Source organism: Eurosta solidaginis, chromosome 5 (assembly GCF_040869045.1).
Source record: "Eurosta solidaginis isolate ZX-2024a chromosome 5, ASM4086904v1, whole genome shotgun sequence".
In the NCBI taxonomy this organism is placed as follows: domain Eukaryota; kingdom Metazoa; phylum Arthropoda; class Insecta; order Diptera; family Tephritidae; genus Eurosta; species Eurosta solidaginis.
This window is the reverse complement of record NC_090323.1, coordinates 116612291-116684379: the sequence shown is the minus strand read 5'-3', so window position 1 is coordinate 116684379 and position 72089 is coordinate 116612291.

Sequence of the window (72089 nt, the reverse complement as noted above, 5' to 3'; positions counted from 1 at the left end):
TTTTCTCGGAACCGGTCGCAGCTATACACTTTTTTTGTGGTAAGAAATTGCCAATAAATGTAATATAAATTATTCAAGTCGTTCGGAAGCTGTACGTCGTGTTTTCACGAATTGTCTGCCGCCTTGGTTCTTAAGCTAGCAGACACTAACTTTTCTCGGAACCGGTCGCAGCTATACACTTTTTTTGTGGTAAGAAAATGCCAATAAAAGTAATATAAACTATTTAAGTCGTTCGGAAGCTGTACGTCGTGTTTTCACGAATTGTCTACTGCCTTGGGTCTTAAGCTAGCAGACACTCACTTTTCTCGGAACCGGACGCAGCTATAAATTTTTTTGTGGTAATAAATCGCCAAAAAATGTAATATTAACCATTCAAGTCGTTCGGAAGCTGTACGTCCTGTTTTCACGAAGTGTCTGCTGGCTTGCGTCTTGAGCTAGCAGACACTCACTTTTCTCGGAACCGCACGAAGCTATAAATTTGTTGTGGTAATAAATCACCAATAAATGTAATATAAACCATTCAAGTCGTTCGGAAGCTGTACGTCGTATTTTTACGAAGTATCTGCTGGCTTGAGTCTTGAGCTAGAAGACACTCACTTTTCTCGGAACCGGACGCAGCTATACATTTTTTTTGTGGTAATATATTGCCAATAAATCTAATATAAATTATTCAAGTCGTTCGGAGGCTGCACGTCCTGTTTTCACGAAGTGTTTGCTGGCTTGAATCTTGAGCTAATATACACTCACTTTTCTCGGAACCGCGCGCAGCTATAATTTTTTTTGTGGTAATAAATCGCCAATAAATGTAACATAAACCATTCAATAAATATAATAGAAACTATTCAAGTCGTTCGGAAGCTGTGCGTCGTATTTTCACGAAGTGTCCGCTGGCTTGAGCCTTGAGCTAGTAGACACTCACTTTTCTCGGAACCGGACGCAGCTATACATTTTTTTTGTGGTAATAAATTGCCAATAAATGTTATATAAACTATTCAAGTCGTTCGGAAGCTGAACGTCGTGTTTTCACGAAGTGTCTGCTGGCTTGAGTCTTGAGCTAATATACACTCACTTTTCTCGGAACCGCACGCAGCTATAATTTTTTTTTTTGTGGTAATAAATTGCTAATAAATCTAATATAAACTATTCAAGTCGTTCGGAAGCTGTACGTCCTGTTTTCACGAAGTGTCTGCTGGCTTGAGTCTTGATCTAGCAGACACTCACTTTTCTCGGAACCGCACGCAGCTATAATTTTTTTTTTGTGGTAATAAATCACCAATAAATGTAATATAAACTATTCAAGTCATTCGGAAGCTTTACGTCGTGTTTTCACGCAGTGTCTGCTGGCTTGGGTCTTAAGCTCGCAGACCCTCAATTTTCTTGGAACCAGTCGCACCTACACACTTTTTTGTGGTAAGAAATTACCAATAAATGTAATATAAACTATTCAAGTCGTTCGGAAGCTGTGCGTCGTATTTTCACGAAGTGTCTGCTGGCTTGAGTCTTGAGCTAGTAGGCACTCACTTTTCTCGGAACCGGACGCAGCTATAAATTTCTTTTTGTGGTAATATATTGCCAATAAATGTAATATAAACTATTCATGTCGTTCGGAAGCTGTAAGTCGTATTTTCACGAAGTGTCTGCTGGCTTGAGTCTTAAGCTAGCAGACGCTCACTTTAATCGGAACCGAACGCAGCTATACATTTTTTTTGTGGTAAAAAATTGCCAATAAATGTAATATAAACTATTCAAGTCGTTCGGAAGCTGTACGTCGTATTTTCACGAAGTGCCTTCTGGCTTAAGTCTTAAGCTAGCAGACGCTCACTTTTATCGGAACCGGACGCAGCTATAAATTTTATTGTGGTAATAAATTGCCAATAAATCTAATATAAACAATTCAAGTCGCTCGGAAGCTGTACGTTGTGTTTTCACGAAATGTCTGCTGGCTTGAGTCATGAGCTAGCAGACGCTCACTTTAATCGGAACCGGACGCAGCTATACATTTGTTTTGTGGTAAAAATTGCCAATAAATCTAATATAAACTATTCAAGTCGTTGGGAAGCTGTACGTCCTGTTTTCACGAAGTGTCCGCCGGCTTGAGTCTTGAGCTAGTAGACACACACTTTTCTCGGAACCGGACGCAGCTATAATTTTTTTTTTGTGGAAATATATTGCCAATAAATGTAATATAAACTACTCAATCGTTCGGAAGCTGTACGTCGTGTTTTCACGAAGTGTCTGCTGGCTTGAGTCTTAAGCTAGTAGACAATAACTTTTCTCGGGACCGAGCGCAGCTATAAATTTTTTTTGTGGTAAAAAATTGCCAATAAATGCAACATAAATTATTCAAGCCGTTTGGAAGCTGTACGTCATGTTTTCATTAAGTTTCTGCTGGCTTGAGTCTTGAGCTAGCAGACACTCACTTTTCTCGGAACCGCACGCAGCTATACATTTTTTTTGTGGTAATAAGTTGCCAATAAATGTAATATAAACTATTCAAGTCATACGGAAGCTGTATGTCGTGTTTTTACGAAGTGTTTACTGGCTGAGTCTTAAGCTGGCAGACGCTCACTTTTCTCGGAACCGCACGCATCTATAAATTTTTTTTGTGGTAATATATTGCCAATAAATGTAATATAAACTATTCAAGTCGTTCGGAAGCTGTACGTCGTGTTTTCACGAAATGTATGCTGGCTTGAGTTTTAAGCTAGCAGACGCTCACTTTTATCGGAACCGGACGCAGCTATAAATTTCTTTTTGTGGTAATAAATTGCCGATGTAATATAAACTACTCAAGTCGTTCGGAAGCTGTACGTTGTGTTTTCACGAAGTGTCTGCTGGCTTGAGTCATGAGCTAGCAGACACTCACTTTTCTCGGAACCGGACGCAGCTATAAATTTTTTTGTGGTAATAAATTGCCAATAAATGTAATATAAACTATTCAATTCGTTGGGAAGCTGTACGTCCTGTTTTCACGAAGTGTCCGCCGGCTATAGTCTTGAGCTAGTAGACACACACTTTTCTCGGAACCGGACGCAGCTATAATTTTTTTTATTTGTGGTAATATATTGCCAATAAATCTAATATAAACTATTCATGTCGTTCGGAAGCTGTAAGTCGTATTTTCACGAAGTGTCTGCTGGCTTGAGTCTTAAGCTAGCAGACGCTCACTTTAATCGTAACCGAACGCATCTATACATTTTTTTGTGGTAAAAAATTGCCAATAAATGTAATATAAACTATTCAAGTCGTTCGGAAGCTGTACGTCGTATTTTCACGAAGTGCCTTCTGGCTTGAGTCTTAAGCTAGCAGACGCTCACTTTTATCGGAACCGGACGCAGCTATAAATTTTATTGTGGTAATAAATTGCCAATAAATCTAATATAAACTATTCAAGTCGCTCGGAAGCTGTACGTTGTGTTTTCACGAATTGTCTGCCGCCTTGGGTCTTAAGCTAGCAGACACTCACATTTCTCGGAACCGGACGCAGCTATAATTTTTTTTTTTTTTTGTGGTACTAAATTGCTAATAAATCTAATATTAATTATTCAAGTCGTTCGGAAGCTGTACGTCCTGTTTTCACGAAGTGTCTGCTGGCTTGGGTCTTAAGCTAGCAGACCCTCTATTTTCTCGGAATCGGTCGCAGCTATACACTTTTTTTGGGGTAATAAATTGCCAATAAATGTAATATAAACTATTCAAGTCGTTCGGAAGCTGTACGTCGTGTTTTCACGAATTGTCTGCCGCCTTGGGTCTTATGCTAGCAGACGCTCAATTTTCTCGGAACCGGGGACGCAGCTATACATTTTTTTTGTTGTAAAAAATTGCCACTTAATGTAATATAAACTATTCAAGTCGTTCGGAAGCTGTACGTCGTGTTTTCACGAATTGTCTGCCGCCTTGGGTCTTAAGCTAGCAGACACTCACATTTCTCGGAACCGGACGCAGCTATAATTTTTTTTTTTTTTTGTGGTAATAAATTGCTAATAAATCTAATATTAACTATTCAAGTCGTTCGGAAGCTGTACGTCCTGTTTTCACGAAGTGTCTGCTGGCTTGGGTCTTAAGCTAGCAAACCCTCAATTTTCTCGGAACCGGTCGCAGCTATACACTTTTTTTGTGGTAAAAAGTTGCCAATAAATGTAATATAAACTACTCAAGTCGTTCGGAAGCTGTACGTCGTTTTTTCACGAATTGTCTGCCGCCTTGGGTCTTAAGCTAGCAGACACTCACATTTCTCGGAACCGGACGCAGCTATATTTTTTTTTTTTCTGGTAATAAATTGCTAATAAATCTAATATTAACTATTCAAGTCGTTCGGAAGCTGTACGTCGTCTTTTCACGAATTATCTGCCGCCTTGGGTCTTATGATAGCAGACGCTCACCTTTCTCGGAACCGGGGACGCAGCTATACATTTTTTTTGTTGTAAAAAATTGCCAATAAATGTAATATAAACTATTCAAGTCGTTCGGAAGCTGTACGTCGTCTTTTCACGAATTGTCTGCCGCCTTGGGTCTTATGCTAGCAGACGCTCACTTTTCTCGGAACCGGTCGCAGCTATAATTTTTTTTTTTTTTTTTTGTGGTAATAAATTGCTAATACATCTAATATTAACTATTCAAGTCGTTCGGAAGCTGTACGTCCTGTTTTCACGAAGTGTCTGCTGGCTTGGCTCTTAAGCTAGCAGACACTCACTTTTCTCGTAACCTCACGCAGCTATAAATTTTGTGTGGTAATAAATCACCAATAAATGTAATATAAACCATTCAAGTCGATCGGAAGCTGTACGTCGTGTTTTCACGCAGTGTCTTCTGGCTTGGGTCCTAAGCTAGCAGACCCTCAATTTTCTCGGAACCGGTCGCAGCTATACACTTTTTTTGTGGTAAAAAGTTGCCAATAAATGTTATATAAACTACTCAAGTCGTTCGGAAGCTGTACGTCGTTTTTTCACGAATTGTCTGCCGCCTTGGGTCTTAAGCTAGCAGACACTCACATTTCTCGGAACCGGACGCAGCTATATATTTTTTTTTTTCTGGTAATAAATTGCTAATAAATCTAATATTAACTATTCAAGTCGTTCGGAAGCTGTACGTCGTCTTTTCACGAATTGTTTGCCGCCTTGGGTCTTATGATAGCAGACGCTCACCTTTCTCGGAACCGGGGACGCAGCTACACATTTTTTTTGTTGTAAAAAATTGCCAATAAATGTAATATAAACTATTCAAGTCGTTCGGAAGCTGTACGTCGTCTTTTCACGAATTGTCTGCCGCCTTGGGTCTTATGCTAGCAGACGCTCACTTTTCTCGGAACCGGTCGCAGCTATACCCTTTTTTGTGGTAAGAAATTGCCAATAGATGTAATATAAACTATTCAAGTCGTTCGGAAGCTGTACGTCGTGTTTTCACGAATTGTCTGCCGCCTTGGGTCTTATGCTAGCAGACGCTCAATTTTCTCGGAACCGGGGACGCAGCTATACATTTTTTTTGTTGTAAAAAATTGCCAATTAATGTAATATAAACTATTCAAGTCGTTCGGAAGCTGTACGTCGTGTTTTAACGAATTGTCTGCCGCCTTGGGTCTTAAGCTAGCAGACACTCACATTTCTCGGAACCGGACGCAGCTATAATTTTTTTTTTTTTTTTGTGGTAATAAATTGCTAATACATCTAATATTAACTATTCAAGTCGTTCGGAAGCTGTACGTCCTGTTTTCACGAAGTGTCTGCTGGCTTGGCTCTTAAGCTAGCAGACACTCACTTTTCTCGTAACCTCACGCAGCTATAAATTTTGTGTGGTAATAAATCACCAATAAATGTAATATAAACCATTCAAGTCGATCGGAAGCTGTACGTCGTGTTTTCACGCAGTGTCTTCTGGCTTGGGTCCTAAGCTAGCAGACCCTCAATTTTCTCGGAACCGGTCGCAGCTATACACTTTTTTTGTGGTAAGAGATTGCCAATAAATGTAATATAAACTATTCGAGTTGCTCGGAAGCTGTACGTCGTATTTTCACGAATTGTCTGCCTCCTTGGGTCTTAAGCTAGCAGACGCTCACATTTCTCGGAACCAGAAGCAGCTATAATTTTTTTTGTGGTAATAAATTGCCAATAAATTTAATATAAACTATTCAAGTCGTTCGGAAGCTGAACGTCGTGTTTTCACGAATTGTCTGCCGCCTTGGGTCTTATGCTGTCAGACGCTCACTTTTCTCGGAACCGGGGACGCAGCTATACATTTTTTTTGTTGTAAAAAATTGCCAATAAATGTAATATAAACTATTCAAGTCGTTCGGAAGCTGTACGTCGTGTTTTCACGAATTGTCTGCCTCCTTGGGTCTTAAGCTAGCAGACCCTCAATTTTCTCGGAACCGGTCGCAGCTATACACTTTTTTTGTGGTAATAAATTGCCAATATATGTAATATAAACTATTCAAGACGTTCGGAAGCTGTACGTCGTGTTTTCACGAATTGTCTGCCGCCTTGGGTCTTATGCTGTCAGACGCTCACTTTTCTCGGAACCGGGGACGCAGCTATACATTTTTTTTGTTGTAAAAAATTGCCAATAAATGTAATATAAACTATTCAAGTCGCTCGGAAGCTGTACGTCGTGTTTTCACGAATTGTCTGCCGCCTTGGGTCCTATGCTAGCAGACACTCACTTTTCTCGGAACCGGACGCAGCTATAAATTTTTTTTGTGGTAATAAATCGCCAAAAAATGTAATATAAACCATTCAAGTCGTTCGGAAGCTGTACGTCGTATTTTTACGAAGTCTCTGCTGGCTTGAGTCTTAAGCTAGCAGACACACACTTTTCTCGGAACCGGACGCAGCTATAAGTTTTTTTTTTGTTGTGGTAATAAATTGCTAATAAATCTAATATAAACTATTCAAGTCGTAAGATGTGCGTCGTATTTTCACGCAGTGTCTGCTGGCTTGGGTCTTAAGCTAGCAGACCCTCAATTTTCTCGGAACCGGTCGCACCTATACAATTTTTTGTGGTAAGAAATTACCAATAAATGTAATATAAACTATTCAAGTCGTCGTTCGGAAGCTGTATGTCGTGTTTTCACGCAGTGTCTGCTGGCATGGGTCTTAAGCTAGCAGACCCTCAATTTTCTCGGAACCGCTCGCACCTATACACTTTTTTGTGGTAAGAAATTGCCAATAAATTTAATATAAACTATTCAAGTCGTTCGGAAGCTGAACGTCGTGTTTTCACGAAGTGTCTGCTGGCTTGAGTCTTGAGCTAATATACACTCACTTTTCTCGGAACCGCACGCAGCTATAATTTTTTTTTTTGTGGTAATAAATTGCTAATAAATCTAATATAAACTATTCAAGTCGTTCGGAAGCTGTACGTCCTGTTTTCACGAAGTGTCTGCTGGCTTGAGTCTTGATCTAGCAGACACTCACTTTTCTCGGAACCGCACGCAGCTATAATTTTTTTTTTGTGGTAATAAATCACCAATAAATGTAATATAAACTATTCAAGTCATTCGGAAGCTTTACGTCGTGTTTTCACGCAGTGTCTGCTGGCTTGGGTCTTAAGCTCGCAGACCCTCAATTTTCTTGGAACCAGTCGCACCTACACACTTTTTTGTGGTAAGAAATTACCAATAAATGTAATATAAACTATTCAAGTCGTTCGGAAGCTGTACGTCGTGTTTTCACGAATTGTCTGCCGCCTTGGGTCTTAAGCTAGCAGACACTCAATTTTCTCGGAACCAGAAGCAGCTATAATTTTTTTTGTGGTAATAAATTGCCAATAACTCTAATATAAACTACTCAAGTCGTTCGGAAGCTTTACGTCGTGTTTTCACGAAGTGTCTGCTGGCTTGGGTCTTAAGCTAGCAGACCCTCAATTTTCTCGGAACCGGTCGCAGCTATACACTTTTTTTGTGGTAAGAAATTGCCAATAAATGTAATATAAATTATTCAAGTCGTTCGGAAGCTGTACGTCGTGTTTTCACGAATTGTCTGCCGCCTTGGTTCTTAAGCTAGCAGACACTAACTTTTCTCGGAACCGGTCGCAGCTATACACTTTTTTTGTGGTAAGAAAATGCCAATAAAAGTAATATAAACTATTTAAGTCGTTCGGAAGCTGTACGTCGTGTTTTCACGAATTGTCTACTGCCTTGGGTCTTAAGCTAGCAGACACTCACTTTTCTCGGAACCGGACGCAGCTATAAATTTTTTTGTGGTAATAAATCGCCAAAAAATGTAATATAAACCATTCAAGTCGTTCGGAAGCTGTACGTCCTGTTTTCACGAAGTGTCTGCTGGCTTGCGTCTTGAGCTAGCAGACACTCACTTTTCTCGGAACCGCACGAAGCTATAAATTTGTTGTGGTAATAAATCACCAATAAATGTAATATAAACCATTCAAGTCGTTCGGAAGCTGTACGTCGTATTTTTACGAAGTATCTGCTGGCTTGAGTCTTGAGCTAGAAGACACTCACTTTTCTCGGAACCGGACGCAGCTATACATTTTTTTTGTGGTAATATATTGCCAATAAATCTAATATAAATTATTCAAGTCGTTCGGAGGCTGCACGTCCTGTTTTCACGAAGTGTTTGCTGGCTTGAGTCTTGAGCTAATATACACTCACTTTTCTCGGAACCGCGCGCAGCTATAATTTTTTTTGTGGTAATAAATCGCCAATAAATGTAACATAAACCATTCAATAAATATAATAGAAACTATTCAAGTCGTTCGGAAGCTGTGCGTCGTATTTTCACGAAGTGTCTGCTGGCTTGAGCCTTGAGCTAGTAGACACTCACTTTTCTCGGAACCGGACGCAGCTATACATTTTTTTTGTGGTAATAAATTGCCAATAAATGTTATATAAACTATTCAAGTCGTTCGGAAGCTGCACGTCGTATTTTCACGAAGTGTCTGCTGGCTTGAGTCTTGAGCTAGTAGGCACTCACTTTTCTCGGAACCGCGCGCAGCTATAATTTTTTTTGTGGTAATAAATCGCCAATAAATGTAACATAAACCATTCAATAAATATAATAGAAACTATTCAAGTCGTTCGGAAGCTGTACGTCGTATTTTCACGAAGTGTCCGCTGGCTTGAGCCTTGAGCTAGTAGACACTCACTTTTCTCGGAACCGGACGCAGCTATACATTTTTTTTGTGGTAATAAATTGCCAATAAATGTTATATAAACTATTCAAGTCGTTCGGAAGCTGCACGTCGTATTTTCACGAAGTGTCTGCTGGCTTGAGTCTTGAGCTAGTAGGCACTCACTTTTCTCGGAACCGGACGCAGCTATAAATTTCTTTTTGTGGTAATATATTGCCAATAAATGTAATATAAACTATTCATGTCGTTCGGAAGCTGTAAGTCGTATTTTCACGAAGTGTCTGCTGGCTTGAGTCTTAAGCTAGCAGACGCTCACTTTAATCGGAACCGAACGCAGCTATACATTTTTTTTGTGATAAAAAATTGCCAATAAATGTAATATAAACTATTCAAGTCGTTCGGAAGCTGTACGTCGTATTTTCACGAAGTGCCTTCTGGCTTGAGTCTTAAGCTAGCAGACGCTCACTTTTATCGGAACCGGACGCAGCTATAAATTTTATTGTGGTAATAAATTGCCAATAAATCTAATATAAACAATTCAAGTCGCTCGGAAGCTGTACGTTGTGTTTTCACGAAGTGTCTGCTGGCTTGAGTCATGAGCTAGCAGACGCTCACTTTAATCGGAACCGGACGCAGCTATACATTTGTTTTGTGGTAAAAATTGCCAATAAATCTAATATAAACTATTCAAGTCGTTGGGAAGCTGTACGTCCTGTTTTCACGAAGTGTCCGCCGGCTTGAGTCTTGAGCTAGTAGACACACACTTTTCTCGGAACCGGACGCAGCTATAATTTTTTTTTTGTGGAAATATATTGCCAATAAATGTAATATAAACTACTCAATCGTTCGGAAGCTGTACGTCGTGTTTTCACGAAGTGTCTGCTGGCTTGAGTCTTAAGCTAGTAGACAATAACTTTTCTCGGGACCGAGCGCAGCTATAAATTTTTTTTGTGGTAAAAAATTGCCAATAAATGCAACATAAATTATTCAAGCCGTTTGGAAGCTGTACGTCGTGTTTTCATTAAGTTTCTGCTGGCTTGAGTCTTGAGCTAGCAGACACTCACTTTTCTCGGAACCGCACGCAGCTATACATTTTTTTTGTGGTAATAAGTTGCCAATAAATGTAATATAAACTATTCAAGTCATACGGAAGCTGTATGTCGTGGTTTTACGAAGTGTTTACTGGCTGAGTCTTAAGCTGGCAGACGCTCACTTTTCTCGGAACCGCACGCATCTATAAATTTTTTTTGTGGTAATATATTGCCAATAAATGTAATATAAACTATTCAAGTCGTTCGGAAGCTGTACGTCGTGTTTTCACGAAATGTATGCTGGCTTGAGTTTTAAGCTAGCAGACGCTCACTTTTATCGGAACCGGACGCAGCTATAAATTTCTTTTTGTGGTAATAAATTGCCGATGTAATATAAACTACTCAAGTCGTTCGGAAGCTGTACGTTGTGTTTTCACGAAGTGTCTGCTGGCTTGAGTCATGAGCTAGCAGACACTCACTTTTCTCGGAACCGGACGCAGCTATAAATTTTTTTGTGGTAATAAATTGCCAATAAATGTAATATAAACTATTCAAGTCGTTCGGAAGCTGTACGTTGTGTTTTCACGAATTGTCTGCCGCCTTGGGTCTTAAATAGCAGACACTCACTTTTCTCGGAACCGCACGCAGCTATACATTTTTTTTGTGGTAATAAGTTGCCAATAAATGTAATATAAACTATTCAAGTCATACGGAAGCTGTATGTCGTGGTTTTACGAAGTGTTTACTGGCTGAGTCTTAAGCTGGCAGACGCTCACTTTTCTCGGAACCGCACGCATCTATAAATTTTTTTTGTGGTAATATATTGCCAATAAATGTAATATAAACTATTCAAGTCGTTCGGAAGCTGTACGTCGTGTTTTCACGAAATGTATGCTGGCTTGAGTTTTAAGCTAGCAGACGCTCACTTTTATCGGAACCGGACGCAGCTATAAATTTCTTTTTGTGGTAATAAATTGCCGATGTAATATAAACTACTCAAGTCGTTCGGAAGCTGTACGTTGTGTTTTCACGAAGTGTCTGCTGGCTTGAGTCATGAGCTAGCAGACACTCACTTTTCTCGGAACCGAACGCAGCTATAATTTTTGTTTGTGGTAATAAATTGCCAATAAATGTAATATAAACTATTCAAGTCGTTCGGAAGTTGTACGTTGTGTTTTCACGAAGTGTCTGCTGGCTTGAGTCTTGAGCTAGTAGACACTCACTTTTCTCGGAATCGGACGCAGCTATAAATTTTTTTTGTGGTAATATATTGCCAATAAATGTAATATAAACTATTCATGTCGCGCGGAAGGTGTACGTCGAGTTTTCTCGAAGTGTTTTCTGGCTGAGTCTTAAGCTAGCAGACGCTCACTTTTATCGAAACCGGACGCAGCTATACATTTTTTTTTGTGGTAATAAATTGCCAATAAATGTAATGTAAACTATTCAAGTCGTTCGGAAGCTGTAAGTTGTGTTTTCACGAAGTGTCTGCTGGCTTGAGTCATGAGCTAGCAGACACTCACTTTTCTCGGAACCGTACGAAGCTATAAATTTTTTTGTGGTAATAAATTGCCAATAAATGTAATATAAACTATTCAAGTCGTTCGGAAGCTGTACGTCGTGTTTTCACGAATTGTCTGCTGCCTTGGGTCTTAAGCTAGCAGACACTCACTTTTCTCGGAACCGAACGCAGCTATAATTTTTGTTTGTGGTAATAAATTGCCAATAAATGTAATATAAACTATTCAAGTCGCGCGGAAGGTGTACGCCGAGTTTTCTCGAAGTGTTTTCTGGCTGAGTCTTAAGCTAGCAGACGCTCACTTTTATCGGAACCGGCCCCAGCTATACATTTTTTTTGTGGTAATAAATTGCCAATAAATGTAATATAAACTATTCAAGTCGTTCGGAAGTTGTACGTTGTGTTTTCACGAAGTGTCTGCTGGCTTGAGTCTTGAGCTAGTAGACACTCACTTTTCTCGTAATCGGACGCAGCTATAAATTTTTTTGTGGTAATATAAACTATTCAAATCGTTCGGAAGCTGTACGTCGTGTTTTCACGAATTGTCTGCCGCCTTGGGTCTTAAGCTAGCAGACACTCAATTTTCTCGGAACCAGAAGCAGCTATAAACTTTTTTTGTGGTAAGAAATTGCCAATAAATGTAATATAAATTATTCAAGTCGTTCGGAAGCTGTACGTCGTGTTTTCACGAATTGTCTGCCGCCTTGGTTCTTAAGCTAGCAGACACTAACTTTTCTCGGAACCGGTCGCAGCTATACACTTTTTTGTGGTAAGAAAATGCCAAGAAAAGTAATATAAACTATTTAAGTCGTTCGGAAGCTGTACGTCGTGTTTTCACGAATTGTCTACCGCCTTGGGTCTTAAGCTAGCAGACATTCACTTTTCTCGGAACCGGACGCAGCTATAAATTTTTTTGTGGTAATAAATCGCCAAAGAATGTAATATAAACCATTCAAGTCGTTCGGAAGCTGTACGTCCTGTTTTCACGAAGTGTCTGCTGGCTTGCGTCTTGAGCTAGCAGACACTCACTTTTCTCGGAACCGCACGAAGCTATAAATTTTTTGTGGTAATAAATCGCCAATAAATGTAATATAAACCATTCAAGTCGTTCGGAAGCTGTACGTCGTATTTTTACGAAGTATCTGCTGGCTTGAGTCTTGAGCTAGAAGACACTCACTTTTCTGGGAACCGGACGCAGCTATACATTTTTTTTGTGGTAATATATTGCCAATAAATCTAATATAAATTATTCAAGTCGTTCGGAGGCCGCAAGTCCTGTTTTCACGAAGTGTTTGCTGGCTTGAGTCTTGAGCTAATATACACTCACTTTTCTCGGAACCGCACGCAGCTATAATTTTTTTTGTGGTAATAAATCGCCAATAAATGTAACATAAACCATTCAATAAATGTAATAGAAACTATTCAAGTCGTTCGGAAGCTGTGCGTCGTATTTTCACGAAGTGTCCGCTGGCTTGAGTCTTGAGCTAGTAGACACTCACTTTTCTCGGAACCGGACGCAGCTATACATTTTTTTTGTGGTAATAAATTGCCAATAAATGTAATATAAACTATTCAAGTCGTTCGGAAGCTGCACGTCGTATTTTCACGAAGTGTCTGCTGGCTTGAGTCTTGAGCTAGTAGACACTCACTTTTATCGGAACCGGACGCAGCTATAAATTTCTTTTTGTGGTAATATATATCCAATAAATGTAATATAAACTATTCATGTCGTTCGGAAGCTGTAAGTCGTATTTTCACGAAGTGTCTGCTGGCTTGAGTCTTAAGCTAGCAGACGCTCACTTTAATCGGAACCGGACGCAGCTATACATTTTTTTGTGGTAAAAAATTGCCAATAAATGTAATATAAACTATTCAAGTCGTTCGGAAGCTGTACGTCGTATTTTCACGAAGTGCCTTCTGGCTTGAGTCTTAAGCTAGCAGACGCTCACTTTTATCGGAACCGGACGCAGCTATAAATTTGATTGTGGTAATAAATTGCCAATAAATCTAATATAAACAATTCAAGTCTCTCGGAAGCTGTACGTTGTGTTTTCACGAAGTGTCTGCTGGCTTGAGTCATGAGCTAGCAGACGCTCACTTTAATCGGAACCGGACGCAGCTATCCATTTGTTTTGTGGTAAAAATTGCCAATAAATCTAATATAAACTATTCAAGTCGTTGGGAAGTTGTACGTCCTGTTTTCACGAAGTGTCCGCCGGCTTGAGTCTTGAGCTAGTAGACACACACTTTTCTCGGAACCGGACGCAGCTATAATTTTTTTTTGTGGAAATATATTGCCAATAAATGTAATAAAAACTACTCAATCGTTCGGAAGCTGTACGTCGTGTTTTCACGAAGTGTCTGCTGGCTTGAATCTTAAGCTAGTAGACAATAACTTTTCTCGGGACCGAGCGCAGCTATAAATTTTTTTTGTGGTAAAAAATTGCCAATAAATGCAACATAAATTATTCAAGCCGTTTGGAAGCTGTACGTCGTGTTTTCACTAAGTTTCTGCTGGCTTGAGTCTTGAGCTAGCAGACACTCACTTTTCTCGGAACCGCACGCAGCTATACATTTTGTTTGTGGTAATAAATTGCCAATAAATGTAATATAAACTATTCAAGTCATTCGGAAGCTGTATCTCGTGTTTTTACGAAGTGTTTACTGGCTGAGTCTTAAGCTGGCAGACGCTCACTTTTCTCGGAACCGCACGCATCTATAAATTTTTTTTGTGGTAATATATTGCCAATAAATGTAATATAAACTATTCAAGTCGTTCGGAAGCTGTACGTCGTGTTTTCACGAAATGTATGCTGGCTTGAGTTTTAAGCTAGCAGACGCTCACTTTTATCGGAACCGGACGCAGCTATAAATTTCTTTTTGTGGTAATAAATTGCCGATGTAATATAAACTACTCAAGTCGTTCGGAAGCTGTACGTTGTGTTTTCACGAAGTGTCTGCTGGCTTGAGTCATGAGCTAGCAGACACTCACTTTTCTCGGAACCGGACGCAGCTATAAATTTTTTTGTGGTAATAAATTGCCAATAAATGTAATATAAACTATTCAAGTCGTTCGGAAGCTGTACGTTGTGTTTTCACGAATTGTCTGCCGCCTTGGGTCTTAAATAGCAGACACTCACTTTTCTCGGAACCGAACGCAGCTATAATTTTTGTTTGTGGTAATAAATTGCCAATAAATGTAATATAAACTATTCAAGTCGTTCGGAAGTTGTACGTTGTGTTTTCACGAAGTGTCTGCTGGCTTGAGTCTTGAACTAGTAGACACTCACTTTTCTCGGAATCGGACGCAGCTATAAATTTTTTTTGTGGTAATATATTGCCAATAAATGTAATATAAACTATTCATGTCGCGCGGAAGGTGTACGTCGAGTTTTCTCGAAGTGTTTTCTGGCTGAGTCTTAAGCTAGCAGACGCTCACTTTTATCGAAACCGGACGCAGCTATACATTTTTTTTGTGGTAATATATTGCCAATAAATGTAATATAAACTATTCAAGTCGTTCGGAAGCTGTACGTCGTGTTTTCACGAATTGTCTGCTGCCTTGGGTCTTAAGCTAGCAGACACTCACTTTTCTCGGAACCGAACGCAGCTATAATTTTTGTTTGTGGTAATAAATTGCCAATAAATGTAATATAAACTATTCAAGTCGCGCGGAAGGTGTACGCCGAGTTTTCTCGAAGTGTTTTCTGGCTGAGTCTTAAGCTAGCAGACGCTCACTTTTATCGGAACCGGCCCCAGCTATACATTTTTTTTGTGGTAATAAATTGCCAATAAATGTAATATAAACTATTCAAGTCGTTCGGAAGTTGTACGTTGTGTTTTCACGAAGTGTCTGCTGGCTTGGGTCTTGAGCTAGTAGACACCCACTTTTCTCGTAATCGGACGCAGCTATAAATTTTTTTGTGGTAATATAAACTATTCAAATCGTTCGGAAGCTGTACGTCGTGTTTTCACGAATTGTCTGCCGCCTTGGGTCTTAAGCTAGCAGACACTCAATTTTCTCGGAACCAGAAGCAGCTATATACTTTTTTTGTGGTAAGAAATTGCCAATAAATGTAATATAAATTATTCAAGTCGTTCGGAAGCTGTACGTCGTGTTTTCACGAATTGTCTGCCGCCTTGGTTCTTAAGCTAGCAGACACTAACTTTTCTCGGAACCGGTCGCAGCTATACACTTTTTTGTGGTAAGAAAATGCCAAGAAAAGTAATATAAACTATTTAAGTCGTTCGGAAGCTGTACGTCGTGTTTTCACGAATTGTCTACCGCCTTGGGTCTTAAGCTAGCAGACATTCACTTTTCTCGGAACCGGACGCAGCTATAAATTTTTTTGTGGTAATAAATCGCCAAAAAATGTAATATAAACCATTCAAGTCGTTCGGAAGCTGTACGTCCTGTTTTCACGAAGTGTCTGCTGGCTTGCGTCTTGAGCTAGCAGACACTCACTTTTCTCGGAACCGCACGAAGCTATAAATTTTTTGTGGTAATAAATCGCCAATAAATGTAATATAAACCATTCAAGTCGTTCGGAAGCTGTACGTCGTATTTTTACGAAGTATCTGCTGGCTTGAGTCTTGAGCTAGAAGACACTCACTTTTCTGGGAACCGGACGCAGCTATACATTTTTTTTGTGGTAATATATTGCCAATAAATCTAATATAAATTATTCAAGTCGTTCGGAGGCCGCAAGTCCTGTTTTCACGAAGTGTTTGCTGGCTTGAGTCTTGAGCTAATATACACTCACTTTTCTCGGAACCGCACGCAGCTATAATTTTTTTTGTGGTAATAAATCGCCAATAAATGTAACATAAACCATTCAATAAATGTAATAGAAACTATTCAAGTCGTTCGGAAGCTGTGCGTCGTATTTTCACGAAGTGTCCGCTGGCTTGAGTCTTGAGCTAGTAGACACTCACTTTTCTCGGAACCGGACGCAGCTATACATTTTTTTTGTGGTAATAAATTGCCAATAAATGTAATATAAACTATTCAAGTCGTTCGGAAGCTGCACGTCGTATTTTCACGAAGTGTCTGCTGGCTTGAGTCTTGAGCTAGTAGACACTCATTTTTATCGGAACCGGACGCAGCTATAAATTTCTTTTTGTGGTAATATATTGCCAATAAATGTAATATAAACTATTCATGTCGTTCGGAAGCTGTAAGTCGTATTTTCACGAAGTGTCTGTTGGCTTGAGTCTTAAGCTAGCAGACGCTCACTTTAATCGGAACCGGACGCAGCTATACATTTTTTTGTGGTAAAAAATTGCCAATAAATGTAATATAAACTATTCAAGTCGTTCGGAAGCTGTACGTCGTATTTTCACGAAGTGCCTTCTGGCTTGAGTCTTAAGCTAGCAGACGCTCACTTTTATCGAAACCGGACGCAGCTATACATTTTTTTTTGTGGTAATAAATTGCCAATAAATGTAATGTAAACTATTCAAGTCGTTCGGAAGCTGTAAGTTGTGTTTTCACGAAGTGTCTGCTGGCTTGAGTCATGAGCTAGCAGACACTCACTTTTCTCGGAACCGTACGAAGCTATAAATTTTTTTGTGGTAATAAATTGCCAATAAATGTAATATAAACTATTCAAGTCGTTCGGAAGCTGTACGTCGTGTTTTCACGAATTGTCTGCTGCCTTGGGTCTTAAGCTAGCAGACACTCACTTTTCTCGGAACCGAACGCAGCTATAATTTTTGTTTGTGGTAATAAATTGCCAATAAATGTAATATAAACTATTCAAGTCGTTCGGAAGTTGTACGTTGTGTTTTCACGAAGTGTCTGCTGGCTTGAGTCTTGAGCTAGTAGACACTCACTTTTCTCGGAATCGGACGCAGCTATAAATTTTTTTTGTGGTAATATATTGCCAATAAATGTAATATAAACTATTCATGTCGCGCGGAAGGTGTACGTCGAGTTTTCTCGAAGTGTTTTCTGGCTGAGTCTTAAGCTAGCAGACGCTCACTTTTATCGAAACCGGACGCAGCTATACATTTTTTTTTGTGGTAATAAATTGCCAATAAATGTAATGTAAACTATTCAAGTCGTTCGGAAGCTGTAAGTTGTGTTTTCACGAAGTGTCTGCTGGCTTGAGTCATGAGCTAGCAGACACTCACTTTTCTCGGAACCGTACGAAGCTATAAATTTTTTTGTGGTAATAAATTGCCAATAAATGTAATATAAACTATTCAAGTCGTTCGGAAGCTGTACGTCGTGTTTTCACGAATTGTCTGCTGCCTTGGGTCTTAAGCTAGCAGACACTCACTTTTCTCGGAACCGAACGCAGCTATAATTTTTGTTTGTGGTAATAAATTGCCAATAAATGTAATATAAACTATTCAAGTCGCGCGGAAGGTGTACGCCGAGTTTTCTCGAAGTGTTTTCTGGCTGAGTCTTAAGCTAGCAGACGCTCACTTTTATCGGAACCGGCCCCAGCTATACATTTTTTTTGTGGTAATAAATTGCCAATAAATGTAATATAAACTATTCAAGTCGTTCGGAAGTTGTACGTTGTGTTTTCACGAAGTGTCTGCTGGCTTGAGTCTTGAGCTAGTAGACACTCACTTTTCTCGTAATCGGACGCAGCTATAAATTTTTTTGTGGTAATATAAACTATTCAAATCGTTCGGAAGCTGTACGTCGTGTTTTCACGAATTGTCTGCCGCCTTGGGTCTTAAGCTAGCAGACACTCAATTTTCTCGGAACCAGAAGCAGCTATAAACTTTTTTTGTGGTAAGAAATTGCCAATAAATGTAATATAAATTATTCAAGTCGTTCGGAAGCTGTACGTCGTGTTTTCACGAATTGTCTGCCGCCTTGGTTCTTAAGCTAGCAGACACTAACTTTTCTCGGAACCGGTCGCAGCTATACACTTTTTTGTGGTAAGAAAATGCCAAGAAAAGTAATATAAACTATTTAAGTCGTTCGGAAGCTGTACGTCGTGTTTTCACGAATTGTCTACCGCCTTGGGTCTTAAGCTAGCAGACATTCACTTTTCTCGGAACCGGACGCAGCTATAAATTTTTTTGTGGTAATAAATCGCCAAAAAATGTAATATAAACCATTCAAGTCGTTCGGAAGCTGTACGTCCTGTTTTCACGAAGTGTCTGCTGGCTTGCGTCTTGAGCTAGCAGACACTCACTTTTCTCGGAACCGCACGAAGCTATAAATTTTTTGTGGTAATAAATCGCCAATAAATGTAATATAAACCATTCAAGTCGTTCGGAAGCTGTACGTCGTATTTTTACGAAGTATCTGCTGGCTTGAGTCTTGAGCTAGAAGACACTCACTTTTCTGGGAACCGGACGCAGCTATACATTTTTTTTGTGGTAATATATTGCCAATAAATCTAATATAAATTATTCAAGTCGTTCGGAGGCCGCAAGTCCTGTTTTCACGAAGTGTTTGCTGGCTTGAGTCTTGAGCTAATATACACTCACTTTTCTCGGAACCGCACGCAGCTATAATTTTTTTTGTGGTAATAAATCGCCAATAAATGTAACATAAACCATTCAATAAATGTAATAGAAACTATTCAAGTCGTTCGGAAGCTGTGCGTCGTATTTTCACGAAGTGTCCGCTGGCTTGAGTCTTGAGCTAGTAGACACTCACTTTTCTCGGAACCGGACGCAGCTATACATTTTTTTTGTGGTAATAAATTGCCAATAAATGTAATATAAACTATTCAAGTCGTTCGGAAGCTGCACGTCGTATTTTCACGAAGTGTCTGCTGGCTTGAGTCTTGAGCTAGTAGACACTCACTTTTATCGGAACCGGACGCAGCTATAAATTTCTTTTTGTGGTAATATATATCCAATAAATGTAATATAAACTATTCATGTCGTTCGGAAGCTGTAAGTCGTATTTTCACGAAGTGTCTGCTGGCTTGAGTCTTAAGCTAGCAGACGCTCACTTTAATCGGAACCGGACGCAGCTATACATTTTTTTGTGGTAAAAAATTGCCAATAAATGTAATATAAACTATTCAAGTCGTTCGGAAGCTGTACGTCGTATTTTCACGAAGTGCCTTCTGGCTTGAGTCTTAAGCTAGCAGACGCTCACTTTTATCGGAACCGGACGCAGCTATAAATTTGATTGTGGTAATAAATTGCCAATAAATCTAATATAAACAATTCAAGTCTCTCGGAAGCTGTACGTTGTGTTTTCACGAAGTGTCTGCTGGCTTGAGTCATGAGCTAGCAGACGCTCACTTTAATCGGAACCGGACGCAGCTATCCATTTGTTTTGTGGTAAAAATTGCCAATAAATCTAATATAAACTATTCAAGTCGTTGGGAAGTTGTACGTCCTGTTTTCACGAAGTGTCCGCCGGCTTGAGTCTTGAGCTAGTAGACACACACTTTTCTCGGAACCGGACGCAGCTATAATTTTTTTTTGTGGAAATATATTGCCAATAAATGTAATAAAAACTACTCAATCGTTCGGAAGCTGTACGTCGTGTTTTCACGAAGTGTCTGCTGGCTTGAATCTTAAGCTAGTAGACAATAACTTTTCTCGGGACCGAGCGCAGCTATAAATTTTTTTTGTGGTAAAAAATTGCCAATAAATGCAACATAAATTATTCAAGCCGTTTGGAAGCTGTACGTCGTGTTTTCACTAAGTTTCTGCTGGCTTGAGTCTTGAGCTAGCAGACACTCACTTTTCTCGGAACCGCACGCAGCTATACATTTTGTTTGTGGTAATAAATTGCCAATAAATGTAATATAAACTATTCAAGTCATTCGGAAGCTGTATGTCGTGTTTTTACGAAGTGTTTACTGGCTGAGTCTTAAGCTGGCAGACGCTCACTTTTCTCGGAACCGCACGCATCTATAAATTTTTTTTGTGGTAATATATTGCCAATAAATGTAATATAAACTATTCAAGTCGTTCGGAAGCTGTACGTCGTGTTTTCACGAAATGTATGCTGGCTTGAGTTTTAAGCTAGCAGACGCTCACTTTTATCGGAACCGGACGCAGCTATAAATTTCTTTTTGTGGTAATAAATTGCCGATGTAATATAAACTACTCAAGTCGTTCGGAAGCTGTACGTTGTGTTTTCACGAAGTGTCTGCTGGCTTGAGTCATGAGCTAGCAGACACTCACTTTTCTCGGAACCGGACGCAGCTATAAATTTTTTTGTGGTAATAAATTGCCAATAAATGTAATATAAACTATTCAAGTCGTTCGGAAGCTGTACGTTGTGTTTTCACGAATTGTCTGCCGCCTTGAGTCTTAAATAGCAGACACTCACTTTTCTCGGAACCGAACGCAGCTATAATTTTTGTTTGTGGTAATAAATTGCCAATAAATGTAATATAAACTATTCAAGTCGTTCGGAAGTTGTACGTTGTGTTTTCACGAAGTGTCTGCTGGCTTGAGTCTTGAACTAGTAGACACTCACTTTTCTCGGAATCGGACGCAGCTATAAATTTTTTTTGTGGTAATATATTGCCAATAAATGTAATATAAACTATTCATGTCGCGCGGAAGGTGTACGTCGAGTTTTCTCGAAGTGTTTTCTGGCTGAGTCTTAAGCTAGCAGACGCTCACTTTTATCGAAACCGGACGCAGCTATACATTTTTTTTGTGGTAATATATTGCCAATAAATGTAATATAAACTATTCAAGTCGTTCGGAAGCTGTACGTCGTGTTTTCACGAATTGTCTGCTGCCTTGGGTCTTAAGCTAGCAGACACTCACTTTTCTCGGAACCGAACGCAGCTATAATTTTTGTTTGTGGTAATAAATTGCCAATAAATGTAATATAAACTATTCAAGTCGCGCGGAAGGTGTACGCCGAGTTTTCTCGAAGTGTTTTCTGGCTGAGTCTTAAGCTAGCAGACGCTCACTTTTATCGGAACCGGCCCCAGCTATACATTTTTTTTGTGGTAATAAATTGCCAATAAATGTAATATAAACTATTCAAGTCGTTCGGAAGTTGTACGTTGTGTTTTCACGAAGTGTCTGCTGGCTTGAGTCTTGAGCTAGTAGACACCCACTTTTCTCGTAATCGGACGCAGCTATAAATTTTTTTGTGGTAATATAAACTATTCAAATCGTTCGGAAGCTGTACGTCGTGTTTTCACGAATTGTCTGCCGCCTTGGGTCTTAAGCTAGCAGACACTCAATTTTCTCGGAACCAGAAGCAGCTATATACTTTTTTTGTGGTAAGAAATTGCCAATAAATGTAATATAAATTATTCAAGTCGTTCGGAAGCTGTACGTCGTGTTTTCACGAATTGTCTGCCGCCTTGGTTCTTAAGCTAGCAGACACTAACTTTTCTCGGAACCGGTCGCAGCTATACACTTTTTTGTGGTAAGAAAATGCCAAGAAAAGTAATATAAACTATTTAAGTCGTTCGGAAGCTGTACGTCGTGTTTTCACGAATTGTCTACCGCCTTGGGTCTTAAGCTAGCAGACATTCACTTTTCTCGGAACCGGACGCAGCTATAAATTTTTTTGTGGTAATAAATCGCCAAAAAATGTAATATAAACCATTCAAGTCGTTCGGAAGCTGTACGTCCTGTTTTCACGAAGTGTCTGCTGGCTTGCGTCTTGAGCTAGCAGACACTCACTTTTCTCGGAACCGCACGAAGCTATAAATTTTTTGTGGTAATAAATCGCCAATAAATGTAATATAAACCATTCAAGTCGTTCGGAAGCTGTACGTCGTATTTTTACGAAGTATCTGCTGGCTTGAGTCTTGAGCTAGAAGACACTCACTTTTCTGGGAACCGGACGCAGCTATACATTTTTTTTGTGGTAATATATTGCCAATAAATCTAATATAAATTATTCAAGTCGTTCGGAGGCCGCAAGTCCTGTTTTCACGAAGTGTTTGCTGGCTTGAGTCTTGAGCTAATATACACTCACTTTTCTCGGAACCGCACGCAGCTATAATTTTTTTTGTGGTAATAAATCGCCAATAAATGTAACATAAACCATTCAATAAATGTAATAGAAACTATTCAAGTCGTTCGGAAGCTGTGCGTCGTATTTTCACGAAGTGTCCGCTGGCTTGAGTCTTGAGCTAGTAGACACTCACTTTTCTCGGAACCGGACGCAGCTATACATTTTTTTTGTGGTAATAGATTGCCAATAAATGTAATATAAACTATTCAAGTCGTTCGGAAGCTGCACGTCGTATTTTCACGAAGTGTCTGCTGGCTTGAGTCTTGAGCTAGTAGACACTCATTTTTATCGGAACCGGACGCAGCTATAAATTTCTTTTTGTGGTAATATATTGCCAATAAATGTAATATAAACTATTCATGTCGTTCGGAAGCTGTAAGTCGTATTTTCACGAAGTGTCTGTTGGCTTGAGTCTTAAGCTAGCAGACGCTCACTTTAATCGGAACCGGACGCAGCTATACATTTTTTTGTGGTAAAAAATTGCCAATAAATGTAATATAAACTATTCAAGTCGTTCGGAAGCTGTACGTCGTATTTTCACGAAGTGCCTTCTGGCTTGAGTCTTAAGCTAGCAGACGCTCACTTTTATCGGAACCGGACGCAGCTATAAATTTTATTGTGGTAATAAATTGCCAATAAATCTAATATAAACTATTCAAGTCGCTCGGAAGCTGTACGTTGTGTTTTCATGAAGTGTCTGCTGGCTTGAGTCATGAGCTAGCAGACGCTCACTTTAATCGGAACCGGACGCAGCTAAATATAAACTATTCAAGTCGTTGGGAAGCTGTACGTCCTGTTTTCACGAAGTGTCCGCCGGCTTGAGTCTTGAGCTAGTAGACACACACTTTTCTCGGAACCGGACGCAGCTATAATTTTTTTTTTTTGTGGAAATATATTGCCAATAAATGTAATATAAACTACTCAATCGTTCGGAAGCTGTACATCGTGTTTTCACGAAGTGTCCGCTGGCTTGAGTCTTAAGCTAGTAGACACTAACTTTTCTCGGGACCGAGCGCAGCTATAAATTTTTTTTGTGGTAAAAAATTGCCAATAAATGCAACATAAATTATTCAAGCCGTTTGGAAGCTGTACGTCGTGTTTTCACTAAGTGTCTGCTGGCTTGAGTCTTGAGCTAGCAGACACTCACTTTTCTCGGAACCGCACGCAGCTATATATTTTGTTTGTGGTAATAAATTGCCAATAAATGTAATATAAACTACTCAAGTCGTTCGGAAGCTGTATGTCGTGTTTTTACGAAGTGTTTACTGGCTGAGTCTTAACATGGCAGACGCTCACTTTTCTCGGAACCGCACGCATCTATAAATTTTTTTTGTGGTAATATATTGCCAATAAATGTAATATAAACTATTCAAGTCGTTCGGAAGCTGTACGTCGTGTTTTCACGAAATGTATGCTGGCTTGAGTTTTAAGCTAGCAGACGCTCACTTTTATCGGAACCGGACGCAGCTATAAATTTCTTGTTGTGGTAATAAATTGCCGATGTAATATAAACTACTCAAGTCGTTCGGAAGCTGTACGTTGTGTTTTCACGAAGTGTCTGCTGGCTTGAGTCATGAGCTAGCAGACACTCACTTTTCTCGGAACCGGACGCAGCTATAAATTTTTTTGTGGTAATAAATTGCCAATAAATTTAATATAAACTATTCAAGTCGTTCGGAAGCAGTACGTCATGTTTTCACGAATTGTCTGCCGTCTTGGGTCTTAAATAGCAGACACTCACTTTTCTCGGAACCGAACGCAGCTATAATTTTTGTTTGTGGTAATAAATTGCCAATAAATCTAATATAAACTATTCAAGTCGTTCGGAAGTTGTACGTTGTGTTTTCACGAAGTGTCTGCTGGCTTGAGTCTTGAGCTAGTAGACACTCACTTTTCTCGGAATCGGACGCAGCTATAAATTTTTTTTTGTGGTAATATATTGCCAATAAATGTAATATAAACTATTCATGTCGCGCGGAAGGTGTACGTCGAGTTTTCTCGAAGTGTTTTCTGGCTGAGTCTTAAGCTGGCAGACGCTCACTTTTATCGAAACCGGACGCAGCTATACATTTTTTTTGTGGTAATAAATTGCCAATAAATGTAATGTAAACTATAAAAGTCGTTCGGAAGCTGTAAGTTGTCTTTTCACGAAGTGTCTGCTGGCTTGAGTCATGAGCTAGCAGACACTCACTTTTTTCGGAACCGGACGAAGCTATAAATTTTTTTGTGGTAATAAATTGCCAATAAATGTAATATAAACTATTCAAGTCGTTCGGAAGCTGTACGTCGTGTTTTCACGAATTGTCTGCTGCCTTGGGTCTTAAGCTAGCAGACACTCACTTTTCTCGGAACGAACGCAGCTATAATTTTTGTTTGTGGTAATAAATTGCCAATAAATGTAATATAAACTATTCAAGTCGCGCGGAAGGTGTACGCCGAGTTTTCTCGAAGTGTTTTCTGGCTGAGTCTTAAGCTAGCAGACGCTCACTTTTATCGGAACCGGACGCAGCTATACATTTTTTTTGTGGTAATAAATTGCCAATAAATGTAATATAAACTATTCAAGTCGTTCGGAAGTTGTACGTTGTGTTTTCACGAAGTGTCTGCTGGCTTGAGTCTTGAGCTTGTAGACACTCACTTTTCTCGTAATCGGACGCAGCTATAAATTTTTTTGTGGTAATATATTGCCAATAAATGTAATATAAACTATTCAAGTCGCGCGAAAGGTGTTCGTCGTGTTTTCATGAAGTGTTTTCTGGCTGATTCTTAAGCTAGCAGACGCTCACTTTTATCGGAACCGGACGCAGTTATAAATTTTTTTTGTGGGAAAAAATTGCCAATAAATGCAACATAAATTATTCAAGTCGTTTGGAAGCTGTACGTCGTGTTTTCACTAAGTGTCTGCTGGCTTGAGTCTTGAGCTAGCAGACACTCACTTTTCTCGGAACCGCACGCAGATATAAATTTTTTTTGTGGTAATAAATTGCCAATAAATGTAATATAAAATATTCAAGTCGTTCGGAAGCTGTAAGTTGTGTTTTCACGAAGTGTCTGCTGGCTTGGGTCTTAAGCTAGCAGACACTCAATTTTTTCGGAACCGGACGCAGCTATACATTTTTTTGTGGTAATAAATCGCCAATAAATGTAATATAAACCATTCAAGTCGTTCGGAAGCTGTACGTCGTGTTTTCACGAATTGTCTGCTGCCTTGGGTCTTAAGCTAGCAGACACCCACTTTTATCGGAACCGGACGCAGTTATAAGTTTTTTTTTGTGGTAATAAATTGCTAATCAATCTAATATATACTATTCAAGTCGTTCGGAAGCTGTACGTCCTGTTTTCACGAAGTGTCTGCTGGCTTGAGTCTTGAGCTAGCAGACCCTCAATTTTCTCGGAACCGGTCGCAGCTATAAATTTTTTTTGTGGTAATATATTGCCAATAAATCTAATATATACCATTCAAGTCGTTCGGAAGCTGTACGTCGTGTTTTCACGAATTGTCTGCTGCCTTGGGTCTTAAGCTAGCAGACACCCACTTTTATCGGAACCGGAAGCAGTTATAAGTTTTTTTTTGTGGTAATAAATTGCTAATCAATCTAATATATACTATTCAAGTCGTTCGGAAGCTGTACGTCCTGTTTTCACGAAGTGTCTGCTGGCTTGAGTCTTGAGCTAGCAGACCCTCAATTTTTTCGGAACCGGACGCAGCTATACATTTTTTTGTGGTAATAAATTGCCAATAAATGTAATATAAACTATTCAAGTCGTTCGGAAGCTTTACGTCGTGTTTTCGCGAATTGTCTGCCGCCTTGGGTCTTAAGCTAGCAGACACTCCCTTTTCTCGGAACCGAACGCAGCTATAATTTTTTTTGTGGTAATAAATTGCCAATAAATGTAATATAAACTATTCAAGTCGTTCGGAAGCTGTACGTCGTGTTTTCACGAACTGTTTACTGGCTGAGTCTTAAGCTAGCAGACGCTCACTTTTATCGGAACCGGACGCAGCTATAAGTTTTTTTTGTGGTAATAAATCGCCAAAAAATGTAATATAAACCATTCAAGTCGTTCGGAAGCTGTACGTCCTGTTTTCACGAAGTGTCTGCTGGCTTGCGTCTTGAGCTAGCAGACACTCACTTTTCTCGGAACCGCACGAAGCTATAAATTTTTTGTGGTAATAAATCGCCAATAAATGTAATATAAACCATTCAAGTCGTTCGGAAGCTGTACGTCGTATTTTTACGAAGTATCTGCTGGCTTGAGTCTTGAGCTAGAAGACACTCACTTTTCTCGGAACCGGACGCAGCTATACATTTTTTTTGTGGTAATATATTGCCAATATCTCTAATATAAATTATTCAAGTCGTTCGGAAGCTGTATGTCGTGTTTTTACGAAGTGTTTTCTGGCTGAGTCTTAAGCTAGCAGACGCTCACTTTTCTCGGAACCGCACGCATCTATAAATTTTTTTTGTGGTAATATATTGCCAATAAATGTAATATAAACTATTCAAGTCGTTCGGAAGCTGTACGTCGTGTTTTAACGAAGTGTTTACTGGCTGAGTCTTAAGCTAGCAGACGCTCACTTTTATCGGAACCGGACGCAGCTATAAGTTTTTTTTTGTGGTAATAAGTCGCCAAAAAATGTAATATAAACCCCTCAAGTCGTTCGGAAGCTGTACGTCCTGTTTTCACGAAGTGTCTGCTGGCTTGCGTCTTGAGCTAGCAGACACTCACTTTTCTCGGAACCGCACGAAGCTATAAATTTTTTGTGGTAATAAATCGCCATTGAATGTAATATAAACCATTCAAGTCGTTCGGAAGCTGTACGTCGTATTTTTACGAAGTATCTGCTGGCTTGAGTCTTGAGCTAGAAGACGCTCACTTTTCTCGGAACCGCACGCACATTTTTTTTGTGGTAATAAATTGCCAATAAATATAATATAAACTATTCAAATCGTTCGGAAGCTGTACGTCGTGTTTTCACGAAGTGTTTACTGGCTGAGTCTTAAGCTAGCAGACGCTCACTTTTATCGGAACCGGACGCAGCCATAAGTTTTTTTTTGTGGTAATAAATCGCCAAAAAATGCAATATAAACCATTCAAGTCGTTCGGAAGCTGTACGTCCTGTTTTCACGAAGTGTTTACTGGCTGAGTCTTAAGCTAGCAGACGCTCACTTTTATCGGAACCGGACGCAGCTATAAGTTTTTTTTTGTGGTAATAAGTCGCCAAAAAATGTAATATAAACCCCTCAAGTCGTTCGGAAGCTGTACGTCCTGTTTTCACGAAGTGTCTGCTGGCTTGCGTCTTGAGCTAGCAGACACTCACTTTTCTCGGAACCGCACGAAGCTATACATTTTTTGTGGTAATAAATCGCCAATAAATGTAATATAAACTATTCAAGTCGTTCGGAAGCTGTACGTCGTATTTTTACGAAGTATCTGCTGGCTTGAGTCTTGAGCTAGAAGACACTCACTTTTCTCGGAACCGGACGCAGCTATACATTTTTTTTATGGTAATATATTGCCAATAAATCTAATATAAGTTATTCAAGTCGTTCGGAGGCTGCACGTCCTGTTTTCACGAAGTGTTTGCTGGCTTGAGTCTTGAGCTAATATACACTCACTTTTTCGGAACCGCACGCAGCTATAATTTTTTTTGTGGTAATAAATCGCCAATAAATGTAACATAAACCATTCAATAAATGTAATAGAAACTATTCAAGTCGTTCGGAAGCTGTACGTCATGTTTTCACAAATTGTCTGCTGGCTTGAGTCTTGAGCTAGCAGACACTCAGTTTTCTCGGAACCGGACGCAGCTATACATTTTTTTTGTGGTAAAAAATTGACAATAAATGTAATAGAAACTTTTCAAGTCGTTCGGAAGCTGCATGTTGTGTTTTCACGAAGTGTCTGCTGGTTTGGGTCTTAAGCTAACAGACACTCACTTTTCTCGGAACCGGACGCAGATATAAATTTTTTTTTTTGTGGTAATATATTGCCAACAAATCTAATATATACTATTCAAGTCGTCCGGAAGCTGTACGTCGTGTTTTCACGAAGTGTCTGCTGGCTTGAGACTTGAGCCAACGGACACTCACTTTTATCGGAACCGGACGCAGCTATAAATTTTTTTTGTGGTAAAAAATTGCCAATAAATATAATATAAACTATTCAAGTCGTTCGAAAGCTGTGCGTCGTATTTTCACGAAGTGTCTGCTGGCTTGAGTCTTGAGCTAGTAGACACTCACTTTTCTCGGAACCGGACGCAGCTATACATTTTTTTTGTGGTAATAAATTGCCAATAAATGTAATATAAACTGTTCAAGTCGTTCGCAAGCTGCACGCCGTATTTTCACGAAGTGTCTGCTGGATTGAGTCTTGAGCTAGTAGACGCCCACTTTAATCGGAACCGGACGCAGCTATACATTTTTTTGTGGTAAAAAATTGCCAATAAATGTAATATAAACTATTCAAGTCGTTCGGAAGCTGTACGTCGTACTTTCACGAAGTGCCTTCTGGATTGAGCCTTAAGCTAGCAGACGCTCACTTTTATCGGAACCGGACGCAGCTATAAATTTTTTTTGTGGTAATAAATTGTCGATAAATGTAATATAAACTAATCAAGTCGCTCGGAAGCTGTACGTTGTGTTTTCACGAAGTGTGTGCTGGATTGAGTCTTGAGCTAGTAGACACTCACTTTTCTCGGAACCGGACGCAGCTATAAATTTTTTTTGTGGTAAAAAATTGCCAATAAATGTAATATAAACTATTCAAGTCGTTCGGAAGCTGTGCGACGTATTTTCACGAAATGTCCGCTGGCTTGAGTCTTGAGCTAGTAGACACTCACTTTTCTCGGAACCGGACGCAGCTATACATTTTTTTTGTGGTAATAAATTGCCAATAAATGTAATATAAACTATTCAAGTAGTTCGGAAGCTGCACGTCGTATTTTCGCGAAGTGTCTGCTGGCTTGAGTCTTGAGCTAGTAGACACTCACTTTTCTCGGAACCGGACGCAGCTATAAATTTTTTTTGTAGTAATATTTTGCCAACAAATGTAATATAAACTATTCAAGTCGTTCGGAAGCTGTAAGTCGTATTTTCACGAAGTGTCTGCTGGCTTGAGTCTTAAGCTAGCAGACACTCACTTTAATTGGAACCGGACGCAGCTATACATTTTTTTGTGGTAAAAAATTGCCAATAAATGTAATATAAACTATTCAAGTCGTTCGGAAGCTGTACGTCGTATTTTCACGAAGTGCCTTCTGGCTTGAGTCTTAAGCTAGCAGACGCTCACTTTTATCGGAACCGGACGCAGCTATAAATTTTTTTTGTGGTAATAAATTGCCGATAAATGTAATATAAACTAATCAAGTCGCTCGGAAGCTGTACGTTGTGTTTTCACGAAGTGTCTGCTGGATTGAGTCATGAGCTAGCAGACGCTCACTTTAGTCGGAACCGGACGCAGCTATACATTTGTTTTGTGGTAAAAATTGCCAATAAATCTAATATAAACTATTCAAGTCGTTGGGAAGCTGTACGTCCTGTTTTCACGAAGTGTCTGCTGGCTTGAGTCTTAAGCTAGTAGACACTAACTTTTCTCGGGACCGAGCGCAGCTATACATTTTTTTTGTGGTAAAAAATTGCCAATAAATGCAACATAAATTATTCAAGCCGTTTGGAAGCTGTACGTCGTATTTTCACTAAGTGTTTGCTGGCTTGAGTCTTAAGCTAGCAGACGCTCACTTTTATCGGAACCGGACGCAGCTATAAATTTTTTTTGTGGTAACAAATTGCCAATAAATGTAATATAAACTATTCAAGTCGTTCGGAAGCTGTACGGCGTGTTTTCACGAAGTGTTTTCTGGCTTGAGTCTTAAGCTAGCAGACGCTCACTTTTATCGGAACCGGACGCAGCTATAAATTTTTTTGTGGTAATAAATTGCCAATAAATGTAATATAAACTATTCATGTCGCTCGGAAGCTGTAAGTTGTGTTTTCACGAAATGTCTGCTGGCTTGAGTCTTGAGCTAACAGACACTCACTTTTCTCGGAACCGGACGCAGCTTTAAATTATTTTGTGGTAAAAAATTGCCAATAAATGTAATAGAAACTATTCAAGTCGTTCGGAAATTGTACGTCGTGTTTTCACGAAGTGTCTGCTGGCTTGAGTCTTGAGCTAGCAGACACTCAGTTTTCTCGGATCCGGACGCAGCTATACATTTTTTTTGTGGTAAAAAATTGACAATAAATGTAATAGAAATTATTCAAGTCGTTCGGAAGCTGTGTGTTGTGTTTTCACGAAGTGTCTGCTGGTTTGGGTCTTAAGCTAGCAGACACTCACTTTTCTAGGAACCGGACGCAGATATAAATTTTTTTTTTTGTGGTAATATATGGCCAACAAATCTAATATAAATTATTCAAGTCGTCCGGAAGCTGTACGTCGTGTTTTCACGAAGTGTCTGCTGGCTTGAGTCTTGAGCTAACAGACACTCACTTTTCTCGGAACCGGACGCCGCTATAAATTTTTTTTGTGGTAAAAAATTGCCAATAAATGTAATATAAACTATTCAATCGTTGGGAGGCTGTACGTCGTGCTTTCACGTAGTGTCTGCTGGCTTGAGTCTTAAGCCAGCAGGCGCTCACTTTTATCGGAACCGGACGCAGCTATATATTTTTTTTGTGGTAATAAATCGCCAATGGGAGCGTAACATTTGCCTGTTTAGAAAATTCTACCTCGCAAAATCCTGCAAAATGTTAAAAAATCCTGCATAGGTAAAATCCTGGTTTTCTAAAATTTTGCTTTTCCAAAATCCTGGTTTTCAAAAATTCTGCTTTTGCTAAATCCGGCTTGACAAATTCTGCTTTTAGTGTACTTACCCTTTATATAAACTTTCTGAACAACGAAATGAACCGACATACGCAGCGAAAGTATTCAAACTCATACACAGCGATTTTAGAAATCAAATAAACTTTATTTGATAGATTAGATAGCAGACGCTCACTTTTATCGGAACCGGACGCTGCTATAAATTTTGTTCGTGGCAATAAATCGCCAATATGTGTAATATAAACCATTCAATTCGTACGGAAGCTGTACGTCGTATTTTCACGAAGTGTCTGCTTTGAGTCTTAAGCTAGTAGACACTAACTTTTCTCGGAACCGGACGCCGCTATACATTTTTTTTGTGGTAAAAAATTGCCACTAAATGTAATATAAACTATTCAAGTCGTTCGAAGCTGTACGTCGTGTTTTCACGAACTGTCTGCTGCTTGAGTCTTGAGCTAGCAGACACTCACTTTTCTCGGAACCGGACGCCGCTATAAATTTTTTTGTGGTAAAAAATTGCCAAGAAATGTAATATAAACTATTCAATCGTTGGGAGGCTGTACGTCGTGCTATCACGAAGTGTCTGCTGGCTTGAGTCTTAAGCTAGCAGACGCTCACTTTTATCGGAACCGGACGCAGCTATAAATTTTTTTTGTGGTAATAAATCGCCAATGGGAGGGTAACATTTGCCTGTTTTAGAAAATTCTACCTCGCAAAATCCTGCAAAATGTTAAAAAATCCTGCATAGGTAAAATCCTGGTTTTCTAAAATTTTGCTTTTCCAAAATCCTGGTTTTCCAATATTCTGCTTTTGCTAAATCCGGCTTGCCAAATTCTGCTTTTAGTGTACTTACCCTTTAGATAAACTTTCTGAACAACGAAATGAACCGACATACGCAGCGAAAGTATTCAAACTCATACACAGCGATTTTGGAAATCAAATAAACTTTATTTGTAATTTTTTTTTATATATGTATGTATATGTGTACGTATGTAAATATTTTAGTGTAGTAAATTGAAATATTTTTTGCAACTCTCTTCAAATAACTTGGTTGATTTAATTCATTCCTTTTTTTAATAACTCTTCGCAGTTGCTTGTTTTTTATTATGTTTCTTTTCTTTCTTATTAATTCTCCATTTTCCCTTCTTTGTATTTGAGTTTTCGCATAAATAAGCTCTTTTTGTAAATTTTATACGAGTTTATAAAATTGTGAGGTACTTTCATCTAAAATGACTTTTAGTCTACGATGTATAACGGTATTTCTAGTTCCAGCAATTCGTCAATGAACATGTGTACATACATACATATGTATGTTCATATGGGTGGAATAATAAAATAAAAAATTATGTGTACACAGTGTTGTATTTAAATGTAATATAAAAAATGTTAAAGTGGACATGTCATTACTTTAAAAAGTGCGCACTTTCAAAATAATGACATGTCCACTTTAACATTTTTTATATTACATTTAAATACAGAATTTTCTAATTCGGGATTCTGAGAAGCAGAATTTAAAAAAATCAGGATTTTAAAAAAGCAGGATTTTAAAAATTCAGGATTTAAAAAACATCAGGATTTTAAAAAGCAGGATTTTGCTTTCGGGATTATGCAAAAACAGGATTTCGTTACCAACCCATCGCCAATAAATGTAATATAAACCATTCAAGTCGTTCGGAAGTTGTACGTCGTATTTCCACGAAGTGTCTGCTGGCTTGAGTCTTAAGCTAGTAGACACTAACTTTTCTCGGAACCGGACGCCGCTATAAATTTTTTTTGTTGTCATAAATCGCCAATAAATGTAATATAAACTATTCGAGTCGTTCGGAAGCTGTGCGTCGTGTTTTCACGAAGTGCCTGCTGGCTTGAGTCTTGAGCTAGCAGACACTCACTTTTCTAGGAACCGCACGCAGCTATAAATTTTTTTTGTGGTAATAAATCGCCAATAAATGTAGTATAAACCATTCAAGTCGTTCGGAAGCTGTACGTCGTGGCTTAGGTCTTAAGCTAGCAGACACTCATTTTTCTCGGAACCGGACGCAGCTATAAATTTTTTTGTGGTAAAAAATTGCCAATAAATGTAATATAAACTATTCAAGTTGTTCGGAAGCTGTACGTCGTGTTTTCACGAAGTGTCTGCTGGCTTGCTTCTTAATCTAGCAGACACTCACTTTTCTCGGAACCGGACGCAGCTATACATTTTTTTTTTGTGGTAAAAAATTGCCAATAAATGTATTATAAACTATTGAAGTCGGGCGGAAGCTGTACGTCGAGTTTTCGCGAAGTATCTGCGGGCTTGGGTCTTAAGCTAGCAGACATTCACTTTTCGGAACCATATGTAATATAAACCATTCAAGTCGTTCGGAAGCTGTACGTCGTGTTTTCACGAAGTGTCTGCTGACTTGGGTCTTAAGCTAGCAGACACTCACTTTTCTCGGAACCATATGTAATATAAACCATTCAAGTCGTTCGGAAGCTGTACGTCGTGTTTTCACGAAGTGTCTGCTGGCTTGGGTCTTAAGCTAGCAGACCCTCAATTTTCTCGGAACCGGTCGCAGCTATACTTTTTTTGTGGTAATAAATTGCCAATAAATGTAATATAAACTCTTCAAGTCGTTCGGAAGCTGTACGTCGTGTTTTCACGAATTGTCTGCCCCCTTGGTTCTTAAGCTAACAGACACTCACTTTTCTCGGAACCAGAAGCAGCTATAATTTTTTTTGTGGTAATAAATTGCCAATAAATGTAATATAAACTATTCAAGTCACTCGGAAGCTGTACGTTGTGTTTTCACGAAGTGTCTGCTGGCGTGGGTCTTAAGCTAGCAGACACTAACTTTTCTCGGGACCGAACGCAGCTATAAATTTTTTTGTGGTAAAAAACTGCCAATAAATGCAACATAAATTATTCAAATCGTTTGGAAGTTGTATGTCGTGTTTTCACGTTGTGTTTTCACGAAGTGTCTACTGGCTTGAGTCTTAAGCTAGCAGACGCTCACTTTTCTCGGAACCGGACGCAGATATACATTTTTTTGTGGTAAAAAATTGCCAATAAATGTAATATAAAATATTCAAGTCCTTCGGAAGCTGTACGTTGTGTTTTCACGAAATGTCTGCTGCCTTGGGTTCTTAAGCTAGCGGACACTCACTTTTCTCGGACCCGACGCAGATATAATTTTTTTTTTGTGGTAATAAATTGCCAATAAATATAATATAAACTATTCAAGTCGTCCGGAAGCTATACGTCGTGTTTTCACGAAGTGTCTGCTGGCTTGAGTCTTGAGCTAACAGACACTCACTTTTCTCGGAACCGGACGCAGCTATAAATTTTTTTTGTGGTAATATATTGCCAATAAATGTAATATAAACTATTCAATCGTTGGGAGGCTGTACGTCGTGCTATCACGAAGTGTCTGCTGGCTTGAGTCTTAAGCTAGCAGACGCTCACTTTTATCGGAACCGGACGCAGCTATAAATTTTTTTTGTGGTAATAAATCGCCAATGGGAGCGTAACATTTGCCTGTTTTAGAAAATTCTACCTCGCAAAATCCTGCAAAATGTTAAAATATCCTGCATAGGTAAAATCCTGGTTTTCTAAAATTTTGCTTTTCCAAAATCCTGGTTTACCAAAATTCTGCTTTTGCTAAATCCGGCTTGACAAATTCTGCTTTTAGTGTACTTACCCTTTAGATAAACTTTCTGAACAACGAAATGAACCGACATACGCAGCGAAAGTATTCAAACTCATACACAGCGATTTTAGAAATCAAATAAACTTTATTTGTAATATGCTTTATATATGTATGTATATGTGTAGGTATGTAAATATTTTAGTGTAGTAAATTGAAATATTTTTTGCAACTCTCTTCAAATAACTTGGTTGATTTAATTCATTCCTTTTTTTAATAACTCTTCCCAGTTGCTTGTTTTTTTTATTATGTTTCTTTTCTTTCTTATTATTTCTCCATTTTCCCTTCTTTGTATTTGAGTTTTCGCATAAATAAGCTCTTTTTGTAAATTTTATACGAGTTTATAAAATTGTGAGGTACTTTCATCTACAATGACTATTAGTCTACGATGTATAACGGTATTTCTAGTTCCAGCAATTCGTCAATGAACATGTGTACATATATACATATGTTCATAGGGGTGGAATAATAAAATAAAAAAATTTGTGTACACAGTGTTGTATTTAAATGTAATATAAAAAATGTTAAAGTGGACATGTCATTACTTTGAAAAGTGCGCACTTTTCAAAATAATGATATGTCCACTTTAACATTTTTTATATTACATTTAAATACAGAATTTTCTAATTCGGAATTCTGAGAAGCAGAATTTTAAAAAATCAGGATTTTAAAAATGCAGGATTTAAAAAACAACAGGATTTTAAAAAGCAGGATTTTGCTTTCTGGATTTTGCAAAAACAGGATTTCGTTACAAACCCATCGCCAATAAATGTAATATAAACCATTCAAGTCGTTCGGAAGTTGTACGTCGTATTTTCACGAAGTGTCTGCTGGCTTAAGCCTTAAGCTAGTAGACACTAACTTTTCTCGGAACCGGACGCCGCTATAAATTTTTTGTTGTTGTAATAAATCGCCAATAAATGTAATATAAACCATTGAAGTCGTTCGGAAGCTGTACGTCGTATTTTCACGAAGTGTCTGCTGGCTTCAGTCTTAAGCTAGTAGACACTAACTTTTCTCGGAACCGGACGCCGCTATTAATTTTTTTTGTGGTAAAAAATTGCCAAGAAATGTAATATAAACTATTCAAGTCGTTTGGAAGCTGTGCGTCGTGTTTTCACGAAGTGCCTGCTGGCTTGAGTCTTGAGCTAGCAGACACTCACTTTTCTCGGAACCGCACGCAGCTATAAATTTTTTTTGTGGTAAAAAATTGCCAATAAATGTAGTATAAACCATTCAAGTCGTTCGGAAGCTGTACGTCGTGGCTTGGGTCTTAAGTTAGCAGACACTCATTTTTCTCGGAACCGGACGCAGCTATACATTTTTTTGTGGTAAAAAATTGCCAATAAATGTAATATAAACTATTCAAGTTGTTCGGAAGCTGTACGTCGTGTTTTCACGAAGAGTCTGCTGGCTTGCTTCTTAAGCTAGCAGACACTTACTTTTCTCGGAACCGGACGCAGCTATACATTTTTTTTGTGGTAAAAAATTGCCAATAAATGTATTATAAACTATTCAAGTCGTTCGGAAGCTGTACGTCGAGTTTTTACGAAGTGTCTGCTGGCTCGAGTATAAACCATTCAAGTCGTTCGGAAGCTGTACGTCGTGTTTTCACGAAGTGTCTGCTGGCTTGGGTTTTAAGCTAGCAGACACTCACTTTTCTCGGAACCGGATGCAGCTATAATTTTTTTTTGTGGTAATAAATTTGACGGTAAATGTAATATAAACCCATTCAAGTTATTCCAAAGCTGTACTTTGTGTTTTCACGAAGTGTCTGCTGGCTTGAGTTTTGAGCTAGCAGACACTCACTTTTCTCGGAACCGGACGCAGCTATAAATTTTTTTTGTGGTAATAAATTGCTAATAAATGTAATATAAACTACTCAAATCGTTCGGAAGCTGTACGACGTGTTTTCACGAAGTGTCTGCTGGTTTGAGTCTTGAGCTAAAAGACACTCACTTTTCTTGGAACCGTACGCATCTATAAATTTTTTTTGTGGTAATAAATCGCCAGTAAATGTAACATAAACCATTCAAGTCGTTCGAAAGCTGTACGTCGTGTTTTCACGAAGTGTCTGCTGGCTTGGGTCTTGAGCTAGCAGGCACTCAATTTTCTCGGAACCGGACACAGCTATAAATTTTTTTTGTGGTAAAAAATTGCCAATAAATGTAAAATAAACTATTCAAGTTGGTCGGAAGCTGTACGTCGTGTTTTCACGAAGTGTCTTCTGGCTTGACTCTTGAGCTAGTATACACTCTCTTTTCTCGGAACCGGACGCAGCTATAAATTTTTTTTGTGGTAATATATTGCCAATAAACCTGATATAAACTATTCAAGTTGTTCGGAAGCTGTACGTCGTGTTTTCACGAAGTGTCTTCTGGCTTGAGTCTTGAGCTAGTAGACACTCACTTTTATCGGAACCGGACGCAGCTATAAATTTTTTTGTGGTAATAAATTGCCGATAAATGTAATATAAACTATTCAAGTCGTTCGGAAGCTGTACGTTGTTTTCACGAATTGTCTGCCGCCTTGGTTCTTAAGCTAGCAGACACTCACTTTTCTCGGAACCAGAAGCAGCTATAATTTTTTTTGCGGTAATAAATTGCCAATAAATCTAATATTAACTATTCAAGTCATTCGGAAGCTGTACGTCCTGTTTTCACGAAGTGTCTTCTGGCTTGACTCTTGAGCTAGTAGACGCTCACTTTTCTCGGAACCGGACGCAGCTATAAATTTTTTTTGTGGTAATATATTGCCAATAAATCTGATATAAACAATTCAAGTCGTTCGGAAGCTGTACGTCGTGTTTTCACGAAGTGTCTGCGGGCTTGAGTTTTGAGCTAGTAGACACTCACTTTTCTCGCAACCGGACGCAGCTATACATTTTTTTTTGTGGTAATATATTGCTAATAAATGTAATATAAACTACTCAAGTCGTTCGGAAACTGTACGTTGTGTTTTCATGAAGTGTATTAAGGCTTGAGTCTTAAGTTAGCAGACGCTCATTTTTATCGGAACCGGATGCAGCTATAATTTATTTTTTTTGGTAATAAATATCCAATAAATGTAATATAAACCATTCAAGTCGCTCGGAAGCTGTACGTCGTGTTTTCACGAAGTGTCTGCTGGCTTGGGTCTTAAGCTAGCAGACACTCACTTTTCTCGGAACCGGACGTAGCTATAAATTTTTTTTTGTGGTACAATATTGCCAATAAATCTAATATAAACTATTCAAGTCGTTCGGAAGCTGTACGTCCTGTTTTCACGAAGTGTCTTCTGGCTTGACTCGTGAGCTAGTATACACTCACTTTTCTCGGAACCGGACGCAGCTATAAATTTTTTTTGTGGTAATATATTGCCAATAAATCTGATATAAACTATTCAAGTCGTTCGGAAGCTGTACGTCGTGTTTTCACAAAGTGTCTACTGGCTTGAGTCTTGAGCTAGCAGACACTCACTTTTCTCGGAACCGGACGCTGCTATACATTTTTTTTGTGGTAATAAATTGCTAATAAATGTAATATAAACTACTCAAATCGTTCGGAAGCTGTACGACGTGTTTTCACGAAGTGTCTGCTGGCTTGAGTCTTGAGCTAACAGACACTCACTTTTCTTGGAACCGTACGCATCTATAAATTTTTTTTGTGGTAATAAATCGCCAGTAAATGTAACACAAACCATTCAAGTCGTTCGAAAGCTGTACGTCGTGTTTTCACGAAGTGTCAGCTGGCTTGGGTCTTGAGCTAGCAGGCACTCAATTTTCTCGGAACCGGACACAGCTATAAATTTTTTTTGTGGTAAAAAATTGCCAATAAATGTAAAATAAACTATTCAAGTTGTTCGGAAGCTGTACGTCGTGTTTTCACGAAGTGTCTTCTGGCTTGACTCTTGAGCTAGTATACACTCACTTTTCTCGGAACCGGATGCAGCTATAAATTTTTTTTGTGGTAATATATTGCCAATAAATCTGATATAAACTATTCAAGTCGTTCGGAAGCTGTACGTCGTGTTTTCACAAAGTGTCTGCTGGCTTGAGTCTTGAGCTAGCAGACGCTCATTTTTATCGGAACCGGATGCAGCTATAATTTATTTTTGTGGTAATAAATATCCAATAAATGTAATATAAACCATTCAAGTCGCTCGGAAGCTGTACGTCGTGTTTTCACGAAGTGTCTGCTGGCTTGGGTCTTAAGCTAGCAGACACTCACTTTTCTCGGAACCGGACGTAGCTATAAATTTTTTTTTGTGGTACAATATTGCCAATAAATCTAATATAAACTATTCAAGTCGTTCGGAAGCTGTACGCCCTGTTTTCACGAAGTGTCTTCTGGCTTGACTCTTGAGCTAGTATACACTCACTTTTCTCGGAACCGCACGCAGCTATAAATTTTTTTTTGGTAATATATTGCCAATAAATCTGATATAAACTATTCAAGTCGTTCGGAAGCTGTACGTCGTGTTTTCACAAAGTGTCTGCTGGCTTGAGTCTTGAGCTAGTAGACACTCACTTTTCTCGGAACCGGACGCAGCTATAAATTTTTTTGTGGTAATAAATTGCCGATAAATGTAATATAAACTATTCAAGTCGTTCGGAAGCTTTACGTCGTGTTTTCACAAAGTGTCTGCTGGCTTGAGTCTTAAGCTAGCAGACGCTCACTTTTATCGGAACCGGACGCAGCTATACATTTTTTTTTGTGGTAATAGATTGCCAATAAATGTAATATAAACTATTCAAGTCGTTCGGAAGCTGTACGTCGTATTTTCTCAAAATGTCTGCTGGCTTGAATCTTGAGCTAGTAGACACTCACTTTTCTCGGAACCGGACGCAGCTATAATTTTTGTTTGTGGTAATAAATTGCCAATAAATGTAATATAAACTCTTCAAGTCGTCCGGAAGTTGTACGTTGTGTTTTCACGAAGTGTCTGCTGGTCTTGAGCTAGTAGACACTCACTTTTCCCGGAACCGGACGCAGCTATAAATTTTTTTTTGTGGTAATATATTACAAATAAATGTAATATAAACTATTCAAGTCGTTCGGAAGCTGTACATCGTGTTTTCACGAAGTGTCTGCTGGCTTGAGTCTTAAGCTAACAGACGCCCATTTTTATCGGAATCGGACGCAGCTATAAATTTTTTTTTGGTAATAAATTGCCGATAAATGTAATTTAAACTACTCAAGTCGTTCGGAAGCTGTACTTTGTGTTTTCACGAAGTGTCTGCTGGCTTGAGTCATGAGTTAGCAGACACTCACTTTTCTCGGAACCGGACGCAGCTATAAATTTTTTTGTGGTAATAAATTGCCAATAAATTTAATATAAACAATTCAAGCCGTTCGGAAGCTGTACGTCGTGTTTTCACGAATTGTCTGCCGCCTTGGGTCTTAAGCTAGCAGACACTTACTTTTCTCGGAACCGAACGCAGCTATTAATAATATATTGGTAATAAATTGCCAATAAATGTAATATAAACTATTCAAGTCGTTCGGAAGTTGTACGTTGTGTTTTCACGAAGTGTCTGCTGGCTTGAGTCTTGAGCTAGTAGACACTCACTTTTCTCGGAACCGGACGCAGCTATAAATTTTTTTTTGTGGTAATATATTGCCAATAAATGTAGTATAAACTATTCAAGTCGTTGGGAAGCTCTACGTCGTGTTTTCACGAAGTGTTTTCTGGCTGAGTCTTAAGCTAGCAGACGCTCACTTTTATAGGAACCGGACGCAGCTATAAATTTTTTTTGTGGTACAATATTGCCAATAAATCTAATATAAACTATTCAAGTCGTTCGGAAGCTGTACGTCCTGTTTTCACGAAGTGTCTTCTGGCTTGACTCTTGAGCTAGTATACACTCACTTTTCTCGGAACCGGACGCAGCTATAAATTTTTTTGTGGTAATATATTGCCAATAAATCTGATATAAACTATTCAAGTCGTTCGGAAGCTGTACGTCGTGTTTTCACAAAGTTTCTGCTGGCTTGAGTCTTGAGTTGGTAGACACTCACTTTTCTCGGAACCGGACGCAGCTATAAATTTTTTTGTGATAATAAATTGCCGATAAATGTAATATAAACTCTTCAAGTCGTTCGGAAGCTTTACGTCGTGTTTTCACGAATTGTCTGCCGCCTTGGGTCTTAAGCTAGCAGACACTCACTTTTCTCGGAACCGGACGCAGCCATAATTTTTTTTTTGTGGTAATAAATTGTCGGTAAATGTAATATAAACCCATTCAAGTTATTCCAAAGCTGCACTTTGTATTTTCACGAAGTGTCTGCTGGCTTGAGTTTTGAGCTAGCAGACACTCACTTTTCTCGGAACCGGACGCAGCTATAAATTTTTTTTGTGGTAATAAATTGCTAATAAATGTAATATAAACTATTCAAGTCGTTGGGAAGCTGTACGTCGTGTTTTCACGAAGTGTCTGCTGGCTTGAGTCTTAAGCTAGCAGACACTCATTTTTCTCGGAACCGGACGCAGCCATAATTTTTTTTTTGTGGTAATAAATTGTCGGTAAATGTAATATAAACCCATTCAAGTTATTCCAAAGCTGCACTTTGTGTTTTCACGAAGTGTCTGCTGGCTTGAGTCTTGAGCTAACAGACACTCACTTTTCTTGGAACCGCACGCATCTATAAAGTTTTTTGTGGTAATATATCGCCAGTAAATGTAACATAAACCATTCAAGTCGTTCGAAAGCTGTACGTCGTGTTTTCACGAAGTGTCTGCTGGATTGGGTCTTAAGCTAGCAGGCACTCAATTTTCTCGGAACCGGACGCAGCTATAAATTTTTTTTGTGGTAAAAAATTGCCAATAAATGTAATATAAACTATTCAAGTCGTTCGGAAACTGTACGTCCTGTTTTCACGAAGTGTCTTCTGGCTTGACTCTTGAGCTAGTATACACTCACTTTTCTCGGAACCGGACGCAGCTATAAATTTTTTTTGTGGTAATATATTGCCAATAAATCTGATATAAACTATTCAAGTCGTTCGGAAGCTGTACGTCGTGTTTTCACAAAGTGTCTACTGGCTTGAGTCTTGACCTAGCAGACACTCACTTTTCTCGGAACCGGACGCAGCTATAAATTTTTTTGTGGTAATAAATTGCTAATAAATGTAATATAAACTACTCAAATTGTTCGGAAGCTGTACGTCGTGTTTTCACGAAGTGTCTGCTGGCTTGAGTCTTGAGCTAACAGACACTCACTTTTCTTGGAACCGCACGCATCTATAAATTTTTTTTGTGGTAATAAATCGCCAGTAAATGTAACACAAACCATTCAAGTCGTTCGAAAGCTGTACGTCGTGTTTTCACGAAGTATCAGCTGGCTTGGGTCTTGAGCTAGCAGGCACTCAATTTTCTCGGAACCGGACACAGCTATAAATTTTTTTTGTAGTAAAAAATTGCCAATAAATGTAAAATAAACTATTCAAGTCGTTCGGAAACTGTACGTCCTGTTTTCACGAAGTGTCTTCTGGCTTGACTCTTGAGCTAGTATACACTCACTTTTCTCGGAACCGGACGCAGCTATAAATTTTTTTTGTGGTAATATATTGCCAATAAATCTGATATAAACTATTCAAGTCGTTCGGAAGCTGTACGTCGTGTTTTCAAAAAGTGTCTGCTGGCTTGAGTCTTGAGCTAGCAGACGCTCATTTTTATCGGAACCGGATGCAGCTATAATTTATTTTTGTGGTAATAAATATCTAATAAATGTAATATAAACCATTCAAGTCGCTCGAAAGCTGTACGTCGTGTTTTCACGAAGTGTCTGCTGGCTTGGGTCTTAAGCTAGCAGACACTCAGTTTTCTCGGAACCGGACGTAGCTATAATTTTTTTTTTGTGGTACAATATTGCCAATAAATCTAATATAAACTATTCAAGTCGTTCGGAAGCTGTACGTCCTGTTTTCACGAAGTGTCTTCTGGCTTGACTCTTGAGCTAGTATACACTCACTTTTCTCGGAACCGGACGCAGCTATAAATTTTTTTTGTGGTAATATATTGCCAATAAATCTGATATAAACTATTCAAGTCGTTCGGAAGCTGTACGTCGTGTTTTCACAAAGTGTCTGCTGGCTTGAGTCTTGAGCTAGTAGACACTCACTTTTCTCGGAACCGGACGCAGTTATAAATTTTTTTGTGGTAATAAATTGCCGATAAATGTAATATAAACTATTCAAGTCGTTCGGAAGCTTTACGTCGTGTTTTCACGAATTGTCTGCCGCCTTGGGTCTTAAGCTAGCAGACACTCACTTTCCTCGGAACCGGACGCAGCCATAATTTTTTTTTTGTGGTAATAAATTGTCGGTAAATGTAATATAAACCCATTCAAGTTATTCCAAAGCTGCACTTTGTGTTTTCACGAAGTGTCTGCTGGCTTGAGTTTTGAGCTAGTAGGCACTCACTTTTCTCGGAACCGGACGCAGCTATAATTTTTTTTTGTGGTAATAAATTGCTAATAAATGTAATATAAACTACTCAAATCGTTCGGAAGCTGTACGTCGTGTTTTCACGAAGTGTCTGCTGGCTTGAGTCTTGAGCTAACAGACACTCACTTTTCTTGGAACCGCACGCATCTATAAAGTTTTTTTGTGGTAATATATCGCCAGTAAATGTAACATAAACCATTCAAGTCGTCCGGAAGTTGTACGTTGTGTTTTCACGAAGTGTCTGCTGGCTTCAGTCTTGAGCTAGTAGACACTCACTTTTCCCGGAACCGGACGCAGCTATAACTTTTTTTTTGTGGTAATATATTGCCAATAAATGTAATATAAACTATTCAAGTCGTTCGGAAGCTGTACGTCGTGTTTTCACGAAGTTTCTGCTGGCTTGAGTCTTAAGCTAACAGACGCCCATTTTTATCGGAATCGGACGCAGCTATAAATTTTTTTTGTGGTAATAAATTGCCGATAAATGTAATTTAAACTACTCAAGTCGTTCGGAAGCTGTACGTTGTGTTTTCACGAAGTGTCTGCTGGCTTGAGTCATGAGTTAGCAGACACTCACTTTTCTCGGAATCGGACGCAGCTATAAATTTTTTTGTGGTAATAAATTGCCAATAAATGTAATATAAACTATTCAAGCCGATCGGAAGCTGTACGTCGTGTTTTCACGAATTGTCTGCCGCCTTGGGTCTTAAGCTAGCAGAAACTTACTTTTCTCGGAACCGAACGCAGCTATTATTTTTGTTTGTGGTAATAAATTGCCAATAAATGTAATATAAACTATTCAAGTCGTTCGGAAGTTGTACGTTGTGTTTTCACGAAGTGTCTGCTGGCTTGAGTCTTGAGCTAGTAGACACTCACTTTTCTCGGAACCGGACGCAGCTATAAATTTTTTTTTGTGGTAATATATTGCCAATAAATGTAGTATAAACTATTCAAGTCGTTGGGAAGCTCTACGTCGTGTTTTCACGAAGTGTTTTCTGGCTGAGTCTTAAGCTAGCAGACGCTCACTTTTATCGGAACCGGACGCAGCTATAAATTTTTTTTGTGGTAATAAATTTCCACTATATGTAATATAAACGATTCAAGTTGTTCGGAAGCTGTACGTCGTGTTTTCACGAAGTGTCTGCTGGTTTGGGTCTTAAGCTAGCAGACACTCAATTTTTTCGGAACCGGACGCAGCTATAAATTTTTTTTGTGGTAATAAATTGCCAATAAATGTAATATGAACTATTCAAGTTGTTCGGAAGCTGTACGTTGTGTTTTCAAGAAGCGTATGCTGGCTTGAATCTTGAGCTAGTAGACCCTCAATTTTCTTGGAACCGGGCGCAGCTATACTTTTTTTTGTGGTAATAAATTTCAAATAAATGTAATATGAACTATTCAAGTTGTTCGGAAGCTGTACGTTGTGTTTTCACGAAGTGTCTGCTGGCTTGAGTCATGAGTTAGCAGACACTCACTTTTCTCGGAAACGGACGCAGCTATAAACTTTTTTGTGGTAATAAATTGCCAATAAATGTAATATAAACTATTCAAGTCGTTCGGAAGCTGTACGTCGTATTTTCACGAAGTGTCTGCTGGCTTGAGTCTTGAGCTAGTAGACACTCACTTTTCTCGGAACCGGACGCAGTTATAAATTTCTTTTTGTGGTAATAAATTACCAATAAATGTAATATAAACTATTCAAGTCGTTCGGAAGCTGTAAGTCGTATTTTCACGAAGTGTCTGCTGGCTTGAGTCTTAAGCTAGCAGACGCTCACTTTTATCGGAACTGGACGCAGCTATAATTTTTTTTGTAGTAATAAATTTCAAATAAATGTAATATGAACTATCCAAGTTGTTCGGAAGCTGTACGTTGTGTTTTCAAGAAGCGTATGCTGGCTTGAATCTTGAGCTAGTAGACCCTCAATTTTCTCGGAACCGGACGCAGCTATACTTTTTTTTGTGGTAATAAATTTCAAATAAATGTAATATGAACTATTCAAGTTGTTCGGAAGCTGTACGTTGTGTTTTCACGAAGTGTCTGCTGGCTTGAGTCATGAGTTAGCAGACACTCACTTTTCTCGGAACCGGACGCAGCTATAAATTTTTGTGTGGTAATAAATTGCCAATAAATGTAATATAAACTATTTAAGTCGTTCGGAAGCTGTACATCGTGTTTTCACGAATTGTCTGCCGCCTTGGGTCTTAAGCTAGCAGACACTTACTTTTCTCGGAACCGGACGCAGCTATAAATTTTTTTGTGGTAATAAATTGCCACTAAATGTAATATAAACTATTCAAGTCGTTCGGAAGCTGTACGTCGTGTTTTCACGAATTGTCTGCCGCCTTGGGCCTTAAGCTAGCAGACACTCACTTTTCTCGGAACCGGACGCAGCTATAAGTTTTTTTTTTTTTGTGGTAATAAATTGCTAATAAATCTAATATAAACTATTCAAGTCGTTCGGAAGCTGTACGTCCTGTTTTCACGAAGTGTCTGCTGCCTTGAGTCTTAAGCTAGCAGACGCTCACTTTTATCGGAACTGGACGCAGCTATAATTTTTTTTGTAGTAATAAATTTCAAATAAATGTAATATGAACTATCCAAGTTGTTCGGAAGCTGTACGTTGTGTTTTCAAGAAGCGTATGCTGGCTTGAATCTTGAGCTAGTAGACCCTCAATTTTCTCGGAACCGGACGCAGCTATACTTTTTTTGTGGTAATAAATTTCAAATAAATGTAATATGAACTATTCAAGTTGTTCGGAAGCTGTACGTTGTGTTTTCACGAAGTGTCTGCTGGCTTGAGTCATGAGTTAGCAGACACTCACTTTTCTCGGAACCGGACGCAGCTATAAATTTTTGTGTGGTAATAAATTGCCAATAAATGTAATATAAACTATTTAAGTCGTTCGGAAGCTGTACATCGTGTTTTCACGAATTGTCTGCCGCCTTGGGTCTTAAGCAAGCAGACACTTACTTTTCTCGGAACCGGACGCAGCTATAAATTTTTGTGTGGTAATAAATTGCCAATAAATGTAATATAAACTATTTAAGTCGTTCGGAAGCTGTACATCGTATTTTCACGAATTGTCTGCCGCCTTGGGTCTTAAGCTCGTAGACACTCACTTTTCTCGGAACCGGACGCAGCTATAATTTTTTTGTGGTAATAAATTGCCAATAAATGTAATATGAACTATTCAAGTCGTTCGGAAGCTGTACGTTGTGTTTCCAAGAAGTGTATGCTGGCTTGGGTCTTAAGCTAGCAGACACTCACTTTTCTCGGAACCGGACGCAGCTATAATTTTTTTTGTAGTAATAAATTTCCAATAAATGTAATATGAACTATTCAAGTCAATCGTGAGCTGTACGTCTGTTTTCACGAAGTGTCTGCTGGCTTGAGTCTTGAGCTAGCAGACCCTCAATTTTCTCGGAACCGGACGCAGCTATACATTTTTTTTGTGGTAAAAAGTTGCCAATAAATGTAATATAAACTATACAAGTCGTTCGGAAGCTGTACGTCGTATGTTCACGAAGCGTCTGCTGGCTTGAATCTTGAGCTCGTAGACACTCACTTTTCTCGGAACCGGACGCAGCTATAATTTTTTTGTGGTAATAAATTGCCAATAAATGTAATATAAACTATTCAAGTTGTTCGGAAGCTGTACGTCCTGTTTTCACTAAGTGTCTGCTGGCTTGAGTCTTGAGCTAGTAGACACTCACTTTTCTCGGAACCGGATGCAGCTATACATTTTTGTTTGTGGTAATATATTGCCAATAAATGTAATATAAAAAATTCAAGTCGTTCGGAAGCTGTAAGTTGTGTTTTCACGAAGTGTCTGCTGGCGTGGGTCTTAAGCTAGGAGACACTCACTTTTCTCGGAACCGGACGCAGCTATACTTTTTTTTGTGGTAAAAAGTTGCCAATAAATGTAATATAAACTATTCAAGTTGTTCGGAAGCTGTACGTCCTGTTTTCACGAAGTGTCTGCTGGCTTGAGTCTTGAGCTAGCAGACACTCACTTTTCTCGGAACCGGACGCAGCTATACTTTTTTTTGTGGTAAAAAGTTGCCAATAAATGTAATATAAACTATTCAAGTTGTTCGGAAGCTGTACGTCCTGTTTTCACGAAGTGTCTGCTGGCTTGAGTCTTGAGCTAGCAGACACTCACTTTTCTCGGAACCGGACGCAGCTATACTTTTTTTTGTGGTAAAAAGTTGCCAATAAATGTAATATAAACTATTCAAGTTGTTCGGAAGCTGTACGTCCTGTTTTCACGAAGTGTCTGCTGGCTTGAGTCTTGAGCTACTAGACACTCACTTTTCTCGGAACCGCACGCAGCAATAAATTTTTTTGTGGTAAAAAGTTGCCATTAAATCTAATAAAACTATACAAGTCGTTCGGAAGCTGTACGTCGAGTTTTCACGTAGTATCTGCTGGCTTGAAATTTGAGCTAGCAGACACCTACTTTTCTCGGAACCGCACGCAGCTATAAATTTTTTTGTGGTAATAAATCGCCAATAAATGTAGTATAAACTATTCAAGTCGTTCGGAAGCTGTACGTCCTGTTTTCACGAAGTGTCTGCTGGCTTGAGTCTTGAGCTAGCAGACCCTCAATTTTCTCGGAACCGGACGCAGCTATACATTTTTTTGTGGTAAAAAGTTGCCAATAAATGTAATATAAACTATACAAGTCGTTCGGAAGCTGTACGTCGTATTTTCACGAAGCGTCTGCTGGCTTGAATCTTGAGATCGTAGACACTCACTTTTCTCGGAACCGGACGCAGCTATAATTTTTTTGTGGTAATAAATTGCCAATAAATGTAATATAAACTATTCAAGTCGTTCGGAAGCTGTACGTCGTGTTTCCACGAATTGTCTGCCGCCTTGGGTCTTAAGCTAGCAGACACTCACTTTTCTCGGAACCGGACGCAGCTATAATTTTTTTTGTAGTAATAAATTTCCAATAAATGTAATATGAACTATTCAAGTCGTTCGGAAGCTGTACGTTGTGTTTTCAAGAAGTATATGCTGGCTTGGGTCTTAAACTAGCAGACACTCACTTTTCTCGGAACCGGACGCAGCTATAATTTTTTTTTGTAGTAATAAATTTCCAATAAATGTAATATGAACTATTCAAGTCAATCGGGAGCTGTACGTTCAAGTCGTTCGGAAGCTGTACCTTGTGTTTTCACGAAGTGTCGTCTGGCTTGAGTCTTAAGCTAGCATATGCTCGGAACCGGACGCAGATATAATAAATCGCCAAAAAATGTAATATAAACCATTCAAACCGTTCGGAAGCTGTACGTCGTATTTTCACGAAGTATCTGCTGGCTTGAATCTTGAGCTAGTAGACACTCACTTTTCTCCGAACCGCACGCAGCTATAAATTTTTTTTTTGTGGTAATATATTACCAATAAATCTAATATAAATTATTCAAGTCGTTCGAAAGCTGCACGTCCTGTTTTCACGAAGTGTCTGCTGGCTTGAGACTTGAGCTAATACAGACACACTTTTCTCGGAACCGCAAGCAGCTATAAATTTTTTTTGTGGTAATAAATCGCCAATAAATGTAATATGAACCATTCAAGTCGTTCGGAAACTGTACGTCGTATTTTCACAAAGTGTCTGCTGGCTTGGGTCTTAAGCTAGCAGACACTCAATTTTCCCGGAACCGGTCGGAGCTATAATTCTTTTTTGTGGTAAAAAATTGCCAATAAATGTAATATAAACTACTCGAGTCGTTCGGAAGCTGTACGTCGTGTTTTCACGAAGTGTCCGCCGGCTTGAGTCTTGAGCTAGTAGACACACACTTTTCTCGGAACCAGACGCAGCTATAATTTTTTTTTTTTTTTGTGGTAATATATTGCTAATAAATGTAATATAAACTATTCAAGTCGTTCGGAAGCTGTACGTTGTGTTTTCACGAAGTGTCTTCTGGCTTGAGTCTTGAGCTAGTAAACACTCACTTTTCTCGGAACCGGACGCAGCTATACATTTTTTTTGTGGTAATTTATTGCCAATAAATCTGATATAAACTATTCAAGTCGTTCAGAAGCTGTACGTCGTGTTTTCACGAAGTGTCTGCTGGCTTGAGTCTTGCGCTAGTAGACACTCACTTTTCACATTTTTTTTTTTTTGTGGTAATATATTGCGAATAAATGTAATATAAACTATTCAAGTCGTACGGAAGCTGTACGTCGTGTTTTCACGAAGTGTCTGCTGGCTTGAGTCTTGAGCTAGTAGTCACTCACTTTTCTCGCAACCGGACGCAGCTATACATTTTTTTTTTTTTTTGTGGTAATATATTGCTAATAAATGTAATATAAACTATTCAAGTCGTTCGGAAGCTGTACGTTGTGTTTTCACGAATTGTCTTCTGGCTTGAGTCTTATGCTAGCAGACGCTCATTTTTATCGGAACCGGATGCAGCTATAATTTATTTTTGTGGTAATAAATCGCCAATAAATGTAATATAAACCATTCAAGTCGTTCGGAAGCTGTACGTCGTGTTTTCACGAAGTGTCTGCTGGCTTGGGTCTTAAGCTAGCAGATACTCACTTTTCTCGGAACCGGACACAGCTATAAATTTTTTTTGTGGTAATAAATTGCCGATAAATGTAATATAAACTACTCGAGTCGTTCGGAAGCTGTACGTCGTGTTTTCACGAATTGTCTGCCGCCTTGTTTCTTAAGCTAGCAGACACTCACTTTTCTCGGAATCAGAATCAGCTATAATTTTTTTTGTGGTAATAAATTGCCAATAAATCTAATATAAACTATTCAAGTCGTCACGAAGTGTCTTCTGTCTTGACTCTTGAGCTAGTTGACACTCACTTTTCTCGGAACCGGACGCAGCTATAAATTTTTTCTGTAGTAATATATTGCCAATAAATCTGATATAAACCATTCAAGTCGTTCGGAAGCTGTACGTCGTGTTTTCACGAAGTGTCTTCTGGCTTGAGTCTTGAGCTCGTAGACACTCACTTTTATCGCAATCGGACGCAGCTATACATTTTTTTTTGTGTAAAAAATATATTGCTAATAAATGTAATATATACTATTCAAGTCGTTCGTAAGCTGTACGTTGTGTTTTCACAAAGTGTCTTCTGGCTTGAGTTTTAAGCTAGCAGATGCTCATTTTTATCGGAACCTGATGCAGCTATAATTTATTTTTGTGGTAATAAATCGCCAATAAATGTAATATAAACCATTCAAGTCGTTCGGAAGCTGTACGTCGTGTTTTCACGAAGTGTCTGCTGGCTTGGGTCTTAAGCTAGCAGATACTCACTTTTCTCGGAACCGGACACAGCTATAAATTTTTTTTGTGGTAATAAATTGCCGATAAATGTAATATAAACTAATCAAGTCGCTCGGAAGCTGTACGTTGTGTTTTCACGAAGTGTCTGCTGGCTTGAGTCATGAGCTAGCAGACACTCACTTTTCTCGGAACCGGATGCAGTTATACATTTATTTTGTGGTAATAAATTGCCAATAAATGTAATATAAACTATTCAAGTCGTTCGGAAGCTGTACGTTGTGTTTGCACGAAGTGTCTGCTGGCTTGCGTCTTAAGCTACCAGACACTCAATTTTCTCGGAACCGGACGCAGCTATAAATTTATTTTGTGGTAATAAATTGCCAATAAATGTAATATAAAAAATTCAAGTCGTTCGGAAGCTGTACCTCGTGTTTTCACGAAGTGTCTGCTGGCTTGGGTCTTAAGTTGGCAGACACTCAATTTTCTCGGAACCGGACGCAGCTATAAATTTATTTTGTGGTAATAAATTGCCAATAAATGTAATATAAACCATTCAAGTCGTTCGGAAGCTGTATGTCTTGTTTTCACGAAGTGTCTGCTGGCTTGCGTCTTAAGCTACCAGACACTCACTTTTCTCGGAACCGGACGCAGCTATAAATATTTGTTGTGGTAAAAAATTGCCAATAAATGTAATATAAACCATTCAAGTCGTTCGGAAGCTGTACCTCGTGTTTTCACGAAGAGTCTGCTGGCTTAGGTCTTAAGCTAGCAGACACTCAATTTTCTCGGAACCGGACGCAGCTATACATTTTTTTGTGGTAAAAAATTGCCAATAAATCTAATGTAAACTATTCAAGTCGTTCGGAAGCTGTACGTCTTGTTTTCACGAAGTGTCTGCTGGCTTGAGTCTTGAGCTAGTAGACACTCACTTTTCTCGGAACCCGATGCAGCTATACATTTTTTTTTGTGGTAATATATTGCCAATAAATGTAATATAAAAAATTCAAGTCGTTCGGAAGCTATACCTCGTGTTTTCACGAAGTGTCTGCTGGCTTGGGTCTTAAGCTAGCAGACACTCAATTTTCTCGGAACCGGACGCAGCTATAAATTTATTTTGTGGTAATAAATTGCCAAGAAATGTAATATAAACCATTCAAGTCGTTCGGAAGCTGTACGTCCTGTTTTCACGAAGTGTCTGATGGCTGAGTTTTGAGCTAGCAGACACTCAATTTTCTCGGAACCGCACGCAGCCATAATTTTTTTTTTGTGGTAATAAATCGCCAATAAATGTAGTATAAACCATTTAAGTCGTTCGGAAGCTGTACGTCTTGTTTTCACGAAGTGTCTGCTGGCTTGGTTCTTAAGCTAGCAGACACTCAATTTTCTCGGAACAGCAGGCAGCTATAATTTTTTTTTGTGGTAAAAAATTGCCAATAAATGTAGTATAAACTATTCAAGTAGTTCGGAAGCTGTGCGTCGTGCTTTCACGAAGTGTCTGCTGGTTTGAATCTTAAGCTAGCAGACACTCAATTTTCTCGGAACCGGACGCAGCTATAAATTTTTTTTGTGTTAATAAATCGCCAAAAAATGTAATATAAACCATTCAAGTCGTTCGGAAGCTGAACGTCGTGTTTTTACGAAGTGTCGGCTGGCTTGGGTCTTAAGCTAGCAGACACTCACTTTTCTCGGAACCGGACGCAGCTATAAATTTTTTTTGTGGTACAAAATTGCCAATAAATGTAATATAAACTATTCAACTCGTTCGAAAGCTGTACGTCCTGTTTTCACGAAGTGTCTGCTAGCTTGAGTCTTGAGCTAATACAGACACACTTTTCTCGGAACCGCACACTGCTATAATTTTTTTTTTTTTTTGGTAATAAATCGCCAATAAATGTAATATAAACCATTCAAGTCGTTCGGAAATTGTACGTCGTGTTTTCACGAAGTGTCTGCTGGCTTGGGTCTTAAGCTAGCAGACACTCAATTTTACCGGAACCGGTCGGAGCTATAATTTTTTTTTGTTGTAAAAAATTGCCAATAAATGTAATTTTTTTGGTAATAAATCGCCAATAAATGTAATATAAACCATTCAAGTCGTTCGGAAATTGTACGTCGTGTTTTCACGAATTGTCTGCCGCCTTGGGTCTTAAGCTAGCAGACACTCACTTTTCTCGGAACCGGACGCAGCTATACTTTTTTTTGTGGTAATAAATTGCTAATAAATCTAATATAAACTATTCAAGTCGTTCGGAAGCTGTACGTCCTGTTCTTGCGAAGTGTCTGCTGGCTTGAGCATTGAGCTAGCACACACTCACTTTTCTCGGAACCGCAGGCAGCTATAAATTTGTTGTGGTAATAACTCGCCAATAAATGTAATATAAACTATTCAAGTCGTTCAGAAGCTGTACGTCGTGTTTTCACGAAGTGTCTGCTGGCTTGGGTCTTAAGCTAGCAGACCCTCAATTTTCTCGGAACCGGTCGCAGCTATACACTTTTTTGTGGTAATAAATTGCCATAAATGTAATATAAACTCTTCAAGTCGTTCGGAAGCTGTACGTCGTGTTTTCACGAATTGTCTGCCGCCTTGGTTCTTAAGCTAGCAGACACTAACTTTTCTTGGAACCAGAAGCAGCTATAATTTTTTTTGTGGTAATAAATTGCCCATAAATCTAATATAAGCTATTCAAGTCGTTCGGAAGCTGTACGTCCTGTTTTCATGAAGTGTCTTCTGGCTTGACTCTTGAGCTAATAGACACTCACTTTTCTCGGAACCGGACGCAGCTATAAATTTTTTTGGTGGTAATATATTGCCAATAAATCTGATATAAACTATTTAAGTCGTTCGGAAGCTGAACGTCGTGTTTTCACGAAGTGTCTGCTGGCTTGAGTCTTGTGCTAGTAGACACTCACTTTTCTCAGAACCGGACGCAGCTATAAATTTTGTTTGTGGTAATATATTGCCAATAAATCTAATATAAACTATTCAAGTCGTTCGGAAGCTGTACGTCGTGTTTTCACGAATTGTCTGCCGCCTTGGTTCTTAAGCTAGCAGACACTCACTTTTCTCGGAACCAGAAGCAGCTATAATTTTTTTGTGGTAATAAATTGCCAATAAATCTAATATAAACTATTCAAGTCGTTCGCAAGATGTACGTCCTATTTTCACGAAGTGACTTCTGGCTTGACTCTTGAGCTAGTAGACACTCACTTTTCTCGGAACCGGACGCAGCTATAAATTTTTTTTGTGGTAATATATTGCCAATAAATGTAATATAAACCATTCAAGTCGTTCGGAAGCTGTACGTCTTGTTTTCACGAAGTGTCTGCTGGCTTGAGTCTTAAGCTAGCAGATGCTCATTTTTATCGGAACCGGATGCAGCTATAATTTATTTTTGTGGTAATTAATCGCCAATAAATGTAATATAAACCATTCAAGTCGTTCGGAAGCTGTACGTCGTGTTTTCACGAAGTGTCTGCTGGCTTGGGTCTTAAGCTAGCAGATACTCACTTTTCTCGGAACCGGACACAGCCATAAATTTTTTTTGTGGTAATAAATTGCCGATAAATGTAATATAAACTAATCAAGTCGCTCGGAAGCTGTACGTTGTGTTTTCACGAAGTGTCTGCTGGCTTGAGTCATCAGCTAGCAGACACTCACTTTTATCTGAACCGTATGCAGCTATACATTTATTTTGTGGTAATAAATTGCCAATAAATGTAATATAAACTATTCAAGTCGTTCGGAAGCTGTACGTCGTGTTTTCACGAATTGTCTGCTGGCTTGAGTCTTGAGTTGTAGACACTCACTTTTCTCGGAACCGGATGCAGCTATACATTTTTTTTTTTGTGTTAATATATTGCCAATAAATGTAATATAAAAAATTCAAGTCGTTCGGAAGCTGTACCTCGTGTTTTCACGAAGTGTCTTCTGACTTGGGTCTTAAGCTAGCAGACACTCAATTTTCTCGGAACCGGACGCAGCTTTAAATTTATTTTAATAAATTGAAAATAAATGTAATATAAACCATTCAAGTCGTTCGGAAGCTGTACGTCTTGTTTTCACGAAGTGTCTGCTGGCTTGCGTCTTAAGCTACCAGACACTCACTTTTCTCGGAACCGGACGCAGCTATAAATTTTTTTTGTGGTAAAAAATTGCCAACAAATGTAATATAAACTATTCAAGTCGTTCGGAAGCTGTACGTCGAGTTTTCACGAAGTGTCTGATGGCTTGAGTTTTGAGCTAGCAGACACTCAATTTTCTCGGAACCGCACGCAGCTATAAATTTTTTGTGTGGTAATAAATCGCCAATAAATGTAGTATAAACCATTTAAGTCGTTCGGAAGCTGTACGTCGTGTTTTCACGAAGTGTCTGCTGGCTTGGGTCTTAAGCTAGCAGACACTCAATTTTCTCGGAACAGGAGGCAGCTATAAATTTTTTTTTGTGGTAAAAAATTGCCAATAAATGTAGTATAAACTATTCAAGTTGTTCGAAAGCTGTGCGTCGTGCTTTCACGAAGTGTCTGCTGGTTTGAATCTTAAGCTAGCAGACACTCAATTTTCTCGGAACCGGACGCAGCTATACATTTTTTTTGTGTTAATAAATCGCCAAAAAATGTAATATAAACCATTCAAGTCGTTCGGAAGCTGAACGTCGTGTTTTCACGAAGTGTCGGCTGGCTTGGGTCTTAAGCTAGCAGACCCTCACTTTTCTCGGAACCGGACGCAGCTATAAATTTTTTTTGTGGTACAAAATTGCCAATAAATGTAATATAAACTATTCAACTCGTTCGGAAGCTGTACGTCCTGTTTTCACGAAGTGTCTGCTGGCTTGAGTCTTGAGCTAATACAGACACACTTTTCTCGGAACCGCACGCAGCTATAAATTTTTTTTTTTTTTTGTGGTAATATATTGCCAATAAATCTAATATAAATTATTCAAGTCGTTCGGAAGCTATACGTCCTGTTTTCACGAAGTGTCTGCTGGCTTGAGTCTTGAGCTAATACAGACACACTTTTCTCGGAACCGCACGCAGCTATAATTTTTTTTGTGGTAATAAATCGCCAATAAATGTAATATAAACCATTCAAGCCGTTCGGAAACTGTACGTCGTGTTTTCACGAAGTCTCTGCTGGCTTGGGTCTTAAGCTAGCAGACACTCAATTTTCCCGGAACCGGTCGGAGCTATAATTTTTTTTTGTGGTAAAAAATTGCCAATAAATGTAATATAAACTACTCAAGTCGTTCGGAAGCTGTACGTCGTGTTTTCACGAATTGTTTGCCGCCTTGGGTCTTAAGACACTCACTTTTCTCGGAACCGGACGCAGCTATAATTTTTTTTGTGGTAATAAATTGCTAATAAATCTAATATAAACTATTCAAGTCGTTCGGAAGCTGTACGTCCTCTTCTCGCGAAGTGTCTGCTGGCTTGAGCATTGAGCTAGCAGACACTCACTTTTCTCGGAACCGCAGGCAGCTATAAATTTGTTGTGGTAATAACTCGCCAATAAATGTAATATAAACCATTCAAGTCGTTCAGAAGCTGTACGTCGTGTTTTCACGAAGTGTCTGCTGGCTTGAGTCTTGAGCTAGTAGACCCTCACTTTTCTCGCAACCGGACGCAGCTATAAATTTTTTTTTTTTTGTGGTAATATATTGCTAATAAATGTAAAATAAACTATTCAAGTCGTTCGGAAGCTGTACGTTGTGTTTTCACGAAGTGTCTTCTGGCTTGAGTCTTATGCTAGCAGACGCTCATTTTTATCGGAACCGGATGCAGCTATAATTTTTTTTTTGTGGTAATTAATCGCCAATAAATGTAATATAAACCATTCAAGTCGTTCGGAAGCTGTACGCCGTGTTTTCACGAAGTGTCTGCTGGCTTGGGTCTCAAGCTAGCAGATACTCACTTTTCTCGGAACCGGACACAGCTATAAATTTTTTTTTGTGGTACTAAATTGCCGATAAATGTAATATAAACTAATCAAGTCGCTCGGAAGCTGTACGTTGTGTTTTCACGAAGTGTCTGCTGGCTTGAGTCATGAGCTAGCAGACACTCACTTTTCTCGGAACCGGATGCAGCTATACATTTATTTTGTGGTAATAAATTGCCAATAAATGTAATATAAACTATTCAAGTCGTTCGGAAGCTGTACGTCGTGTTTTCACGAAGTGTCTGCTGGCTTGAGTCTTGAGCTAGTAGACACTCACTTTTCTCGCAACCGGACGCAGCTATACATTTTTTTTTTTGTGGTAATATATTGCTAATAAATGTAATATAAACTATTCAAGTCGTTCGGAACCTGTACGTTGTGTTTTCACGAAGTGTCTGCTGGCTTGAGTCATGAGCTAGCAGACACTCACTTTTCTCGGAACCGGATGCAGCTATACATTTATTTTGTGGTAATAAATTGCCGATAAATGTAATATAAACTATTCAAGTCGTTCGGAAGCTGTACGTCGTGTTTTCACGAATTGTCTGTCTCCTTGGTTCTTAAGCTAGCAGACACTCACTTTTCTCGGAACCAGAAGCAGCTATAATTTTTTTTGTGGTAATAAATTGCCAATAAATCTAATATAAACTATTCAAGGCGTTCGGAAGCTGTACGTCCTGTTTTCACGAAGTGTCTTCTGTCTTGACTTTTGAGCTAGTAGACACTCGCTTTTCTCGCAACCGGACGCAGCTATACATTTTTTTTTTGTGGTAATATATTGCTAATAAATGTAATATAAACTATTCAAGTCGTTCGGAAGCTGTACGTTGTGTTTTCACGAAGTGTCTTCTGGGTTGAGTCTTATGCTAGCAGACGCTCATTTTTATCGGAACCGGATGCAGCTATAACTTTTTTTGTGGTAATAAATTGCCAAATAAATCTAATATAAACTATTCAAGTCGTCACGAAGTGTCTTCTGTCTTGACTCTTGAGCTAGTAGACACTCACTTTTCTCGGAACCGGACGCAGCTATCAATTTTTTTTGTAGTAATATATTGCCAATAAATCTGATATAAACTATTCAAGTCGTTCGGAAGCTGTAAGTCGTGTTTTCACGAAGTGTCTGCTGGCTTGAGTAATGAGCTAGCAGACACTCACTTTTCTCGGAACCGGATGCAGCTATACATTTATTTTGTGGTAATAAATTGCCAATAAATCTAATATAAACTATTCAAGTCGTTCGGAAGCTGTACGTCCTGTTTTCACGAAGTGTCTTCTGTCTTGACTTTTGAGCTAGTAGACACTCACTTTTCTCGCAACCGGACGCAGCTATACATTTTTTTTTTGTGGTAATATATTGCCAATAAATGTAATATAAACTATTCAAGTCGTTCGGAAGCTGTACGTCGTGTTTTCACGAATTGTCTGCCGCCTTGTTTCTTAAGCTAGCAGACACTCACTTTTCTCGGAATCAGAATCAGCTATAATTTTTTTTGTGGTAATAAATTGCCAAATAAATCTAATATAAACTATTCAAGTCGTCACGAAGTGTCTTCTGTCTTGACTCTTGAGCTAGTAGACACTCACTTTTCTCGGAACCGGACGCAGCTATAAATTTTTTGTGTAGTAATATATTGCCAATAAATCTGATATAAACTATTCAAGTCGTTCGGAAGCTGTACGTCGTGTTTTCACGAAGTGTCTTCTGGCTTGAGTCTTGAGGTCGTAGACACTCACTTTTCCCGCAACCGGACGCAGCTATACATTTTTTTTTTGTGGTAATATAATGCTAATAAATGTGGTATAAACTATTCAAGTCGTTCGGAAGCTGTACGTTGTGTTTTCACAAAGTGTCTTCTGGCTTGAGTCTTAAGCTAGCAGATGCTCATTTTTATCGGAACCGGATGCAGCTATAATTTATTTTTGTTGTAATAAATCGCCAATAAATGTAATATAAACCGTTCAAGTCGTTCGGAAGCTGTACGTCGTGTTTTCACGAAGTGTCTGCTGGCTTGGGTCTTAAGCTAGCAGATACTCACTTTTCTCGGAACCGGAAATTTTTTTTGTGATAATAAATTGCCGATAAATGTAATATAAACTAATCAAGTCGCTCGGAAGCTGTACGTTTGTGTTTTCACGAAGTGTCTGCTGGCTTGAGTCATGAGCTAGCAGACACTCACTTTTCTCGGAACCGGATGCAGCTATACATTTATTTTGTGGTAATAAATTGCCAATAAATGTAATATAAACTATTCAAGTCGTTCGGAAGCTGTACGTTGTGTTTGCACGAAGTGTCTGCTGGCTTGCGTCTTAAGCTACCAGACACTCACTTTTCTCGGAACCGGACGTAGCTATAAATTTTTTTTGTGGTAAAAAATTGCCAATAAATGTAATATAAACTATTCAAGTCGTTGGGAAGCTGTACGACCTGTTTTCGCGAAGTGTCCGCCGGCTTGAGTCTTGAGCTAGTAGACACACACTTTTCTCGGAACCGGATGCAGCTATACATTTTTTTTTTTGTGGTAATATATTGCCAATAAATGTAATATAAACCATTCAAGTCGTTCGGAAGCTGTACGTCGAGTTTTCACGAAGTTTCTGATGGCTTGAATTTTGAGCTAGCAGACACTCAATTTTCTCGGAACCGGACGCAGCTATACATTTTTTTGTGGTAAAAAATTGCCAATAAATCTAATATAAACTATCCAAGTCGTTCGGAAGCTGTTCGTCTTGTTTTCACGAAGTGTCTGCTGGCTTGAGTCTTGAGCTAGTAACCACTCACTTTTCTCGGAACCGGATGCAGCTATACATTTTTTTTTGTGGTAATATATTGCCAATAAATGTAATATAAAAAATTCAAGTCGTTCGGAAGCTGTACCTCGTGTTTTCACGAAGTGTCTGCTGGCTTGGGTCTTAAGCTAGCAGACACTCAATTTTCTCGGAACCGAACGCAGCTATAAATTTATTGTGTGGTAATAAATTGCCAATAAATGTAATATAAACCATTCAAGTCGTTCGGAAGCTGTACGTCTTGTTTTCACGAAGTGTCTGCTGGCTTGCGTCTTAAGCTAACAGACACTCACTTTTCTCGGAACCGGACGCAGCTATAAATTTTTTTTTGTGGTAAAAAATTGCCAATAAATGTAATATAAACTATTCAAGTCGTTCGGAAGCTGTACGTCGAGTTTTCACGAAGTGTCTGATGGCTTGAGTTTTGAGCTAGCAGACACTCAATTTTCTCGGAACCGCACGCAGCTATACATTTTTTTTGTGGTAATAAATCGCCAATAAATGTAGTATAAACCATTTAAGTCGTTCGGAAGCTGTACGTCGTGTTTTCACGAAGTGTCTGCTGGCTTGGGTCTTAAGCTAGCAGACACTCAATTTTCTCGGAACAGGAGGCAGCTATAAATTTTTTTTTGTGGTACAAAATTGCCAATAAATGTAGTATAAACTATTCAAGTTGTTCGGAAGCTGTGCGTCGTGCTTTCACGAAGTGTCTGCTGGTTTGAATCTTAAGCTAGCAGACACTCAATTTTCTCGGAACCGGACGCAGCTATAAATTTTTTGTGTGTTAATAAATCGCCAAAAAATGTAATATAAACCATTCAAGTCGTTCGGAAGCTGAACGTCGTGTTTTCACGAAGTGTCGGCTGGCTTGGGTCTTAAGCTAGCAGACACTCACTTTTCTCGGAACCGGACGCAGCTATAAATTTTTTTTGTGGTACAAAATTGCCAATAAATGTAATATAAACTATTCAACTCGTTCGGAAGCTGTACGTCCTGTTTTCACGAAGTGTCTGCTGGCTTGAGTCTTGAGCTAATACAGACACACTTTTCTCGGAACCGCACGCAGCTATACATTTTTTTTTTTTTGGTAATATATTGCCAATACATCTAATATAAATTATTCAAGTCGTTCGGAAGCTGTACGTCCTGTTTTCACGAAGTGTCTGCTGGCTTGAGTCTTGAGCTAATACAGACACACTTTTCTCGGAACCGCACGCAGCTATAATTTTTTTTTTGTGGTAATAAATCGCCAATAAATGTAATATAAACCATTCAAGTCGTATGGAAACTGTACGTCGTGTTTTCACGAAGTGTCTGCTGGCTTGGGTCTTAAGCTAGCAGACACTCAATTTTCCCGGAACCGGTCGGAGCTATAATTTTTTTTTGTGGTAAAAAATTGCCAATAAATGTAATATAAACTACTGAAGTCGTTCGGAAGCTGTACGTCGTGTTTTCACGAATTGTCTGCCGCCTTGGGTCTTAAGCTAGCAGACACTCACTTTTCTCGGAACCGGACGCAGCTATAATTTTTTTTGTGGTAATAAATTGCTAATAAATCTAATATAAACTATTCAAGTCGTTCGGAAGCTGTACGTCCTGTTCTCGCGAAGTGTCTGCTGGCTTGAGCATTGAGCTAGCAGACACTCACTTTTCTCGGAACCGCAGGCAGCTATAAATTTGTTGTGGTACTAACTCGCCAATAAATGTAATATAAACCATTCAAGTCGTTCAGAAGCTGTTCGTCGTGTTTTCACGAAGTGTCTGCTGGCTTGGGTCTTAAGCTGGCAGACCCTCAATTTTCTCGGAACCGGTCGCAGCTATACATTTTTTTGTGGTAATAAATTGCCAATAAATGTAATATAAACTCTTCAAGTCGTTCGGAAGCTGTACGTCGTGTTTTCACGAATTGTCTGCCGCCTTGGTTCTTAAGCTAGCAGACACTCACTTTTCTTGGAACCAGAAGCAGCTATAATTTTTTTTGTGGTAATAAATTGCCCATAAATCTAATATAAAATATTCAAGTCGTTCGGAAGCTGTACGTTCTGTTTTCATGGAGTGTCTTCTGGCTTGACTCTTGAGCTAATAGACACTCACTTTTCTCGGAACCGGACGCAGCTATAAGTTTTTTTGGTGGTAATATATTGCCAATAAATCTGATATAAACTATTCAAGTCGTTCGGAAGCTGAACGTCGTGTTTTCACGAAGTGTCTGCTGGCTTGAGTCTTGTGCTAGTAGACACTCACTTTTCTCAGAACCGGACGCAGCTATAAATTTTGTTTGTGGTAATATATTGCCAATAAATCTAATATAAACTATTCAAGTCTTTCGGAAGCTGTACGTCGTGTTTTCACGAATTGTCTGCCGCCTTGGTTCTTAAGCTAGCAGACACTCACTTTTTTCGGGACCAGAAGCAGCTATAATTTTTTTTGTGGTAATAAATTGCCAATAAATCTAATACAAACTATTCAAGTCGTTCGCAAGATGTACGTCCTGTTTTCACGAAGTGACTTCTGGCTTGACTCTAGAGCTAGTAGACACTCACTTTTCTCGGAACCGGACGCAGCTATAAATTTTTTTTGTGGTAATATATTGCCAATAAATCTGATATAAACTATTCAAGTCGTTCGGAAGCTGTACGTCGTGTTTTCACGAAGTGTCTGCTGACTTGAGTCTTGTGCTAGTAGACACTCACTTTTCTCAGAACCGGACGCAGCTATAAATTTTGTTTGTGGTAATATATTGCCAATAAATCTAATATAAACTATTCAAGTTGTTCGGAAGCTGTACGTTGTGTTTTCACGAAGTGTCTTCTGGCTTGAGTCTTCAGCTAGCACACGCTCATTTTTATCGGAAACGGATGCAGCTATAATTTATTTTTGTGGTCATAAATCGCCAATAAATGTTATATAAACCATTCAAGTCGTTCGGAAGCTGTACGTGGTGTTTTCACGAAGTGTCTGCTGGCTTGGGTCTTAAGCTAGCAGACACTCACTTTTCTCGGAACCAGACGCAGCTATACACTTTTTTGTGGTAATAAATTGCCTATAAATGTAATATAAACTAATCAAGTCGCTCGGAAGCTGTACGTTGTGTTTTCACGAAGTGTCTGCTGGCTTGAGTCATGAGCTAGCAGAAACTCACTTTTCTCGGAACCGGACGCAGCTATACATTTCTTTTGTGGTAATAAATTGCCAATAAATGTAATATAAACTATTCAAGTCGTTCGGAAGCTGTACGTTGTGTTTGCACGAAGTGTCTGCTGGCTTGAGTCTTAAGCTAGCAGACGCTCACTTTTATCGGAACCGGCCGCAGCTATAAATTTTTTTTGTGGTATTAAATTGCCAATAAATATAATATAAACTATTCAAGTCGTTCGGAAGCTGTACGTTGTGTTTTCACGAAGTGTCTGCTGGCTTGAGTCTTGAGCTAACAGACACTCACTTTTCTCGGAACCGGACGCAGCTTTAAATTTTTTTTGTGGTAAAAAATTGCCAATAAATGTAATAGAAACTATTCACGACGTTCGGAAGCTGTACGTCGTGTTTTCACGAAGTGTCTGCTGGTTTGAGTCATGAGCTAGCAGAAACTCACTTTTCTCGGAACCGGACGCAGCTATACATTTCTTTTGTGGTAATAAATTGCCAATAAATGTAATATAAACTATTCAAGTCGTTCGGAAGCTGTACGTTGTGTTTGCACGAAGTGTATGCTAGCTTGGGTCTTAAGCTAGCAGACACTCACTTTTCTCGGAACCAGACGCAGCTATACACTTTTTTGTGGTAATAAATTGCCGATAAATGTAATATAAACTAATCAAGTCACTCGGAAGCTGAACGTCGTGTTTTCACGAAGTGTCTGCTGGCTTGAGTCTTGTGCTAGTAGACACTCACTTTTCTAAGATATGCACGCAAGTATTCGTTAAAGACTCTATGGTTTCTTTCAACAGCACCAACAGTTTCGTGGTGGTAAGCTGTTGAGAAATCATGATCAATCTTTAAAAGTTTTGTCAATTCAGAGAATAATTCGTTTTTATATTCCGTTCCTAAATCGGATCTAATAGCTGTCATTGTACCATATGTTAATATAAAGGTTTCAAAAATAGCGCACGCAATAGTTTTTGCTGATTTATCTGGTACAGCTACTGTTACCAGGTATTTAGAAAAGTCACAAATCATAGTAACAGCGAACTTGTTACCATATTTGGATTCCGGAAGTGAACCTATTGTATCGACAATTATTATGTCAAAGGGTTTGCAGGGGGTTGGAGTCAAAACAAGATTTTCCTTTGTTTTTGGTTTTACTTTATTTAAAAGGCATTTATTGCAATTTTTGACAAATTTAGCTATGTCACGAGTCATATTTTTCCAATAGTATTTTGTTCTTAATTTGGAATATAATCGTTTTGTACCGCAATGACCGCCTAACAAAGGGTCCTCATGATAAATTGTCATAAGTTTTTGTTTCTGCTCTGTTTCTCTCACAGTTTCTACCGGGTCTGTTAGTATTATTTGTAATGATTTTAAAATTTTATTACCGCTTATTTTAAAATTTGTAATCGAAAATTCTTTGAAAAATATATCATTTTTTGGCCATTCTAACTGCTTAATATTGTGACTGCCGGCTGCTTTTTCAAGCCTCGAAAATAACTCATCTAAATTTGTCTTTCCGTTAGCATTCACAAAATTAAGTAAGTTTAGTTTTTTATGTTTTAAATGCGCATAAATTTGTATATTAGAGATCTCATTATTTTTATTAAATTGTATAGTCGACTTTATTCGCGGTATCTTTTTTGAAAAATTGTATGAAAATTTGTCATAAACTTGTACTTTAGGCGTTTCGCAAAAAGTATCAGTAAAATTATCGTCTTTATTTTGTAAATCCTTTTGTTTGGTTTGTGATCGCGTTTGGACTGCTAAAACATGCTTTGTAGATTCTTTTATTTCGTCTATACTAATGCGTGAAAGAGCATCAGCCACAACGTTAGATTTTCCTTTTATATATTCAATCGTAAATTTATATTCTGACAGTTCTAATCGAATTCTAGAAAGTTTAGAGGAAGGGTCTTTCATGTTAAAAAGATAAACTAGTGGTCTATGATCAGATTTTACTGTGAAATTTGTACCGTAAACATATGGACGAAAATGCTTTATAGCGAAATGTATTGCTAGGAGTTCTAATTCGATAATTGCTTTTTTCTGTTCTGCTTTATTAAAAGATTTTGACGCGAAACAAATTGGTAAATCGTTATCACCGTGCTTTTGGCTTAATATAGCGCCACACCCACTCTTAGAAGCATCTTCTGTAATTATAAATTCTTTTGTGAAGTCAGGGTATTGTAGTAGTTGAGGAGACATTAGTGCTTGTTTTAGTTTTTCGAAAGCGTTTTCGCACGCTTCGTCCCAAACAAATTCAACTTTTTTCCTATTTAAACGATTTAAAGGCGCTGCCAGTGACGCAAAATTCGGTATAAATCGCCTGTAATAATTTGCAAATGCGACAAATCGCCTAACCGCATCTTTGTCTTTTGGCTTAGTATACCTTTTAATAGCGTCTATTTTTGAATCGTCTGGCAGCAAACCTTTTGACGTACATTTATGGCATAGAAAAGTTACTTCAGAACGAAGGAAATTGCATTTGATTGGGTTCAGCTTTAAATTAAACTTTCTACAGGTTTCGAAAACTTTTTCCAAATTTTTAAGGTGGTGTGTCTCACTACAACCAATGACGATAACGTCGTCAATAACATAAAAGCCTGATTTGGCGAAATGCCTGAAAATGCTATTGACATCATACGAGAAAATGAGTTTGGTGCAATGTTTAACCCGAAAGGTAAAACTTTCCAACGAAAAGCTCCTCGATCTGTACTGAAAGAAGTTACGTCTCTAGATTTAGGGTGAAGGGGTATTTGGTGAAAACCAGAAAAAAGATCTAAAGTTGAAAAGTATTTGGCTCTGCCAAGATTATCGAGTATGTCATCAACGCGTGCTAGTGGAAATTTGTCGGCTATGAGCTTTTTATTGACTGCTCTGAAATCTACGCACATACGATACGACTTTTTGCCTGTTGGATCTTTTTTCGGTACCAGAATTAAAGGACTGTTATAATTTGAAAAACTAGGTTCGATTAAATCATTCTGTAATAGGTTTTCGACTTGTTTATTGATTTCTTCGCGTTGTGTGTATGGCAAACGGTAATTTTTAATATAGACAGGAGTTTTGTCAGTTAGTCTAAGTTTTTGTTCGTAGAAATTATTAAGCGTCATTAAGTCGGTTTTTAATGCAAAAATATCAGAATAATTCAAACATAAATCAAGTAATTTCTTTTTAGCGTAAGAAGGCATTTGTTTTGCCAAAATTGATTTAAGCTCTTCTATACGTTTTGAATCGATAGGTGTATTATTTATTCGATAGACATTGAAGTTTTTAATGTCTTCAGTTTGAATATTGAAATCTTTTACGTACTTGACCTCGTCGGTGGTGTTGATAACTTTTATTATTGGGTTTTTTGTATCAACGATACATTTTGCTGTGAAAACACCGTTACTAAGTTCCTGAGAATCAACAAAAACTGGACTTGTCGAATTTTCCAAACTAAAAACACGAAAAACTTCGCATCTTGGTGGAATTACAAGAGTATTTGTTGAAGTGCTATGCAAAATTGAAACATTTACCTTTTCTGTCCCTTGTCCGAATGTAATTGTGTCATTAGCATAATTGATTATGCTTTTGTTCGTTTTTAGAAAATCTTTCCCTATTATACCGTCCGAAGGAATATTAAAGTTGTCATTGACAACATGAAGAGTCAGAGGAAAAAATTTATTTGATGCGATTATACTTGTATTAACTGTTCCTATTGTCGTTACCGTGTCTGTTGTTACGCCTGTTATATTTATTACGTTACTATCGTCTACTTCTACATCGTTTGCCAAACTGGAAATTTTTATTAATGAAATGTCTGCCTGTGAATCTACTAGAAAAGAACATATTTTATGTGAATCGCTACAAGCGACTTCGACGAAATCGGAAAAATTTAAATTTAGACAATATATTGACTGAGAAGTATTTAGTCGAATTGCTCCTGCTCCCTCAGTGTTCGCGCCTGAGGGGCTTTGGCATTTAAAGAACGAACGTTGGCTGAATTTCTAGAATTTGAACCCTGATTACTAGAATTTCTGTTATTTCCGGACCGATTATTGTTGTTATTGTTGGAATTGATATTGCCTCTATTATAATTGTGATTATTACCTCTGTTATAATTGTGATTATTGCCTCTGTTATAATTGTTATTTCGGAAATTTGTATTAGTGTGTTGCCTATTTGCATTACCGTTAAATCGAAAATTACTATTGTTATTATATCTGAAATTACTGTTACCTCTAGAATTTCCACGGAAATTACTATATCTTATCGGATGTGACCGAAACGCTAACACTTGCCGTTCTTTAACTTCCTGTTCTCGCTCTATAATCATTTTCGCTACTACGTCCTTTGAATCTTTGAAGGTTGTTGACGCAAGGATCGATTTCACCATATCTGACCTACTATTTAATCTACAAACGCTAATGGTTTGTTCAACCGCCATCTCATGGGCTTTTGCCTTGGTTATACCTTCAATGATTAGACAGCGCTCTAACGAGTCAGAAAGCTCTTCTACCTGCTTTGAAAATTCTGAAAAATTGTTATTGGTTACTATTAAGGCTGCAATTTTTCCCGCGGCAACTTTCGAGTTGTCTGGCCTAATTTCACTACATAGCGCTTCTTTAATTTGGCTGACTGATTCTATGTGCGTTGGTAGTGCTTCGCGAGCTTTGCCTTCGAGCTTGGATTTTAAAAATGCAATAAAAGTAGGAGTTAAATTTTCGTTAGAGAATACTTCCATTAATTCAACTTTATTTATAAATGAGCCAAGTGCTAACGGTTCTCCACTGTAGTTGTCTCGCATAATCGAGGCGCAAGTACTAATGAACGATTTTTTCTCCTCGATTGTGGCCATGGTTGTAACGTTAAGAATCGGAGTTATAATAGAAAAACTTGAATTTGGAGTAACAGGTTGATTAGCAAAACCTAAAAAGTCTGCACTGAGGGATAATTTATAATTATGTTCACTTGTTAAGGTATCAGTTGACGATGCACTCGAAGATGAATCAGAATCTGAATTATTGGAATCTATATCTTGCTCTGAATTTTCGGAACATGAAACTGGATTGGAATCTTTAGAAATAACCTTCCCGCTTCTTAGGTCCATGCGTGTTGAAACGAATGGACAAAATATTAAAATTTTGTTGCAAGATGTGTGGAATTTGTTTATGAAGATTGAATAGAAATTTAAAGGAAGTTAAGGATTATTCGAGAATGTATTATGCTTTATTAGAGAAGTTATGCAGAATTGCAAGACAAGTGGGTTTTGATAGAGTAAAGCTGAAAGAATTATCCGATAATTTAACGCAAACCTGAATTTTGATTGTAGAACTGATTTAAGTTGAGCGCAAAAGGAAATTATGAAAGTACTTTTAAAGGAAATTTATGAAAATATAAGGGATTTGTGAAAGTATGTATTTTTGAAAGCTTTTAGATTTTATAATACAGTTGGTTAGCGAATACTTACTGCAGAGAGTTGGAATTCCGAATTTGAAATGTATGGTAAAATTATGATATTTAATTGAATTTTTATTATTTAAATGCAAAAATTGGAGAATGGCAAATAATTTTATATAGGGGTTGAAACGGACGCACCGCTTTTATCAAACTTGTATGGTTTTATTTTTATAGATACGGGCGCACCGCATCTTTTCAAACTTGTAATATAAATGTCCTCGGACGCACCGCGTTTAAGTAAAAAAAAAGTTATTTGGTTTTCCACGGAACCACCGTTTACGCAAAAAAAATCTATTTGGTTTTCTTTACGGAACCACCGCTTTAGGAAAGATTGTAATCATGTTATTAAAAAAATTTAGATATCGCAAATTGAAGGTAAAAATTTTTTTTTTTTTTTTGATCTATAATTAATTAAGATGTGTTTTTAAGTATTATTATGTATTTGAAAAATATTTAGTTAATGAATAGTTACATAAAGAAAAGTGAAAAATATTATTTTATAATAAAATGAATAGTAAAAATTTTCTCACACCATACCAATTGCTGTCGGCCTCGATTTGTTGCTTGCTGTACCTGTTGTTCAGCTGCTGCTGTTGTTTGCTGCTGCTGTTTCTGCTGCTGCCGTTGGATGGCGTTGCTGACTTTCCGCTATTTGAAGTACGGTGGTTTGCCGTTATGCTGGTGGCGTGGCTTGTGCCGTTATTAAAGTGGCGTGGCTAGTGCCGTTTTTCCACTAGTTTTTTTTTGGTACAGTTTGGTTTTGATATTATAGTTCAGAATTAAAATTTAAATTTTTTGCTTCCCAGTATCTTTCTAATACTTCTATTATTTCTGCTGCCGATTAGTTTTTATTTTATTATAATGCCGAAATTTTCTTATTATCTCCGTTTTTATTAAGTTTTTGTGTTATACGTATATATATTTTAAATGTCTTTCACCTAAATTTTCCCACTAGCCACTGCCATAAGCCACCGCCACTGCCATGTACCATTTTTGTTAATTTCAAAAAGAATTTTTAAATATGTTAATATTTTTTTTGTTGATTTTAAATTTTGTCGTAGATTTTTCTTAGTTGTACAGATTTATGTAATGGTTTTAAATTTTGATTTTTTTTGTATCTTCTTTAAAAAAATTTTTGTAAATGTTTTTTTTTAAATTTCTGTATTTTTCCCGTAGATTTTTAATGTTTTTAAATTTTTTGTAGATTTTAAATATAAATTTTTTTTTTTGTAGAGTTTTTCAAATTTTTATATTTTTTTGTAATAGTTTTTTAATGTTTTATATTTTTTTGTAAGAATTTTTAAATGTTTTATATTTTTTTTGTAAGAATTTTTAAATTTTTTATATTTTTTTATAAGAATTTTTAAATGTTTTATATTTTTTTTGTAAGAATTTTTAAATGTTTTATATTTTTTTGTAAATGTCTTTTTTTTTAAATTTTTGTAGTTTTTTTTGAAGATTTTTGATGTTTTTTAAAATTTTTTTGTAGGGTTTTTGTATATTTTGTATTTTTTTTTTGTAATTTTTCAAATTTTTATATTTTTTGTAATATTTTTGTATGTATATGTATTTTTGTTACTTATTCAATCATTTTTTTTGAATTTTATGTGGGTTTTTTCGCATTAATTGCTGTTACACCCACGCCTGTTGGGAGGCTTTCCTAATGCCCACTCGCCGCATTTACAGGGCTTCGGCCCACGGTCGCCATGTGGAGGATCCATCCTGGACCCCATAAAATGTACTGCGCAAACACACGCCGCTCTTTACACACACTTACGTTACACACCCTCGTGTCTTCTTTTTCTTTAAAATAAACTTCGTATCGTGTTAAATATAGATTTTTTCTTTTTATTTAACTTTGGTTCTCTAACAACTTTTACTTCGTCTTAATTCTTTAACACATAGTTCTAACTTAGTTTCTTAACACTTTGCTTTTAGTTTCGTTAGTGTCACTTAGATTTAGTTATGTGTTAGTTTTACACTAGGTATAATTTGTGCTTTCTTTTTATATGTTAAGCTTTCCCTTTTTTATATGTCAGTCACGGCGGCCGGTTTCCTTCAAACTGAAAACTGCCGCTAACGCCAACCTGTAGCTCGGCAGTTTTCCTCTTCGTTGCTTAGCAACGAAATTAATGATGGCGTCAAAAATAAAATCATGGCGTCGAACAACGGCAGTTTCAACCAATCAGAAACTCTCCACATTGCTCGACTCTAACAATTTTAGTGATGCCAAGTGCATCTGATGTATGGTTGCATCTTGCACATTTCTAAAGAGGGTTGCCATCTACAATTTATTTTAATGTATTTTACTTTGGCACTACAGAACCGGACGCAGCTATAAATTTTGTTTGTGATAATAAATTGCCAATAAATCTAATATAAACTATTCAAGTCGTTCGGAAGCTGTACGTCGTGTTTTCACGAATTGTCTGCCGCCTTGGTTCTTAAGCTAGCAGACACTCACTTTTCTCGGAACCAGAAGCAGCTATAATTTTTTTTGTGGTAATAAATTGCTAATAAATCTAATATAAACTATTCAAGTCGTTCGCAAGATGTACGTCCTGTTTTCACGAAGTGACTTCTGGCTTGACTCTTGAGCTAGTAGACACTCACTTTTCTCGGAACCGGACGCAGCTATAAATTTTTTTTGTGGTAATATATTGCCAATAAATCTGATATAAACTATTCAAGTCGTTCGGAAGCTGTACGTCGTGTTTTCACGAAGTGTCTGCTGGCTTGAGTCTTGAGCTAGCAGACACTCAGTTTTCTCCGAACCGGACGCAGCTATAAATTTTTTTTTTTTTGTGGTAAAAAATTGACAATAAATGTTATAGAAACTATTCAAGTCGTTCGGAAGCTGTATGTTGTGTTTCCACGAAGTGTCTGCTGGTTTGGGTCTTAAGCTAGCAGACACTCACTTTTCTCGGAACCGGACGCAGATATACATTTTTTTTTTTTTTGGTAATATATTGCCAACAAATCTAATATAAACTATTCAAGTCGTCCGGAAGTTGTACGTCGTGTACTCACGAAGTGTCTGCTGGCTTGAGTCTTGAGCTAACAGACACTCACTTTTCTCGGAACCGGACGCAGCTATAAATTTTTTTTGTGTTAAAAATTGCCAATAAATGTAATATAAACTATTCAAGTCGTTCGGAAGCTGTACGTTGTGTTTTCACGAAGTGTCTGCTGGCTTGGGTCTTAAGCTAGCAGACACTCACTTTTCTCGGAACCGGACGCAGCTATACATTTGTTTTGCAGTAAAAATTGCCAATAAATCTAATATAAACTAATCAAGTCGCTCGGAAGCTGTACGTTGTGTTTTCACGAAGTGTCTGCTGGCTTGAGTCATGAGCTAGCAGAAACTCACTTTTCTCGGAACCGGACGCAGCTATAATTTTTTTTTGTTGTAATATATTGCCAATAAATGTAATATAAACGATTCAATCGTTCGGAAGCTGTACGTCGTGTTTTCACGGACAACAATTGTGCTGCGATTAAAGTCGCATAATCATTATTCTTTTTAATTCTATTACAATAATCTTTGCTTTTTACTTGCCACAATGATGGCAAAGGTTTATATATTTCAATAAATTCACTCAGAAATTTTTTATTGTCCATTTAACTTTTCCGCGCACGTCTGTTCCGTTCAGAAATTACTACGATTATGAGCTATTCCGCCATACACACAAGAACAGTTCGCGCAAATGTTCGCCAAAAATTTAAATATTTTGATTTTTGGCGAACATTTGCGCGAACTGGCAAACACCACCATACACAACAGAAAAGGTCGCAGAAACATGACATAACGGGAATGTTCGCGGAAATGTTCGTGTCGTGTATTTGGCGCTTTAAGACCCAATCCAGCAGACAGTTCGTGAAAACACGACGTACAGCTTCCGAACGACTTGAATGGTTTATATTACATTTATTAGCGATTTATTACCACAAAAAATTTATAGCTGCGTGCCGTTCCGAGAAAAGTGAGTGTCTGCTAGCTCAAGACTCAAGCCAG